Raw genomic sequence first — 72,089 nt, forward strand, 5'->3', positions numbered from 1 at the left:
AATTATCACTTCTGTGAAGTGTCCCTGACCACCTAGGGAGAGAGAATCAATCACTCCTTCCCCTGTGCCACTGCTGACTTCTCCAGCAACTTCAAAGCGTGCATTTAAGCAAGTCCATGTTTACAAGTCAACTAACTGTCTCTCTTATTGGTCAGTGAGCACTTTGAAGGCAGGGGTATGGTTACATTACTATCCATGAGAATATCTCCTGTAACCATTAGGGACACAGGACATATTTATTCATTAGAAAATTATTTCCATTGACTTGAAATCTTCCTTGTAATCTTCACTTTTGGACCCTTACTCTTCTCTTTTACACAATAGACTAAAACCTTCTGACAGTGGTTATTTCTCACCAGGTTTTCCCTTCAGGCTCAACAACTCTGGGTCCTGCCAAAGTCTCACCTGGCTTTGATTCCTAAAACTTCACTATCCTTATCACTGTCTTCTTGGTGCTCCGGAGTTTATCAATATCCCTCTAAAAGCTTCAGAACTGAAAACAATAGGATGAAAAAATGTTAGGATGGAATAATACAGATACGGTTTAGCAACCCAGTTGGCCACAGACCTCTAGTCTTCCTCCATCTGGATGCGAGATTTTTCTTAGTGAGACTGAGATGGCTGCTAAAAGCACCTGTGTGATGTCACACTATTGGTCCAGTGGAGAGACAGGTCAATTTAAATCACTAGGGTCCTTTACGTGAACTTTGTAAGACCCATTTTCTCCACTTGAATTTACAAGAGTGAGTTTTGAACCTAACAGTCTGTCAAGCTTCATCTGATTTGTTTTTATTATGGTTTTATTGCAGCAAAACAAAATGTTTTGAATATTGATGCCACATCGGTTTTGTGACCTTTTCAGTCTTCATGCTGGTCAGTGATAAAAATGAGAGCAGACCAGGACAGAGTGAGAATGCTGTCATTCCGTTCCAAACCTGTTTCCAGGCTACACTGTCACCCATCCACAGTCTGTGGGCACCATTGTTCAGCGAGCTCTGAATTCTGTGCTGTGAAAGGCCTGAATTTGTTCACCAATAGAATAAAATGAATACTTATCTGAAAAATTGGCAAAAATCAAGTGTTCTTATGACTTCAAAATTTTCCTAATCTATGGAGTGAAATTACAGAGCAATTAAGAACATGAATTTAGAGTCTGACACAGATAAATCTGAGCTGTGGCGCTCAGCTTTTGTGACATTAAACAAGTTTCTAACATCTATATGCCACAGCTTCTCTACCCCTTCAGTAAGAATAAGAATGGTTTCTACTGCATAGGATAGTTGTAACTAAATGAGTTTATCTCTGTCAAGAGTTTAACAGAGAACCTAGCATACAGCAGGAAGTTCAATACATGTTATTACAAACTAATGGGCACATTGGGGAGGGGCTTGATGCTTTAGGGGAAGCAATTCTGGTCCCCAATTCAGCGTGTGGAGGGGGTTTCCCCACTCTTACCAAGCAATTCTGCAACACCAACTGGGGCTCCGACAATTCAGCTGAATTCTGAGTCGGATCCCACAGGCTAAGGGCACAGTCCTACAAGGCTGCCTGCCTCCCCCTCTTCAGATGCCAATCGCAAGTCCGGACTGTCACCTGTATTTCTGACCTGTTGGCTATATTTTGAAAATTCCCACAACCTTCTCCTTGGGTTTGATTAATTTGCTAGAGTGGCTCACAGAACTCAGAGGCATATTTACTTACTAGACCACCAGTTTGTTATAAAAGGATGTAACTCGGGAACAGCCAGATGGAAGAGATGCAAAGGGCAAGGTACAGGGAAAGGGCAGGGAGCTTCCATGCCCTCTTTGAGCACTCCACTCTTCCCGAATCTGCACGTGTTCACCAGCTCAGAAGTTCTCTGAAGACCCTCTTTTGGGTTTTTATGGAGGATTTATTTCATAGGCATGATTGATCAAATCATTGGCCATTGGTGATTGAATCAACTTCTAGGCCCTCTCCCCTTCCCTGGGGTCAAGGGATGGGGGTGGGACTAAAAGATCCAACCCTTTGGTCCCATGATTGGTTCATGGTTGATTCTCTGGGCAACCAGCACCCATCCTTAAGTTTGGTCCAAAAGTCACCTCATTAATACAACAAAAGATGCCTTTGTCACTCTCGTCACTTAGGAAATCCTAAGAGTTTAGGAGCTGTGTGCCAGAAACAGGGACGAAGACCAAATATGTAGTTCTTACTCTAAAGCACAGTATCACAGGGGAGGATCAGTCAGAAGGCCTCACTGAGAAGGAGACATCCGAGCCGAGCTGATGAAGAAGAAGGACTGAGCCATGGGGCTGTCTGGGGAAGACTGCTCCAGGCCAAGGGGATGGTTAGGACAAGTCTTAGTGTGTGTGAGGACTAACAAGGTGAGCATGACTCGATCTGAATGAACAAGGGGGAAGATGGTGGGGGAGAGGCAGGGTTATGTCTTTCTTACAGGACCTCGGATTTCACTTTGAGTGAAATGTGAAAGCACTTTAGGAATGTGAATGATGGGATGGGTGGCATAAGGGGACCTGTGCTCTAAACCACCACCCTAGCTGGTATGTGGCATAGGGGCCATAGGAAAGCAAGGGTTTGGGACTGTTGCAATAATCCAGTAAAACATGATAGCAATCCAGTAAAACATGATAGCATCTTGACGGGGGAAATGTTGGAGGTGAAGAGAAGTATTCAGTCTCTAGATGTATTTGACGGTGCCGTCTACAGAACTATTGACATACAGTGAAAGAGAGAGGGGTCCAGGGTGAGGCCAAGTGATTCATTCTGAGCAACCCAGAAGATTGAATGGTATTTATTGAGTGGAACAATGAGAAGAGGCACAGATTGGGGAAGTGTATCCATCAGGTTATGCTGTGGTAACAAACAGACCCCCAAGTTTCACTCGATTAACCCACAAAATTCTCTCTGTCACTCATAGTGCATGTCTACTGCCATGGCAGGGAGCTCTTCTCTGATTATTAATCTGGGGACCCAGGGGGACTGAGGCCCTAGGGAACCTAGTGAATTGTACTCTGGCTTCTCAAGCTCCTGCTGGGAAGTGAAGTCACTTCCCCTCACATTTAATCAGAAAAAGCCACCACAGAGCTCTGCCTAACTTCAAAGAAGATGATGGGAAATGCAACCCTACCACATGTCTGGGAATCCGAGAGGTGGAAATATTTGGTGACTAGTACCAATGACTACCGCTGAAGAGAAAATCAGGAGGTTTTTTGTTTTTGGCTTTTGGACACAGCCATCCAAGTGGAGGTGTAGTGCACAAGTTTGAGGCCCAGGGGACAGTAAGGGGTGGACCCTAGCTTGTGGAACCAAGAGTTATATAATTCTAGGGGAAGTTTTTCTAAGTTAAAGAATTCAAGGGGGAGGGATAAATTAGGAGCTGGGAATTAATATATATACTACCAAATGTAAAGTGGATGGCTAGTGGGAAGCTGCTTCATAGCACAGGGAGATCAGCTCGATGCTTTGTGACCACCTAGAGGGGTGGGATAGGGAGGGTGGGAGGGAGATGCAATAGGGAGGGGATATGGGGATATATGTATGCGTATAGCTGATTCACTTTGTTGTACAAGAGAAACTAACACAACATTGTAAAGGAATTATACTCCAATAAAGATATAAAAAAACAGTATGTGTCTCCCCCCCCCAAAAAAAAACCCAGATACACAATACTATGTATAAAATAGATTAACAACAAGGCCCTACCATATAGCACAGGGAACTATATTCAATATCTTATAATAATGTATAATGGAAAAGAATACGTATATGTGTATAACTGAATTACTTTACTGTATACCTGAAACTAACACAACACTGTAAATCAACTGTACTTCAATTAAAAAAAAGACAAAGAATTCAAGACTCAATTCAAAATTAGGTACAGCATCTTAGAAGGGGTGTACAAGTGAGAGGCCCTAAAGGTTAAGCTATGCAAGCTTCGAAGTGAATCCATCTCTGAGAAGAAGGCCTAGCACTGCAGATGGGGAGTCACCCGGTAACAGTCACCGGGTGACAGAGGGTTTTAAAGCAATGAGGCTGAATGAAGTATGTAGTGATGATAAATAAAGGAGTCCCTGATCCCTGGGGTAATCCAGTGTTTTGAGATTAAGAAGCAATCAGCAAAGGAAACTGAGAAGTAGCCAATGAGATAGATTTGATAACAAAAAAATTTTTTCTTTTTACATGAACTTTGTGCTTGCTCCCTTATACTCTGCTATTTATTTTTTATTACATCTCTTTTCTTGAACTACTGCAAAATGGAGAGTCCTGGATAATTTGACTTTTCACACCTGCGTTCAAAAACCTGGGGTGGCCTCAGACCAATTCAGTTCAAAGAGAAATTCAGCACTGAACCAGCAGTATAAGGAGAAAGAATAGACTACAGGTCAAGAGAGGAAATCTTAACTTCTAGCCCTGTCACCAATTTATTAATTCACTAGCTCCGGGTCACATAAATCCTCTGGACCTTAGTATATGCATCTATAAAATGAGGGCTATATTATTTTCTCCAGAGTCCTTTATGACTCTGCCATTTCACCCACATATTCTATGTCACCATGGGTTGGAACTCAGGACTGGATCACATCAATTTTCGTGATATGTATTTAATAGAATTCACTGATTTGTGTAAACATTTCAAGTTCCCTATTCATTTTACATTGATTAAGATTGATGCACTTGAAGGTAATAAATAAAGTATGGAACCTTAAAAGGATGTTTGGCAGTAAAATGGAATGATTGTAGTTGCAGAGTTCAAGGTAAACTGTACTTACCTAATACCTTTATAAACCTCCTCTTTATTAGAGGGATTTAATTAACGGCAGACTCCAACTAACACATAATTTAATCATAAAAGAGACAGTTTTCTAGGGCTGCTGTAGCAAAGTACCACAAACTGAGTGGCTTAAACAGAAATGTATTATCTCTGGGCTCTAGAGGCCAGAAGTCTGAGATACAGGTGTCAGCAGGGCTATGATCCCTCTGAAGACACAAGGGAAGGCCTCTCTCCTACCTTCTGGTGGTCCCTTGGCTAGTGGCAGTGTAACCCCATCTCTACATGACGTTCTCCCTGTGTATGTCTGTCTTCACATTTCCCCCTTTTTAAGGATACCAGTTGTATTGTTTTAGGGCCCACGCTAATAACCTCACTTTAACTTGATTACCTCTGAGAAGACCCTGTCGCCAAATACGGTCACGTTCTGAAGTACTGAGACTAGGAGTTGCACGTAGGTACCAATTCTAGGTGCCAGGATTCCAACACATCTTTTTAGGGGGGACACAATTTGGCCCATAACACAAACAACTGCTGCCCCCAGCCTCAGTTCCTCTTCATTCTCAAGGACACCCACACTGTGAGTCGTCTTCTCCCAGGGCTTTTATCTCTGCCTTCTTAACATTTTATGACTCTATTTCCTCCTCTCTATCTTCCCTGTTTCGGCTCAGACCCTCCTAACTTATTGCCTGGTCTAAGACAAGGATTTCCTATCCAGTTCCTCTACGTTATTCTTTTTCATCTTTTTTTTTTTTCTTGTGGTACGCGGGCCTCTCACTGCTGTGGCCTCTCCTGTTGCGGAGCACAGGCTCCAGACGCGCAGGCTCAGCGGCCATGGCTCACGGGCCCAGCCGCTCCGCGGCATGGGGGGTCTTCCCGGACCGGGGCACGAACCCGTGTCTCCTGCATCGGCAGGCAGACCCCCAACCACTGCGCCACCAGGGAAGCCCTCTATGTTATTCTTATGATCACCCCTACCGAAGCCCCAATTCTCCATCCTCCCCACTCCCTCCCCTCAGCACCAATTCATCCTCTGCTGAGCAGCCAGTGTTTTCTTGCTAAAATGCACCTCTGACCTTGTCACCTCACTGCTAAAATCCCTCAGTGGTTTCACATAGACCTTTGGATATAGTGCAATTTCTCAGCACAGATCTCCAACCTCTCCTCTAGATCCTGACTATGTCTCAAGCCTCAGCTTGAACCCTAACTCAGCCGTAACAAACACGAGGTGGTTCTTTGAATAGTGCATTTTGTTTGTGCCCTATAGGAAGGCTGCTCCCTGCATATCAAGAGTCTCTGTGTCGGGCTTCCCTGGTGGCGCAGTGGTTGAGAGTCCGCCTGCCGATGCAGGGGACATGGGTTTGTGCCCCGGTCCGGGAGGATCCCACATGCCTCAGAGCGGCTGGGCCCGTGAGCCATGGCCGCTGAGCCTGCGCGTCCGGAGCCTGTGCTCCGCAACGGGAGAGGCCACAACAGTGAGAGGCCCGCGTACCGCAAAAAAAAAAAAAAAAAAAAAAAAAAAAAGAGTCTCTGTGTCAAGTGGGAAAAGGTACCCTATTGAGGAGGATGAATTACAATAAAGTCCCCCTTCCTCCTGTTGGAGGCGGCCTCCGTATATGTTCATACGCAGCTTGGGGCTGGATTTCAGTGCCCACTCCTCCTCTACTCCAGTACAGAACTAAATAATATAACCATGTATGGCTTCCCGGCCCTGTACACACATGCAGTAGGAATTCCCCAGGCAAACATTCATAAGATCTCAGGTTTGCATCTGCCAGGAAAAGCTCTCTGATCTCCCAAGCCGATTAGCTAAAGAATAGAGGATTCTGTGGGAACATCAAGGCAGGACCGACTCCCAACACCTGTTGCGCTGCAAGGTGGTTTCCTCAGCGGAAGGTGAGCTCCTTCAACATAGGTGCTGGGTCTTAGTCACACCCCACTATGTCAGTACTCAGCATAGTGTGTAGCATACTCGGTACATCTCAAGTGAGATTTTTCCATTTTTTTCTTGACAAGTAGAGAACCTGTGAATTCAAAAGTGCTGGAATAGCTGAAAACACCACAAGTTGCTGATGGTGTGAACCTGGGCAAAGTCCCACGCAGGCTGGCCTGCTCTGGAGGGAAGCTGCTTAGTGCCAGGGAGCCGTCCTAGATGGTGGTTCTGGTCCCAAGCCATTCACCAAGCAGCTTGATGGCTAGAGGAATCAATCCCTTGGTAAAACCTTTAAAGCGCTTCTATTTTGTGGTTTTATAAGGTTCTCTTGTCCACATTTCTCCCCTCGCTGCCTAAATTTAAAAATTTTTCTCTACTATATGCCCTAAAACTCTACCAACTAGAAAGTGAACATGAAATAATGCTCAATCACACAATCATATGAGTTAGATTGATAAATTTAAACCTTCAAATTGCTAGTTAAAATCAACAGTCCTGGAAGAAATGTACATCTTGATTTGGAGAGAGGAGTGAGGGGAAGCTCCAGGGCACAGACCATGTGACGGTAGAAGGATGGGAGCTGGGACTGTGCCAGCCTTACTGGGAATAGTGTTGTCTGTTACTGACAAGGCTGAGTTTCCTCCATTCATCCCCTATCATCTAGGGCACATGACTGCTGACCTCCTGGGGCCCAGGCCCATTCCAAGCAAGGATAATTGATAGGACTCTTTGTTAAGGCAAAGAAAAGAGACCCTATAGATACTACAGCACCTGGGAATTGTGCTGAAAGAGGTGGCCAATCCCGGCGGTAATAAAACTCTCTTCCTTCATGACTTCCATGAGGGCAGAGTAAAACTCCCTTCAGGTTCTTTCCAGATTGACAGAGGACTGGCTGAAAAATTAACACGAGAAAAACCAAGCACTGTTTGTATCATACTCTGAACTCTCTGAATAGAGGAAGTTCTATTTGTAAGATTATATTGGTAATAGGCCTGCACCCCCATCTCCTTATAAAATTTAAGGGCAGAGCTAAGGGATCCCATCGCAGCAGGGCTGGATTTATCTGTAAGCCAAGAGAATACTCTGAAGGAAAAAAAAGCATTTTACAAATCCTGAGCCTCTGTGGGGACACCTAAGAATCCTGTGGGTTAGCCTTATTTCTCATCTAAATTTAAACTGGCTGAGAAAGTGAGCCCCTCGCTAGCTCTTCTCTGCCCTGCCCAAAGGCCTTGATCATTTTTGAATACGTGGAGAAGGGCTGGTGATGCCTATTATTTTCCAGAATTTTATGAACTTTATTTTATGGAGTCGGTTCAGGAAAGTACTGTAATTAAAAATAATCCTCTGGGACTTCGCTGGTGGCACAGTGGTTAAGAATCTGCCTGCCAATGCCGAGGACACGGGTTTGAGCCCTGGTCCGGGAAGATCCCACATTGCCGCGGAGCAACTAAACCTGTGCGCCACAACTACTGAGCCTGTGCGCCACAACTACTGAAGCCTGCGGCCCCAGAGCCCATGCTCCGCAACAAGAGTAGCCAATGAGAAGCCTGCACTCCACAATGAATAGTAGCCGCCACTCGCTGCAACTAGAGAAAGCCCGTGCGCAGCAACAAAGACCCGACACAGCCAAAAATAAATTAATTAATTAAAAAAAAATCCTCCTAGTTATCTAGTTCTATCCATTTACCTAATACCTATTTTAACAGCTAATAGTTTGTAGTTTCCCAAGAGAACAGAATTTCTTACTTCATTGTTTTCTTATTAGATCTTAAATGTTGAGTATTACAGATGCTTCCAGAACTGCTGATGTCACACCTCTTCTTAAACTCCCACTTGCCAAAGATTTTTTATTTACATATCCCTCTACAGTTTTCTTCCTCTCCTGAGTTGTTTGCCTTTTTCTTCTCTGATCTTTTCTCTTTTGCGGAGGTCTTCCTGGATTAGGATTCATGGAGCATTTGTAGCCCGAGGAAAGAAGGTATCCATCCTCACAAGACTGATCCATGCCCTTGCTGGTTTCCCTCCATGTAGGACTTCCTGTAAAAGGTATGTCAAATCCAGGAGTTTACCACTGTCTGGACAGTCTTCAGAGAAGGTCCCCAATCATTTTCAAAAAAGGAAATTTGACAAAATGCAGAAGGGGACTCTGATCATCATGTATCTGGGTCTTGATATTTTAAGCCAAATAGTGATTCATTTGTGAATGACTAGGTGTGAACAGGCACTTTATATATGATTTTATCTACATAAACCAGCATAATTGCGAGAGCTGCCATGGCAAAGATGTGTTCTACACAACAAAGTATTTTTGTAGTCTTTGGAAGCTGTGCTTTCTTCATCTAGCACCTTTGAAATCATACAACTGGTTTTGCACAGAGGGTATTTACTGGTTTCTGGTCTGGGTAGCAATCTCTCTTTACTATAAAGAACTCTATCCAGTGTGTGGCACGGGATTGGAGGGGGTAGCTGAGCCTTTATCGCTTCTTTGTCTCCAATCAAATAGCAATTAGCCTCTTATCCCTTCCCTCTTCAAACACGACAAACAAAACATAAAATTGCCTGGCAGGAGGAAGGGAAGTTTGAAGCACAAATGCAGGATGCTGTTATTTACTTGCTAATTCACCTTTCTGTCCAGCAAGCTGAGAAAATGCTTTCCCAAACCACAGACTCTCAGATCCGGACCGGCCAGTCCTCGTCAATTAGTCCAGACCCATTACTTCCTGATGAGGACACTGAGGTCTAAAAGGTGGGGAGACTTCCCCCAAAGCCCCAGAAATCTAGGGAGGGTGAGGTTTAGCCCACAGCCCACATTCTTCATCTAATACCCTTACAGAGTGTATTTCAGATTTATCCCATGACATTAAACAGTCCCAGTTTTTCTTTTAATGATGGACTTATATATATATATATATATATATATATATATATTTTTTTTTTTTTTTTTCCCTTGCGGCACGCGGGCCTCCCACCGCTGTGCCCCCCCCACCACCGCCGCGGAGCACAGGCTCCGGACGCGCAGGCTCAGTGGCCATGGCTCACGCGTCCAGCCGCTCCGCGGCATGCGGGATCCTCCCGGACCGGGGCACGAACCCGCGTCCCCCGCATCGGCAGGAGGACTCTCAACCACTGCGCCACCAGGGAAGCCCCCAGTTTTTCTTCTAATGATGGATTTTTATATTGTTTTTAAAGATGGAGTTCTTGTCATGATTATTAGCTGTATACTAATAAACACAGAGGTGTGTTAATCTAATTACTAATCATAATAAAAACAAAGCCCTCAGTGCTTTGGATTTCCTTTGCTGATCTCTGAGGATAGTACCACCCATGAGAATGGATCAGAATCACTTGAATTTACGCTCATTTCCAAAGTCCAGGTATTGTAGGGGGACGAGGTTTATTCAACTCCAATAAAGCAAAAACCTGTGAAGCTCCAATACCAAGACCAATAACCGGCTTGCTCATGGGTTCAGCATATATGTACTGAACACACATGAACTCCCCACATGGCTCACCTGCACTTACGAGGACCCATAATCACATTGCAAAAAAATGAACGATGCCTATGGTCCTCCAGCTGCTGTGTCTCAACCAAGTTAACAACACACTCTGTTGAACTGACTTTCCCACAGTGATTCATCCAGAGAAAGATGATTTCATGCTAACTTTCATTTTCTCCAAGCAGCGTAGGTGGAAAGAGGGAAAGAAAGCAAACTTGGTTTCATGGTAGAAAACCCAATGGTTTGGCACTCTTCAAGGAACACATAATTTTCTTGCTTATTCTGAGAAATATTAGTTCCCTTCTTTAATTCTCTAAATTGTGTTCCATAAACCATTACCTAAAAGTCCTAAAATGTTGGATGTTGTGCACGTTTAAACTTAAGTACGCTAACAACTAACTATTCTAAGACAGCTGCCTCATGCTACCTAGAATGTGAGTACACATTGGGATGTTTCATTTCTTATTAGATCGAATCTCAGAGAAATGAAGCAGGGTTTTAGCCTTGTGGAGTGGGGTTTAAGCCTGTTGAAGGCTGCTAGCACTAAAGAGGGAATTGGCTACCTGGGAATTTCCTCATTGCATTAAGTAAAGAAAAAAAAATGCATCCTTTAAGACGAGTTGATTCTTAAGTATAGAATTAAGGCATATTTTGAATTAGGGTCTATTTTGCACGGAGCTGGCCTTATTTGCTAGTTTTGAATGACAGGTCCTTAATCTTCAAGGTTTGGATACATACACCTCAAACCACAACGTCTCTTCTGTTAGCCTTGTGTAGAGTCAAGTGATCTTGATTACGTGAAGCAGAGAACTGACGCAATTATCTAACCATTCAAACCCAGAAAATAATTTTGGCTTGACTTATCCAGGAAGTGCCCCAATTCTCTATTAAAACTCTGGAATCCCAGGTCTGACAAAAGTCTTTCCTTTTAAAATGTCTTAAGGGTAAAGTTAATAGAGTCACCATCAGGATCCCTGAGTTTGATATGTTTAGTTAGTTTCCGGGTCACTAAGCACATTTTTCTCCAGGAAGCAAATTCAGGAATTCCTTTGTACCCTTAGCTCCAAAAAAAATTTAGCCTAACACTCTTTTCTATCCTTGGTTGTGTGCTCTCCATCAGCATATCAAGACACGTTTGGAATAGAGGCAGAGGCTCTTGTTGAGACGGGCCACAGGGTAAACAGAATGCACCAAAGTGGAAGGCAGAGCATGTCAATCATCTACAGTTGAACATTCCTGTATAGTTTAGCAACTCACCTTCCAGTGCTGGGCTGTGCTTTCTTGGGATTCTAAGTGCAGGAGGCAGATGGGCAGCAGTTGGAAAAAGAAAGTACAGAGAGAAGCAAAAGTGTGATAAAGGTACAGACGGGTGAGGAAATGGCAGGGGTGTCAGAGCCGGGTCCAGTGGAGAGGGAAAGCGGACAACCTTCAAAGACAGAGGCAAGTCAACCCTTTTCCAATGATTTTCTTTGTTAGATGAAAGGTGGGCCACAGCTGGGGAACTTGGGCCTGTGTCCCCAGAAACAAGGGACACTTCAAATTGTGAAAGGAGCTTTCTGCCTTCCCCACCCAACCCAGCTTGTTGTGAGGCTCCCTCTGGTCTCAGCTCAGAGCCTGCTGCTTAGGAATTCAGGGCGTACCTGGACAGAACTCTTCCTGAATCTACATCTAGGGGCAGACATCACACGATGCTGCTTATGCTTGTGTTTACCCAGGCTTCCACCCGGCCACAGAAATGATCTACGCACCTAGACCCAAACCCACAGACGGCGCACAGAGGAGAATGGTGACTGATTTCCACAGATAGGTTAGTACCTGGTTTAAACCACTGGCTTATCTGGACATGAAAACAAGAGACAGGTATGAGAATGGTAACTCTTTCTGTGAAGACTTTTTGTTTAAATAGCCTTAGAATCTCTAAGAATCCCTAATTTGTTAAGCCTAACACCATTTTAGGAAGAAATTTCTCAGTAGCCACATTTATGTATCTAATGCCTTAATAGAGACTTTAGAGCATTTTTACAAACTCATTGTAATGCTCAGAACAACCACTTAGAGAGTAGAGGTCAGCAAACTTTCTTTCTGTAAAGGGCAGAGAGTAAATATCTGAGGCTTTGTGGGCCATCCAGTCTCTGCTGCAACTACAAGACTCTGATTTGTAGCAGAAAGCAGCCATGAAAAAGTGTGTAAGCAAATGAATGTGTCTGTGTTCCAAACACTTCATTTATGGATGTGGAAATTTGCATTTCATGTAATTTTCATGTATCATGAAATACTCTTCTTTCCATTTTTTTTCAACAACTGTCACCTTGTGGCTCAAACAAAAGGGGTAGACTTGGCCAGCAGCCCATCATTTGAAGACCCCCAGACATAGAAGGCTGAAAGGTGGACATTGTTGCTGTCATGGCAACACATGCAAGGTGCAGAGTTCAGGGAAAGGCAAGGCGGCAGTGCTGCAGGGAGCCCCGCTCCGAGGGTTCCAGGACCAGCAGCATCAGTATTGCCTGGATCCCACCCCAGACCTAGAGAATCCACATCTGCAGGTCAGCGAGATCCCCAGGTTCCTTGCAAGCTTGAAGGTTATACTGAAGTCTCAGAAGGCTTGGCAGTGTGATCTCAAGGCTGGGCTCTGGAATTAAAGGTCTAGTTCAAATCTTTGTGTCTCTCATTAGTTATACGGCCGCGGACAAATTATTATTATTATTAATATGCCTGTTTCCACGCCTAAAAAGCGAAGATGATGATCCATGGCGAACACTTAGAAGTGCCTGGCAAGTGATGCTTATTAACTGTTTACTATGATTGAGTTTCAAAATATCAAAGGCCCACGCACATACTCCTAAAGGCCACTTCCCCAAGGGCAGACACATTTTCAGCCGGTCACCTGAGTTGAACAGCTGAGACTGCAACTCCCCCAATACCCCCCACCAATCCCATCCATTAAAGAAAACAAAGACACCACAACTCCTGGCCGCAGAGTGTCAAATATATTGATGGTTGTAAAGGGACAGCTTGGAGACATTTTAGGTCTGCTGAGATGGCGTGCAGCATACAGACATGCTCTGTTTTTCTGAAACCATGTCATTAAGTTTGCAAATACATCTCTGTTTTGAACATGATGTCTTTTTTTTTTTCATTAGCACAGTTTACTACTACAGTCTCTCCTACAGTAAATAAATATAATGGCTGTTTGCAGAGCCACTACAGATTTATTTAGATGTTTAACAAGGTGAACTATTTCACAATTAGTTCGACCTCTGAGTCAACAGCAAGATGTTTCTCATTTGTTTTGTTCACTGCTCTCGTGGGCGGGGGTTATCTTTTCCAATCTGTTCTCTGTTCACATGTTTAGTCGCCAACAGACTATGAAAGGTAGTGAAAAATAAGTCTGTTTAAAAAATTAAACTGTAATTAGGCCATGGGTTTTTTCCCAAGACCCTTAAAGTCAGATAATTTAAATTTACAAGAGGAAAAAAAAATAGGCATCATGGAAAACTAAGTAACAGAAACACTACTGAGAAACACATCTGTAGAACACAGTGGTCAGCTGTAAACAGCTCAGAAGGGTAAAGAAAACAGAAGGTCCTTCTAGAATGTTACACAGTCCAATGACAAACTCTGCTTTTTTTTCTAGTGGCTATTTTCCTACCACAGTGTTAGCTTCATTATTATATTAAATAACTTATATGGGTAAAAAGGAGTTTGCTAACCAGCAGCCAACTCAAAACCTTGTAGGAAGAGGGAGGAGGGGAATTCACAACACAGCCCGAGCTCAGGGAAACAAAGTCTGCAGTTGGCATCCAGCCAGCCTGACCCCTCCCGGCAATACCACTGAGCTGCAGTTTGGGATCTAAATGGAGGGCTTGCTTCCCCTCCCTCTTCTCCCTTTTTCTTTTAAGTTAACAAAGAAACGTGGGCTTCCTAAGAGCCAGCACTCAGCCGGGCAAGTCCCATTAGCAGCAAATGTTGAACCAAATTAAAAAACACACACACACACACAAAAGAAAGCTCCAGCCAGATGCAGAGCTGTGATTCACATGGAAATTCCAGGAGATGAATCATTGCAGAGCTGGGATCTTTAGAGGATTCTTCCTCAAGTGTCCTCAGTGAACATTACAGTCTCACAAAATCTGAGTCAGTCTGTCAGCTGTGGGGAATAAGGTCCCCGTCTGCTCTTGAGGGAGCGTGCTTGCAGGGACTTCATGATTTTTTGTGGCACTAGATGCCCGAAAACAAAGGCCAGAGATGATGATCTGCTTGAACGCAGCAGCGGCTAGCAGCAGCCAGCATCCCGTGTGTTAAACTCTGCCCAGGAGGCTGGACCTGAGTAATAAAGAAGATAAGATAAGAAGGAAGGTAGCAAATGATCTGAATGAGGATGAAAATCCTCACCTAATACTAGTTTCATCTTTCCCATGTTTGAAGTTTGATTTTACATAGTTTAAAGTAAGTCAGACACAGACAAACATCATATGGTACCACTTGTATGTGGAATCTAAAAAAATGATACAAATGGACTGATTTACAAAACAGAAACAGACTCACAGACGTAGAAAACAAACTTATGGTTACCAAAGAGGAAAGGTGGGGGGAAGGATAAATTAGGATTTTGGGAATAACATACACACATTACTATATATAAAGTAGATAAACAACAAAGAACTATACTCAATATTTTGTAATAACCTATAAGGGAAAAGAATCTGAAAAAGAATATATATATATATAACTGAATCACTTTGCTGTACACCTGAAATTAAAACACTGTAAATCAACTATACTTTAATAAAAAATAAATTAATTTAAAAAATTTTTTAAAGAAGGACAGAAAAATATTAAGCATTGAAGTCCTTCAGGTTTTCTGGGAGAACTGCTAGTCACTTAAAATAAATATATATTAGTGGAGATGGCCAAAAACCTAGCCCAAGATCAAGTTAATGAAGGCTCCCAAGTGACTATGGGAAGAAAAGAAAATGGGTTTGTCAACCTGGTACAAAAAGGCACATGGGACTTCCCTGGTGGCACAGTGGATAAGACTCCACGCCCCCAATGCGGGGGGTCTGGGTTCAATCCCTGGTCAGGGAACTAGATCCCACATGCATGCTGCAACTAAGAGCTCACATGCTACAACTAAGAAGACAGTGAGCCACAACTAAGGAGCACTCCTGCCACAACTAAGACCCAGTGCAACCAAATAAATAAATAAATATTAAAGAAAAAAAAAAGAGGCACATGTTCCCAGAGTCTCTTAGTAGAAATACACATACAGCAATTTTGGTTATAGTAATACTATATCCTGGGCTACTTTTGCCCATTAAAGCATCTCAGATGGTTAAAATACAAACTTACCTATCCTAGTTTTGTTTGAAAACACTACAGATTAACAACATTTTTAAATTTGGAGAGATTCTGTATTACATTTAAAGTCCCAGCTCTCTCCCAAACCAAAGAGGGGACCAAGATCTAGTCGATAAGTGACACACTCCAATTTACTGAACCAGCTGGTACTTGGGTCTCTTTGATCTCAGGTGAAATAAGATTTTACTGTTAGAGCTATTCAGAAATACAGTCTGAACTTCTTATCTTTTAGATGAAGAAAATGTGTCAGTGCCCTTTTTAACATACCACAGGGTAATTTCAGTTCCTCATTCCATAAAATAATGGGAGAAAGAAGAACAGAGTCACTATATATTTGCCAGTACTAAAAAAAAAAAAGACAATAAAACTGAAGGATGGCAATGAGGATTCCAAGCCACAAAGATTCAGTTAACAGGAGATAAGCTACAGAGAGGACTTGGAACTCGCAGGCAGGGACTCCCTATGACAAGCACGCAGCTTTCTTCACTTAAGGGCAACGTCTTTATTAGATCTGTACAGCAATGAGAAGCAATGAGACCCACCTTAAGGACTTCCATCTGTCTTTCTCTATATGGTTTTCAGGTCCTTCACTCTCATAGGAAGCCAAGTAGAGAGCTACAATCAACCAAAAGTACGAATGCATTAACGCTGAAGCCTTTTCCTGATATATTACCCACCTCCATCCATCCCCCATTCAACCTGAACCAAACCCTACAGCAAAACACACTCCTTAAAATATCAAATTACAACCGGGGAGCTTTAGGAACACAGAATACCACACTTTGCCCCTGACTGACCATCTCAACACAACCCCAAGGGCCTCTTAGGCCAAGAAGGCACTTGGTTAACTAAGACAATTTATGAGGCAAAAAAAGCTTAAAAAGGCAAGCCACAGGATGCGATCATACACTCACATTTATGTTCTTTACAAAGAAGGGGGATGCGAAGGGGAGCCTTTCCTGTTAGCTTTTTAAAAGACATTTTAGCAGGTAAAAAGTCAGGTTTTCTAGGCCAATTTTTCACTCTTCTAATGTTTTTCTCTTTAATATTAAGTCAAAAAGAATTCCAAAGATTTAAAAGCTTGTTATTAATCCTGTTTGTAGAGGCTAATAATAATCAAGTCCCCTCTGGAATGGGTCATATTAATTCAAAATGTTCTTCAGTCATTATCACAAACACTACCAATCTACTATGAGAAGTAGTTAATAATGCTATTGATTTCTACAATATTAGGTTATAACAGATTAATATAATCAATCCCCAAGTCTTTTACAAACTTTAAGTTTCTGGTCAGTTTTTTGGACACAATCACTGTTTCTGCCTCAAATTTCCTAATGTTTTAACAGGTTAAGACTTTCCACTGTTTGTTTTGACAAACAGCAGGGGCTAGCAATTGTTTTGTTCTTCAAATTACCTTGAATGTCAACATATCATGAAACACCTTTTTTCTCCATTAAAGCAAGCCTAAACAAGGGCAAATAATCCTTCAATAACTTTCCATTTGTGCCCAAAGCTCTGCAGATCTAATATTATAAAGAATGTTTAAACACAGAAACGTACTGCTTATCGGTGAATAGTGAGTGCCTGACACAAATATTTTAGGGATAAATCATACGGTTTTCTGTGCAACAGAAAATTCTTAAGATGGAATAAGTCAGAAAACAGGCCTCATACTACATGAGGAACCTGGCACCAAGCATTTATATGCTGACTTCCTGATCGTGGGGTCTGTGGATGCTGGTGGCGGCCCCGGCTGGACAGGCTACCCACCATCTTCACTAAAGACTGGTACTGTGAGCAAGTACTGTAAGATCTTCCGGTCCCTCTCAAATGGACACTCCACTTGCTTCCATGTCATGAATTCACTCACTTGTTTGGCCAGTTCCCAAAATTTCTAGAAAAGAATAAAATGAAAGTTGAAGTTAAAGGCAGTTATCAAAAATCATGGGCTTGGATGAGATCACTCCATTTAATGTTCTCCTCTGGCTTCTAATCTTCTGAACTCCATAATTTTCTTAATTTAATAAAAATTAGCAATAGATATTTGCTAGGTAGAGGTCCAAATTTACTCAAGTACCTCTGGATAATAATTTATAATAATGGTGCAGCTAATTTATTCTAGTCAGCATTGTTATCTTCTTACAAATTAGTAGGGAAAGAGAAAACTTGGCTCGAGAACTTCAGAAGCAGCTTAGATGGCCTGGGCGCTCTACAGTTGCTGGAGAAGCTAGCCCTTCTCTGGGCTCAGATCTTGCAGCCTTACCTCAAAGTTGACATGGCCGTTGGGAAGGCGGTTGGCACACCCCTCATTGAGGAAATAAATATCTTTGATTAAAAGACTGAAGAATGGTATCACAATCTAGAGAAAACAAAAAGCTCTGGTTTGTTTTGGGCAAATAAACATTTAGACTCTCATCAAACAATATAAGAAGTTAATGAACAGCATTGACTCTGGATTACAGACTAGGCTATAATTAATTAAGACAGGTACAGTGTTTCCTTTGCCTCCCATGAGAGCAGTTTCCTTCTTTATATAGTTTTGCATAACATGAAAATGCTGTTAGTAACCAAAATGCAGCAAAGATGGGTGGCAGTGGGAGGCAGATTGGCTTCACATTGTTGCTAGTTCCCCCCATTTTTCTCAGGGCAATAGCATATAATCAAATCTGAGAGTTCTAGCTATAATCAAAGAAAAAACATCTAAAAGAACTCTTACTTTTCATTTAGTTAGAGCAAAATATTAATAGAATACCTGCCACTGCAGGTACTAAGAGCTTAAGATGTGTGACCCAGCTCTCTGTGAGAATCTGTACTGTTTTTATCATTTAGACATCTACATTTTAGATGAACTTTTTCTTAGAGGAACATTTTCTTTTCCCTTGAAGATACTGCTCAAGATAACATGAGAGCACAGGGTTTTTGGTAATAGTTGCTACAAACTTCCTGTTGAGTAAACCTGGCCTTCTTGTGACACAGCAGGTAAGCACCTGTTCTCATGGGAAATCACCGAAGTGGTACCTTGCACAATATGTTGTGAGGCAGGCCCAGGTGAAGGAGGAATATAAATGTGCCAATTAAAATTAATGGCTGTTTAAAAAACAATGAGTCTTCTTTAGTAAGACTTTCCTGCCTCACATCTTTGGTTTGATATGGTGGTATTTAATTAATTAATCTAAAATAATAATCTCTAAGAGAGTACTCAAAATTCTACGAAGACCAGAATGAACAAAGAACAAAGCTCTTTGTTCTTCCACTTTGTAACTTCCACTTTCTCTCAAACACCAACATGCTTTTGAAGATTCTAAATGTGCTACAATGTAAATAATGCTGCAGACACAAATCGTGGACCTATGTTGTTTACCCAAGAGCAGGTTTTTGAAGGTTCCCTAAGCTTATGACTCATGTGGTACACCTATACTAGATGAATGACGGGTCTGGAAAACAAACATTTTGGCTTGTACTTAAAAACATTAAGTATCAATTTTCACTTCTAGGGGGCAATTCAGATTTTTCCCCTAAAGTCATTTAAAAAAAGATAGGCTTTGATTTTTTTTGTTTCATTGATCTCTGAAAATAGCCAAAATGAATCTTCAATTTCGACAGCCCTTTTGAATATACTTTTAATCATTTGCTATTGTCTGGAAGTCTCTAAACTGAATTCGTAAAGATTCCCTCATTACCTTCTCCTTCAAATATTACTGACTATATCTCTATTATTTTAGAACTAAACAGCCATGGTAACAAGGATGAAAGCACACCCGAACTTCACCTCTTTGCAAGACCACTTGTCACTGGGGGGTGCTGGGCTTTGGCTCTGCTAGACCTCAGTTTAAAATGTGGCTCCACAACTGACTGGACGTACAAGCCAGGAGTCCGCCACCTGTGGCCCAAGGGCCAGCCCACCTCACCACCTGTTTTGGAATGGCCTAGAAGCCACACATTTTACATTTTTAAATGGCTGGGAAAATATCAAAAGAATAATATTTCATGAGCATGAAATTAAATGAAGTTAAAATTCCAGTGTCCAGACAGCTTTACTGGAAAACAGGCACACTCATCCGCTCACCCGCGTACCGTCTATGTCTGCTCTTGTGCCACCACATCTGAGCTGAGTAGTTGCAACAGAAACCGTATGGTTTACAATGCCTAAAATATTTAGGATCTGGCCCCTAAGAGAAAGAGTTTGCCAACCCCTGGTATACGCCTAAGAAAGCCTAGTTTCCTCACCTTAAAATGGGAACAGTACCTCACTGACTTGTGGTGAGGATTAAATTCAACAACACAGGTTTGACCTCAATTAAGCATTCCCCCCAAACCAGTGGGCCCCATACAAGGGGACAAGTATTACTGATATATCATCATAAGGAAAATGAGGACTGAATTATTATCAGGATGCAGTATCTGCCTAGTGTAACAGCTTTTAAGCAAGAACTTTACTTCTGTGCCCTGTTCTGTAGTGCTGGGCCGTGAGATTCACGTGGTGTTGATCACATGAATCATTTTATATACATATATATATATAATGGAATAAAGAAACTGTAGTATATATGCTTGTATGTATATATATTATATATATGTGTATATATGTGTGTATATATAAATATACAGACACACACACACACACTACAATTTCTTCATCCATTCATCCATCAATGGACATTTAGGTTGTTTCTATCTTTGGCTTTGTAAATAACGCTGCAATGAACAAGGGGGTACATGTATCTTTTCTAAACATATAGTGTTTTTGTTTTCCTCGCATAAATACCCAGAAGTGGGATTGCTGGATTGATCCACTATTAATTGTCTGAACCACTCTTCCAAGAACACAGCGATAGAAACAATCTCCCTTATGATCATTCCTGTGCTGTTCCTTATGCCCATATGCCAGACAGAAGTCTCACAGTCTTCTTCAACGTGTCATTTCCTCATGGATGGTTCCCTTCAGATGTGCAGCCCCCACATAAATCTACCACTGTAAAAATCGGGAGACTGTAAGGGCTTTGGATTTCCAGAGTGAAGGTGGATGTACAGGCTACTACAGGAGCAAAAGTTTGCTTTCTGAGAGGTCTTTCAATGAAGGCTTTAGTGGGAGAACGTCTCAAGTAGTAATGTTCTCTAATTCCCTTTCACAATATTCTTGGCAACTACACCCTAAACGCATTATCAGTTCCACAACTAGAAATGAATGCTGATGATCAGAAATGGAATGGTGAAAGGACTGAAAACCATGCACTTGTACGAGAAGTGGTTAAAAACCAGGAGACACAAGGACTCACAGAAAAAAACAGCAATTTAAAGATCATTTAATGGCCCTGATGTGAAAGATAGATTTTTTTCTATATGGTACCTAGAGATGTGCCACATTGGCCACCTAAACATAATTCAGAGAATATCAAAGATTATATTACTTTATTCACACTGCCAGGAAGACTTTAAAATAGGAACTGACTTAGGAATGAAGAGAGTCTACCCTCACTTCAAAAAAGAAAACAGAATCCCAATTCTCTTGAATAAAAGGTGAATTTTTATCCCCAAATGTTTTCATTTATAGCCTTTGAGACCACTTGTGAAAAAGAAATGGCGTATTGCTTTAAATTGGTGGTGGGATCATTTGTTTTACGAACTACAGAACACAATCCATACACTCACACAAAACTGGTTAAAAAACAACAAAACTAAAGCAGACAGAGTTTAGTAAATGATGGAAAGGGTAAATACTGGAAAAAGCTATGAGAGTTCCACGAGTACAACGTTCAGTGAGACCTTTGTGGGAGGGCTGGACTTCAGAATTCCTTTGGCCAGTACTGCAGCTCCTGACCAAGAGAGATGATTCTACAGCCTCTTCCTCGCTAAGGCAGAGGCCCTCTAACTCACGGAGGTCCTGCAGAGAAAGCCTTGCTTCCAACACGGAGAGGTGAAGAAAAGGCTGCAGACAGCCTCCCACAGGTCTTCACACTTCAGGGTACTGGGATCCTCCCATGCATGTGATCATTTCCCAAAGGTTGAAAAACTTCTGATTCGATTTTTCTCAAAGTAGTCACAGGAGCACTGGGATGTGGGCAAATAAACTTTATATTTTTCTTTTTCATTCTCCTCATCCTTGTTCTTTCTCAAAGAGCTTTAACCTTCTTTTTAAATTTTATTTATATTTTGGCTGCGCTGGGTCTTAGTTGTGGCACACGGGATCTTCCTTGCAGCATGCGGGATTTTTTAGCTGCAGCATGAGAACTCTTAGCTGCGGCCTGCATGCGGGATCTAGTTCCCCAACCAGGGATTGAACCTGGGCCCCCTGCATTGGGACCTCAGAGTCTTACTCTTACCCACTGGACCACCAGGGAAGTCCTGGGCAGGTAAACTTTAAAAGCTGGTAAACTCCCTCAGGCTAAATCGAGATAGTTATCTCTGCTTCATCCCTTCTCTGACCTTGTTTCTTTATCAAAATAATAATAATAATAATAATGTATTTACAATATCTCGCAAACATTATCAGAACTGATATTTTGGGTTTTGTTGAGAAGCAATTTAGCATGTTTAAAAGGTGAGGTTTCTTTTTGTGTTTGTTTTTATTTTAGATCATGGTGGCTGAAGCTTTTTGGGGGAAGTGACTGAGAGGCCCTGAAATTTTTTACCCTCATTTTCATTTATTTGTTGAAGACATAGTTTAAGTTAGAAGATGGATAGAATCTAAGCAGAAAATAACTTTCATCAAGCAACCTTCATCAGCCCATTTACTGCAACCAGGTATTTACTTTTCAAATAACATGATCTCCAAATGTCAAAATGACTTATCCTTCCCATGTATGAAATGTGCCAATGAAGGACCCTCTGAGTCAGAAGTACAGTTGATCCAAGATAATGTGAAATTGTTTAAGGGCAGGGCAGATAGAGTGAGGATCATTCATCTCTCAGACATCATCTCTGTACCTTTTCTGCCACCCACATATCCAATTAGTAACAGCAGGCCTAATGCTACAGCAACTAACCTACTTTCTGAACATAAATGACTTAACCATGGGAAGTAAGCTAATTCTTTAAGAGAAAAGGTTACATTAAGTCAGCCACCTTGTGCAGTGTGTAAATGTCTGTTTTCCATTTAATCAAATTACTCTCCAATGCTATTAGTCATCTTAACATAGGACTTAATACTTACTGCTTGAAACGCAACTATGACACATTACAAAATAGTCATTTAAATAATGCAATAATAACATTTGCAAATTTCTCCACCAAGTTCCCTTTCCCTCTCCTCCTTCCACCCTTCCTTTAGCACTCCCCTTCCCTCTGTGGCAAGTGATAAAAATGTCTACAGCACGCGGCCTTGCTTTCTTAGATCTAAACTAAAAGAAGCTCGGTACAGTAGTTCACATTTCAGTGCAACACATGGCAACTCTACTATGAATAAAACTCCTTTAAACCCATACCTTCTCTCTGCTGCTATGAGCAGTTAAAGACCTTTGTGCCGCCCCACGAAGAGCTGTTCGATAATTGTAGAAATTGCTTGAAGGGTCCATCTGATGCTGAAGACAAAAGAGAGGAGAGTATTAACTACACACTTCTCACCTGCAGAAAGTTTACGAGACCTCACTTTTAACGCCACATAAAAAATTCCAAATAATTCAGGCGCAAAATGTTACGTAACAGCAAAACAGCAGCTCCACATACCTCAAGAACGTCAAACTTTGCTGTCTTCACTTTGGCCCAAGTTTTTTTCAGTCGAGAGACTGGGCTCATATTCATGCCAGCTTCCAATTTAAAATGGAGGGGGAGAAAAAGAAGGTGGAAATAGAGAAATAAGAGAGGTCATTCTAACCTATGTTCTGAAAAAGTGTTCATTACTAAGTGGAAGGAAGTTAACTTTATACAAAAAACCTGCCAAATGATTTTCCAGAGTAGTGGTCCCATCTCATACCACCACCCATGTCTGAGAATTCTACTTGGTCCACATCCTCACAATATTTGGTTCAACTAGTCTTCTTAATTTCAGTCACTCCCATGTGTGAAATGCTATTTCACTGTGATTTTCATTTTAATTTGTATTTCTCTGATGACTAATGATGTAGAGCATCTTTTCATATACTTACGAGCCATCAGTATATCTTCTTTTGTGAAGTGTCCAAGTATTTTGCCTTTTTTTTTTTTTTTTTTGGTGGTACCCAGGCCTCTCACTGTTGTGGCCTCTCCCGTTGCGGAGCACAGGCTCTGGATGCGCAGGCTCAGCGGCCATGGCTCATGGGGCCCAGCCGCTCCGCGGCATGTGGGATCTTCCCAGACCGGGGCACGAACCCGCGTCCCCTGCATCGGCAGGCGGACTCTCAACCATTGCGCCACCAGGGAAGCCCCTTTGCCCTTTTTTTAATTGGGTTATTTGTCTACTTAGTATTGCTTTGTAGGGTCCTCTATAGATTCTGAGTACAAGTTCTTTTTTAGCTAGATGTATTACAAATACTTTCTCCCGTGAAATGGATTGCCTTGATATTTTCTTAACAGTACAAGAAGGGAATTAAATAATCTTCTATTACCTAGACTGTGGATCTTTCAGGTCTTTGATGTAGATGAACATCTGTTCACTATTCTCATGGAGTAAGCCAGATAGAGACCTGAAGCTTTGCCAGTATTTTTATGGGGGAGATAAAGGGGAAAAAGAATCTTTTTAATGGAAAAAAGAATTGGTGAGAGGGATTTATTAGAATCAAAATTATTGAATTAAATCTGGTAGATTCTCTGGCTTCAAACTGACCCTGACTCTGAAGAGTCAGGCAAATATTCAAATATTTACTGAGTACCTAAAATGTGTAGCATAGCCATATCATTTATCATATAAATTAGAATATTTTTTAACGGAAGAGTCATTAACCATAATTGTGGCAAGAAAACAGGTATAAATTGGGAAAACCAAGACAGTGTTACCCCCTGCCCTATGTTTATAGAATGAACAGTCACTGGCATTAAAATCCCCATGATACAGAGGAGGAGCAAAGTTTATAGGCTGGGCTAATAAGGTCGGAGGAGGATACGTACTAGTGACTTGGGTAGTCAGAAATGTTCCAGCTTCTCAGGCTGCCCTCTTGTCTTGCTGATGGAATCATTTGATTTAGTCCCAGATCATATATTTCTATAATGCTTGATACACAAGCTACTCAAACACTTTCTAAAATCCTTAATTTAGGCACATATCTCATGTGTAAGCCTTTATACATAAATATTCAGATGAGGATAAAGTGACTAAATGTATTCCATGAATTCTTATATACTTAAAAAAGATTACACATACTTGTACCAATATGTATATTTAAAGCATTCTGGACGTTCTGAAACAAGTCTAGATTAAACAATACAGTTTTCATTAACAAAACTGTACTATCTGCAAATTTTCAGTGGATACATTTCACAGGATCTATAAAAATAAAGGACTCATATCTCTCAGAAAACACTCACAGATTATTGCCATCAAGGAATTAAAGTTGCCAATGTTAAAACACTCCCGAGCTACGTCAATGAAATACTCAATCATCCTTGCTCGGTGCTTCTTCTTTACAGGCTGTATAGAAAGAGAAAAAAGAGGGCAGTTATCCAACATGTAGACCCAACAGATGTAAAAAGTATGAAAAGATAATATAGAGGGCTAGAAGAAAGAGAAAATTCATTTTCTCACCATGCAGATTTCTGTAGCAACCAAGTAGCTGAGACGATTAAACCATTCCACGTAAGCTTCTAAGTTTCGTGTTTTCTTCCGTTCACTGTAGCAACTCTATAGAGAAAGGAAAGTGAGCAGAGGAGTTGGAGAAAAAAAGAGTGTATTAAGCTCTCCTTTTTTTCAGATGTGGGCCTTTATTCTCAGTGTGTGAATTAGGAAGGCTTTCTAGGATAAGAGTGGGGGTTGGGAGGGGAAAGAGAGAGAGAGGGAACCACTAACATTCTTGACTCTCCTTACAGAAATATCAAATCTCTTAGTATAGTCCAGTGAAAACCCGAAGGTCTAGAAATCTATTCTGCTACATTCATGACAATCTATTCTGATGAATTCATGATTTGTGCCTTCTCTCCCAGGAAGCTAAGTTACTCTTGGGGGGAACTGTCCTCAGAAGCACAATTCAGAAACAAAAAAAGGGTCTTGGCTGCATTCTAAAACAATCTTGACTAATTAATGGGGTATGAATACCAATTGCTGTCCGCACAGCACGGAGAAGCTGAAAGCGCAGAAGACTAGAAAATTTTCTCTTAAAATTAAGTCTAGGAGACAATTTTGGAACTTTGTGTAGCAAGAAACTAAATATCTTCCAAGGTAGATAAACAGAAGCCTACATCATCCTGGTCTTTAATAGGGTGAGTGACATATTGTTCAAAAACAAAAAGAAGTTAAGCTCATCTCAGAGTTCAAGGCCAAACTTGAACAGGTTAATTACACCCCTCTTTCCTTCCTTCCAAATGAAACAAACAAATTTCAAAAAAGTCCACTAGCCTCCTATTGCAAAACCTAATCTTGACTTCCTGTACTGAGCAAAACTATTCTAAGGGCGGAAAACAGCTGCTGCCCCTTCTCCCAAAGGAGGGCTTTCATTAGTGGGTGATGCAGTCTTTGCTTAACAATTTGAAATACTTCCTGGAGGTCACTGGGGGAAAAATTTCTTATGTGTGTGTATACCGGTTTTACAGCCCATGCCTAGTGTCAGTTTCTTTCCATATGGGCTGCATCAGGCAACAAACCTGTCATGAGGGATTCACCTTAAAACAAGAAGCAAGGCAGTAAAGACCCAGCCTCAGCACACTGGATGTGCATCCTGTCTTTATAGCTTCTGCTATTGTTGAATCATGAGCAGAGCATCCTTTCGTATTTTCCTTCTGACTTAATCTGCTAAAACCATTACCCTTTTATCTCCTACCTTCACCACCACAAATGCCCGCACCTACTTGCTTATTAAATTTCCCAATAAGGAGGAAGAGAGGTTAAAAGTTGGTGGTAGGGTAAGAATATCGTCAAGGCACTTAGAGGCCAGGCTCAAGAAAAAATGTAATGAATCAGGTATGGCTAATGAAAAACAAAAAAAAAGTTTTTAAAACCTAAAACAAAATTGTTCCAATTTCTGTCTCTCGTACCCACTATCATAGACTAAAGAATTCCATTGCCAATTTCAGGGCTGACCTCTGGGTAGACCAATTACCTTGTCATTGTCCAAAGGGTCCTTCTGCACAAATGCCTGAACAAATTCTTCTGGGCCAATATAATTGAGCCTCTCCTGAAACACAAACCCAGCAGGTCAACAGTATTAAACAAAAGGAGAAGAAATGGTCTTTCCGTTCTGTCTACTGACTTTTAACACTACCCTCATTTTTTAATGTAACTTGTGAAATAAGCCTTTAACCCTCAAAATTGTCATCATCTTCAAGGTCTGAGCAGAGGCAGTTTTCTGCTTGGGTCAGTGCTACACTAGAGAGTAAAAGGCTGAGCGAGTTATGGAAAAATTAACTAGAGGGGGAACATGAGGAAGGTCAATAAACTCTTTGCTCTTCAGTCTTGCTTAATATTTATTTTAAAGTGAACTCCCAAAATATCAGAAATAGTCATATTCAAATGTCTAAACAAAACACGTTCCAGCTATTTCATAGATTATTTCCCATTTGGATTATTCTAACCCCTCCCTTGACATTACCGCTGACGAACACACTGTCTGGTTGTCAAAGCAAATCAAGTGTGGGTTATAAAAGACAAGGATGACAATGGCCTTACTAGCTCTATGTGAGTCAGCTGCTGGGCCAACGTGTAAGGGTCACTGCAGACAGTAATAATGTCCCTTTGTATGGACTGTGGCTTGGTCTTGAGAAGTGTGAGCCGATCTGTTGACGTGGAGCTGATTTTTGCCAGGACTTCCTCATACTGGCTGAGCGCGGCAAGTTTGCGGATTAGACATTGGATCATCTGCTGGACATTCTTCCTGTATGTCTGCCAGGAAACAAGCAAAGGATTACCTCCTTGCTCTGCTTGTCTGTTTTCACCACTACGCAAACTCAGAGACTCTGTACTTCAACGCTTTTACCTTCACGTTGGACAGCCACCTTGGTTGAGGGCAGTTAGAGGATTCAGCTTCGCTCTAACAGTTTAAAAGAGACACATACACATAAGGTGTCTTTTCAGATTTGTAAGACTTAGTTCTTTTCTCAGGCTGCTCTTGAGAGTACAATTCAAGTTGGGCCATGAAAACACAAGGATGATTTAGATGAGCTACTGAGGGAATCCAGTATAATAAGAACCACATATAACTAATGTTCTCTGGGCTGGCATAGGAATGTACCGGTTTTCTTTTAGTAGGTTAAAATGTGTTGATCTCAAGTCAGAGCATCCTTTTCCTAATTCTTTTTCTTTAGAGTCCCCGTCTAGATTTTTCTCCTTCTAGCATTCCCAATCTCATTAGTCTAAGGGTACAGACAGCTGCTTAACAGAAATACACCATCACTTCCTACTCAGCCCCCAACCACCTTCCTGACTTCCACATAGAACATGAGTTACCACCAAAAAAAAGCAATGGATATTCCTTTTTGGTATCTGACTTCCAGTTGGTTCATGTCCATTTCTTTTGCATTCATGAGTCAGTGCTAATGTTCACCACCAAACTCTTCCACATGGCAATTGTACTCATAATGCTACTACCAGGTGACACCTTGTTTGTTACTACATCATGCTACCGCCACAATACTTAAGAGAAATTGGTTTTAAAGCAATGCGTGTATTATAGATAAATGTCAACCTCTTGACTTTTAAAATAGTTGTTAAGTCCAAGAAAGAGCTCCACAATCAACCAATTCCTAAGGTAGAGTTACATGTGTAAGTTAGGGTATTCTTTTATTCTTCCTTTTTCAGGCAAAAATTGCCAAACTGACACTTATCCTTCTGGGTAAACTGTGACACCTGTTATCAGAGGTTATCAGAGGCACACAGGCTGCTTCAATGCTAACGTGGTCCTTAGGTTAACAGCTCCAAAGGAGGACAGTCCTAGTGAATTTACAGATGAAAGCCCTATGTCCATGCTTTACTAACTAATCAGCTCCTTTTAAAAAGGTACCACAATATCATTTTCTGAGATTAATTATCTGAAAATTAAATGGCATCTTACCTACAAGTCTAAGAACCATCTTTTTTTACGGAAGTAATTTGGTTTACCAGAGCATATTATAAAACTTTAAATGAATAGATATTTGCATACTTAAGCCAAGGAAAATTAAAAATAGAAGGAAATGATCAATTCTCATATAGTCAAGGCAAAAAGGCACACACAACCTTCTTTCTTTTCTTTTTCTCTACTTGTCTGATGTATATTACTGAGTTCTTTAAACTGGTCCATTAGATGACCTTTTCCCCCTCTACATTCACAGACCACCCTGAAGTCACTAATGAAATACCTAAGTGTTTAAAAAATTGAGCCTTCAAGGAACCTATCTTCCACACAGCATTAAGGTTATCAGTTAAGAAGATGGTATCTATTTGGTAATATGGTTGTCACTCAAAGAAAATGCCTCTTTCTTTGGAATTCGAAGCAGTTAAGGCCAAATTGAGGGCTATTTTAAATCCCTCTCTGGGGGTGAGGAAAATGGGTGAGGAGGGTCAAAAGGTAGAAACTTGCAGGTATAAAATAAGTCAGTCATGGAGATGTAATGTACAAGATGGTGACTATAGTTAATAACATTGTATTGAATATTTGAAAGTTGCTGAGAGAGTAGATCTTAAAAGTTCTCATCACAAGAAAAAACTTTTGTTAATTATGTAAGGTGACATGTTAACCAGACTTACTGTGGTGATCATTTTGCAATACACTCAAATACTGAATCATTATGTTGTATACCTAAAACTAACAGAATGTTACATGTCAATTGTACCTCAATAAAAATAAATTAATAAAAATAAAATAAAACCTGCATCCCTTGCTTCTTCTACATTCATAATCTTGAGTTACATAAAAATCGATGAACTTAAAATGGTTTCTTCAGTCTTCTGTCCCAAATGTCATAATAAATGCTCCCTGGGTGATTCTGACATGCAGCAAAGCTTGTCTGGTGAAAGACTCTTATTCTACACTTTAAAAAATGCTTTTTAGGGAAAGAGGTAGAGTAATGGATAGTGGAGGATTCAGCTAGTGAGCAAAACGCAGCAAAATATGAGAACATGTATGCAATAGGGTATAGGGGAAAAGCTATTCGAATAACAAAGAACGTGAGTGCGTGTGTGTGTGAGACAGAGAGAGGATATGTGTGTGACCTCTTTAAAAAGTTTGCTGCTGCCATTTGATTCCATTCGAGAAACCAAAGCTTCGTGTTGTTAAGCATGCTTTTTTACGGAATCATGGATTGCCAAGTACGTACTTATTCTTTTTTATAACTTCAAATGCCAGTGACAGTAATTACCTGGCAAATAAAGACAGAATAAAGACAGGCCCCGTAAGGAAGAGAAAATTGCACTGTACCCACTATAGTCATTTGTCATGTAATTGAATCATCAGTTTCATTTCGGGTTTCTTGCTGTCAAGTCCTAATAAACCTCTTCATTTTGGGCAAATCCTTAGGGGAGGGGGGTAACATATTAAGCCATGCTATGTGGAACTGTCCTAGCAGATTCAGAAGAACTCAACTAAATTATACAGAGGGCACACCTGGATCCACTGACTGCCAAAGAAAATCCCTAAAGTCCCAGGCAAGAAGCAGCAAGTCCCAACCCAAGTGCACACTCCTTCCCATGGAGGGAGATAACTTTTCAGCAGAGGGGAATATTTTTTTCCTATTCCAGTAACCGATTCGTTTGTTCACTCATTCGTTCATTCATTCAAACACTCCTGAGTGCCTATTAACTACCAGATACTGGGCTAGGAGTTAAGGATGCTATCTGAACAAAAGGAGCACAGCATGGAGTCTAGTGAGGAAAAACAAGTCATAAAGAAAGTAATTACTAATCGCAGAGTGCTCTGAAGGGGAAGGGTGGTGAAAGCCAAGAATGGGGGATGACCATGGCTGGGGAGGCCAGGGAAGGTGTCTGCAAGGAAAGACACTTAAGCACATGGCAGATAAGTGGCCTCCCAAGTACAGAACTGAGGAAAAGAGCATCCACCACAAAATTTTAGGGCTGAAAGGGACATTACTACAGGGAGGTTACCTCTATGATTTAGAAATGAAGAAGGAGCAGAGACTTCAGGGGACTTGCCAAAGCATTCAAATCAACCACTGCCAAACGTGGACCCGATTCTGAACACTGTCTAGAAGTGACTAAAGGAATACAATCTCACTGGAAAACCCAACCTGATCATGGCAGGTGACATCTCTCCACTCAAGCCCTAGGCTTATCTTCTCATATCTTTTCACACTCAAAACCGTCTGAAGATCTCAGGTTTATCAAGGATTTGTTATTAACACAGGATGGCTGATAGGAAGCCCAGGCACAAGGCTATCTGGTCCCCATGCTTGGTTCCATCCAATTCTTGAGTGGCTTGATCCTGTTAAAAAGAGATCGGAACCAATCTGGCCAACACAGATAGAAGTGACCTCCCTCATGGACTCCCATGACAAGAAGGACAAAAAGCCATCCATTTGGCATTGTATCTGAAAAAGATTTTTAAGGTGTTCCTTTTGGGAAAAACAAGTCGTCATTTCTACCTTTTAAAAAGGCAACAGAAGGAAGGGAAGCTGACTGCCACATCAAGTTAAGTACTGACACAGAACTTAACTGAAGTGAAGCACTGCCTGACTCGGAGCTCAGCCTCCACACAAGAAAAAGCCCTTATGATGCCACTAATCTTTTGAGCAGCTTGCCATAAACTTAGGTCACAGAGCCAGCATTGACCCTGTCAAGCAACACAATAGCTTCCCCTCTAAGAAAAGATTTACTACAAAACTGTGATGCTTAACTTTTGCCTTTGTGAGTGACGGACCTACCAATTCCTACCTTGCTAGAACCTGTTACACGCAAACTAGCAAAATGATTAGAATAGTCATAATTTGCAGAAGGACTCAGGGAACCACTCATTCAGGCTTGCAGAAATAATGGCTCTCTTGAGCACCAGTGTTCAATATAATGTCATGGGGAAGTGTAAAAGGGTTAATTCCATTTTCATGAAAACATAATGTGGGAAGCAAGTGAGTATTTTTCAAGTGCTAATCTTATATAATTTGTCTGATTTTTTTTAAAGTTAGGGGAAACAGTATTAAAATGTTTTCACCAGAAGTAGACAGACTAGATAGGTATCTTGTTGCATGATCTTGACAGCACAGCCCTGAAAGAATGATTTCTCCAGGTAGGTTATTCATAATGGGAAAATGCATTTTAAGATGGGTGAAACAAGACATCACAGCCTTTGCCAAATGCTTCATCTGCCTTTTTCTAACACTGTATCTGTGCCTCAGTACAGAAACTACAAAGATATCCTTGCCCAACAAGCCTCAAAACAGAGTAACAGCCTTCCAGGCCTGCTTCAAAGAGGATAACCTTGAATTTGTCACAGCTAGGTAGCTCAATTGAGGGAAGTGATATTTATGAAAGATTATCTAACAGACTTACTTTCCATCTCCATCTAAGTCTAGGTGCTAAGCCTTGAATCAACTTCCAAGCACAAGACTTGGATCCTTTTTTCTTTGTCTTCTCCACTCCTAAAGAATTACCTTTGCTAATTTATATATTAATCTTTTGGCCTCAGTTTTTTATCAAGGAGCATTTGTTATAAACACTATACAGAGCAGTTTCCATGATCTCATTCACAAAGTCCTTGCAGGAAATTTTTTTAATTTTTCATTGAATTTAATGCTTTGAAGGATTACTATGCTTTTTCTTTTCTGACAGTGAAAATTACATAACCAACTGTATTTCCCTTTTACCTGGAGCTTACAGTTAAAATACAGCAATCTTGTCCTACTCTACTGATTCTCAGTATTAGCACATTTGTTTTCTCCCTTCCATGATACAAACTCTCTATTTCTGATTTATTAATATATTACTTATTACCTGTTAATATATAAATATGTTCTTTTACATGTATTAGTGTTTATATCTCCTAATGTGATATTTATAATCTAACTTGCTAGGTCAAATCTTTTTGGAAGGAAGAAAGTTATAAATAAAATAAAATGAAAACACACTTGCATCATGAAACCTGTGCTTGAGTTGACATGAACATACCCCCAAATTACTCACATAAAACTCTAGATCACATCCCTTTGAAGTGGGATTGTATAATCATCCCCCTTTGACACACCAAACAGACCAGTATGCTATGGAGAGGACCTGCCCAAAGGCAACAACAGAAAAGAAGCACTAGAGATGCCGATGCATAATTTAGCACCACTTCTCACCAAGACCCTGCCTGGAAATTCGAGTAATTGTACTAAATTCAGGTTACCAACCTCCTCACCACTGGCTATTCGGTGAGCCAGATCTTTTAAGTTTCTCATCATTCTTTCATCCCGAAAATCATAAGGAAATGTTTCTGTCCATTCTGTCAGGAGTTGAAGAATTTTGGGTGCAATTTTTCTTATCTGATTCTAGGGAGAAAAAGCAAATCAAATTCAGTGATATCTATCAAATAAATAATTACAAACAGGGTTAATGGTAAACTTCTAGTGCAAAGTCTTTGGGGTAAAGAAGACTCTAGTCTTTGGGGTTAAAGAAGACTCTTGTCCCCCTTTCCCAAGTCAATGTCAAGTGCTACCAACTTAAGGCAGGACGGAGGGATCTTCCATGGCACTAGATTTATATTTGTTCTTTATACCTTTCCAATTCCCTCTGCATAGCCATGATACCATTTATGGATCTCAGCCTGGGGAGAAGCTATGGTTACTTAAGGAAACCAACTTCACAAAATCTAAGCCATAAAGCTACCAAACTTAATGGAAAAAAACGTTAAGTTCAAATAAGGTATCATTACCTTATCACCACTAGGATCACTTAGTCTCTGGTGCTCAACACATAAGTGGCAAACTTTGGCCATTAGCTCATACGGATGCATAAATAACCGAGAACTCAGTAGGAAGGTAAATATGTACGTTCTCTGTGGCAAGAGAAAAAAAAGTCATCATGGTTATATTCTCTCTGAAACTAGTATCTTTCCTATATATTATACATCATATAGCACTAAGTTCTCTTTAGCAAAGTTACAATGCTACAGTTTCAAAAGTGATGCTTACTAGTAGTAAAACAACCTAAGATGGATTTCTCCTTTACTTTGTGATATATATTTTCCCTTAAACCATACTAAAAATAACAGAAGTACAGGGTAAGTTTAGCTACTAAATTATTCACAGTACAGTTTTACATCCATCCTCTGGGAGCCAGGATACCAGGACATATAACTCAGTCTAGTAAAGAAGAATGAAATTCAGCCCAGGGAGATCAATCTAACTTAAATATACCACCCGTACAGATTCTTGTTCTGTGTCCAAATATTATGGTAACTCAATGGAAACCAAAAAAATCACCCAACCCACATCAGCTCAAGAAATCTCCAGTGGGTCCAGTATGACACACTGCAGCATTTGTGTGCTTGTGTCAGAACATTCAAAGACAGACTTTCAAGTAATCTATTTACTTGCTCAAAGGCTAGGCAATTTGATAAAACATAATATCACACGATATACTTTTCTTTAACCACAATGTCTCCCCAGAAGCCAGTAATGAAGTAAAGCTTATTTGTTATAATACTTTCATACTCCCAATAAGAAGAAAAATTCCATGGGTTTTTCTCCCCCTTCGGTGCCTTTTGTAGCTCATAAACACTTACAGGGCTGAACAAGGGATGCCTTTTACTTTTGATTAGAAGTTTTCCCTGTGTGGCAACATATTTGAAAATGCTACGTAACAAACCTCACACACACAGAGATAACTCAGTAAGAAACATTATGGTGAACTACAGTGGCAAGCACAAACTAGCCTCTACACACCAAGGTCATTATTATATTTATAAAATCATTCGAATCTAGCACCTGGATATTTTCATGAAATCTTTATCAACAAGCAGCTGTTGCATAACAGGGGCAGCCATAGCACAAGGGAAGGGGGAAGAAACATCACGTGCCCCAGAAATAGAAAACCTGGGTTTGAATGTTGATGCTGGGAGTGAGACCATGTGCAAATTCCTCAACATTCTGAATTTCAATTTCTTCCTCTCTAACCTCTTGGAATTGCTGTAAAGACTGAGAAAATGTAAACGAATTCCTTAAATTAGAAAGGATTATCCATACAAATGTCAGTTATCAAAGTAAAACATAAACAAGTGAGTCTGTCATCTGATGTCGAATCTATAAAGAATTGCATCTTGAATGTAATTCTTGTTCTCTTTTCTGTGAAGCTTCCCTGTGTAACTTCACTTTTCTCAGCATAGTTTTGGAAAACAAAAAGGCACTAACCATTCTAGGAGCATCTAATGTTCTCTGGCATTTCTATTTAAGGACCAAGGTATGTGCATGAGTCAAACCTTACAGGTATTTCATTTAGATGGTCTCTGACTGACTACAATGTGATACCAACCCTGAAAGGAAAACTGATACACAGACATATCATAACCAGGTTCAATCTGATCTCAAAGCACTCAATAATCAATATGCAATTTCTTATTAGAAAAATTCTTAGTAACCCAGATAGAATTCTGCAGCATCTAGGGTCCCTGTCTATTCTATTGTAAATTCTGCTGGATACCGAGGACGTGTTGCAGGGGCACATGGATACCTACATCCGGATAGTAATCCACGTTAGGTACTAAGTGCTGGATGAGTGCTTCCAGAGATCCGGAGAGGAGGTTGTTGTCATGGTAATACAACCCTCCACAGCTGTCCTCTGCAGACTGATAGAGGTTTCGGTTGTAACCGCTGCTGTCAAACATTGCTGAAAAGGGAGGAGTTTGAGGCATGCTTTCCTAAAATGAATAAAAAAGGAAAAAACAGTGTCAGTAATATGCAAAAGAAAAGTAAACTTTAATAGGCATTAGGCTTTCATAATCACAAGGAAACAGGCAATTTTTAAAATAGGTTAGGTTCTGATACAATCTGAGAACCCATCAAGAAGCAAATTGCTCTTTGGATAACACATGTATGTATATTTTTGAGTACCGATGTCATCCAATAAAATACCATAAAACACTTGGATCAAAGGCTCCAATCTGGACTTAACTTCAAGTCTCTGGCTGCCGTGTTTAGATATCATTCCTTCACATTCGGTTATGAAGTCAGGGAGGGGAAGTGAGCTTTAAATTGCTTTAATCCCCTGAATCAAGTATTATCCTAAGGTGGAGATGTGTGGGCCTTGAAAGTTGGATGGGAAGAATTACATAACACTTAAGAAATAAATACCAGACTAGCATTGGGCATATGAGGAGATAACCAAAACAGAAGTTGAAAAAATGAAATTGTAAAAGAGGCCTAGAAGTAAAGTATGTGTGTGTGTGTGTGTGTGTGTGTGTGTGTGTGTGTTTATAGACGCACGCGTATATCAAGAGATTTAATGCTGACTCCCCAGCTTTCACTGGAAGATCGGATGCTATTGATTTTCACCCCCTTTGTGTCAAATTCTTTTGGGGTGCAGAGCTCTATAAAGCCTCAGTTCTCAGTAAACACACAGCCTGAGCAAACACCTGATTTGGGGAGCACTGCCTTCATCCGTGTGCTCTGCAACTCACAAAGCCCTTGTCAGAGGATGCCTGGTAGAGGCCAAAGGCTATTAAGTTATTACTTGGATTCCTAGGGACAGAGTTCCCAGCCCCAAAAACAGACTCCAGTTCTGGCAGCATGTCTGGACAATGGAGGCAATTCAGGAGCTGCAGAGAGTGAGGGCTTCAGAGGCAAACGATGAGGGGAAGCCAAACTCCAGGGCTTGGACTGACAGGGACAGGGTGTGCAGAGGCTGCAGGAGGACACAACCTGGGCTAATCCCTCTTTTCAAGATGCTGAAAGATATCTGTATCCGAAAGGGGGAGGGGCGTGGGGCCTGTCTGAGGAGGCACATCCATTACTCCAAGTGCATCTGTTCTGGTTCCCACTAATGGGGGCCACAGCATCACAATGTGTGCGCATGCCTGGGCAGGGGGTGGCCAGGGGTGGGGTGCTGGGAAAAAACAACGTCCATTATAAGGTGACTTGGCAGGTGAAAGTGGCATTTAGGGAAAGAAGCATCAGGAAAGAGAAATAGAAAAAAAAAAAAGCTTCAGTATTTTGTGCTCTGTCCCATCCACAAACCAATGCTGAGGGAGAACATAAAAGGATCCAGCACAGAGAAGGAAAGACAAACATCATATGATATCACTTATATGTGGAATCTTAAAAAAATTATACAAATGAGTTTATTTACAGAACAGAAACAGACTCACAGACATAGAAAACAAAGCTTCGGGTTTACCAACAGGGAAAGCAGCAGCGGAGGCGGGGGCGATAAATTAGGAATTTGGGGTTAACAGATACACACTACTATATATAAAATAGATAAATAACAAGGACCTGCTCTATAGCACAGGGAATTATATACAATATTTTCTAATAACCTATAATGGAAAAGAATCCAAAGAAGAATACATATATGTATAACTGAAACATTTTGCTGTACACCTGAAACTAACACAATATTGTAAACCAACTATACTTCAAAAAATAGCTACAAGTGGGAAGAAAGTGAGGACTGAGAATCACTCTGTCTGGGGAGACTTGTCACTACCAGAGTCGTCATTGCCATCCCTCTCGCTTGGGCAGGACATGGTCATAATGGCCAAAGGAGCAGGAACTGAGGATGTAAATGTTAACACAAATGCTCCCCACTTAGTTGGTAAGACCTCACACATAGGAATCACGGTTAGATGAAGAACTCAATGTTAACATTGTATAAGGCAACGGACAAAGTATGTTTCTGTCCTCTTCAAATGGCCAGTTTTCTATGAGTATGTTTCATGTGCAATATCATCTTTGCAAATGGGTTGTCCCTGGTGGGAAGAAAAACAAGAGCCTGTCTACCTTTGCCCTGAGAAACTCAAAATGTCCTTAAACTGGGACACCAGGACCTGAGATGAGAAACATCTGAAAGTTACTTCTTCCAGCCTGGAAGGAACCTTCCCTCTCTGGATGTGGCTTTCCTGCCTCTGGCTTAAAAAAAGCTTTAGATGGTTAAAACCACACAATATCCTTGGTATCCAGGATGACAAGTGGAACTCACTCTATCCATGCCCTTGAAGTTGTTTTTCTTTTTTTTTTTCTGCCAAGAACCATGAATTTTCCTTGATTTCTCCACTTACTCAGTACTACCGAAACCGTCCTAATATTAAGTGCTTTGGGGAGAAGGTTGGCCAGGATTTGGGAATTTCAGAAAAATCAGAAAATGTTAAAAGTTCAAAAGGACCATAGAAATCAAATGGTCCAAGATGGAAAATAGATTTCATTTCACTTCCTAACGGCAATCAATCCAAAGTGGTTGCCAAAAGGCCGGATGAAGAGTGAGGATTCAAAGCCTGTAACTGGGTGGGGAATGTGTGCTAAGGGATTAGCAATGACCGCAAAACAGTCACAGAAGAAGCCAAGGCCCAAGCGTCATGACAATCAGGTCCACTCTCCTCTGTCCATCAGTTTGCAAACTGAGACCTTGGGCGGTGAGGTGAAGTGACCAGGCTAGGACCACACAGCCACGTGGCTACAGCACCACGTGAGCCCCACGGCACTCCCCTAAATCTTGCACCCCTGCTGCCTTTGGTAGATTGACAGGAAGCACGAGCCACAAAATAGTCACAAGTCACTCAAAGTTCCCTTTCAAAGAATCGGCACCAAAAGCCACCAAATATTTGTACTTATAATTATTTACTCCCATAAAGTGGACAAGGACCCAGATTTAATGAAGCCCTAATCTAGGGCTTAAGAGCTGTGAAAACTTCGGAAAGTCACTTACTCAGCCCCTGCCCCTAGGTATGTTTTTCATCTGGAAAATTATTTCCAATTTTGCTCACTCCTTCCGAAATTCTAGATGATAACAAAACTACCAATTTTCTTTATAGCGAAGTTAGAGCATTTTTAGAGCAATGGCAAAAGGTCTTTGTATTGTTCCTTGGAAATGTGTCACAGGATTTCTTTGAGGAGGCACAAAATATCAACAACAACAAAAAACCCCTCCAACCAGGCACCAAAAGAAAATACTACAAATAGCAATGGACACCAAACCGAGATAAGTTAATTGAGGTTATAGTTTATTATACTTAAAAATCAAATTTAAGAAGAGAATCTATCATAGGTTGTTTTCTGCCTTCTAATTAGCGCAAAGTCTGTTGCCAATCAGCTGATTGACCACAAACGAACTTGACTGTTGAACTTGCGTAGAGCAACAACCAATGGCTGAGATTTAAGTCACTCCAAGAGACCCAGCCCCTTAGTTACATGCACAATGGTCCTATTTTCCCACCTTGCCATATACTGTCAACTCCTTAGGCCTCCACCTTCCTCAGTGTGCATCCTTATACTATGGGATCCTGTGTGCTGGAAAAGGTCTCCACAGTCCACAGCCCTTTACTTCTCTGATTCTTGCTCAAGGCCGCTCCCCTGAGAAATGCCTAGATGCACGGTGGGCAAGGCTCTGAGAATGTCAGCAGCTCCCGTCTGTGTAAGGTTTACTGCCCACAAATGCCTTTTTGGATATTATATCTACCTTGTTTGGCAGGGATCCTTACTCTGTTTGACTGCATAAGCACGGGTTCAGAAAAACTTCATTACTCAGCTGGGGTTACACATCGGATAAGGGACAAACAGGCAGGGTTTCAAACCTAGTCTTCAGACTCCAGGTTCAAAATTTATTACACTACATCATGTTATACTGCAAATGGTCTTCTTTGAACTTTTAATGTTTAACCATAAAATGAAAAGCCTGTCAGTCTGTCCCAAATTGCACGCTATTAGAAAAATTCACATGTTTTACACGTTCTACATAAATCCTTGCCCCAAAGATGTACGAACGTCATTAATTACTCTTATTAAAAAGCAACACTATCAACAAAAGTATTTAAGCTACTGACCTTTGCAATCAAAGCATAGTGCTATCTAGACAGACTTCAGAAATTCTAATATACACTTCTTCATATTTTATTTTCTTTGAAAGTGGGATGCACATAAATAGTTAAGTGATAAGAAAATCTGTTTAACTGTCTTTTTTTAGCAATATATAAAATAAAAGAGCATCTTACAATGGATGACATTTTAGATTCAACGAAATACAGTAATACTTGCTTGTACGTACTTTACAGATTTCCAGTAAAAAAGATCTGATGAGACAAATGACCAAAAGAGAGATCATGGATCATGGTACATGTAACTAATTTCTGGACAATCTCTAGCAAGTGGTCAGTCTAACCATTTTCCAGAAAGATCAACTGCCTTGTATAATAGACGCATTTGATAAACGAGGGGAAAGGTCAGCAGAATGGCACAGAGAGTACTGCTTGTGAAGTGGATTTTTAAGTGCCTAAGAAGATAAACATAGTAGATTTTTTTTTCCTCTCAAGTACCTTTCTTCTTATTACCCACATCAAGAACCACTGTTTGTTCAGCATGACTCAAATTTGACATCCAAGACTTTAGTTCTACCTGCTTCAGTTCTGGAATGAAAGAAAGTGAAGTTCAGAATATTAAATATTGGCTTGGTTCTTGTTTAAGAAAACAAATTCATAGAATATCCAAGTACTGCACATGAGAATCCAGAGAAGCATTTAGCCCCGGATGCTATTAACTCCAGAAACCATTTGCTAAAGCCTCCCTGGTGGAAGAAGGGCTAAGTGTAAGGCGGTTCCTACCCCACAGCTTCCATTTATTTTCTTTAATCTCAATGTAGCTCTGACTTCTTATCTGCAGCAAATCTTCTCTTTACAGCTCACAATTACTATTTTCTGTCTGTTGGGTTCTGTAAACTCTCAATTTACTCTTCTCTACCCTTTCCAACATAATCTCAACACCAACTTCTCCACTGTCTGCCATCCTTCTTTAGCACAAATTTTGCCCAACCCAATATACCTGCTATGGGGACCTGCTAATCAAAACTCTGGTTTAGAAAAACTGACTATTTCCAAAATGAGAATATGTGGCAGCATTAAGTACTGGCCTTAATTTGCTGTTAAGTCAAACTTCAAAGTAGCTAACTCCTTTGGAAAAAGTGAGATTTATATGAGACGCTTGAAAAAGCTGCTGACTCTATTCAAATCACTACCAGTAAGATAAGACAGAGGACAGGTTAATCTCACAAGCAATTCTCACCTTGCAAAATTTCATTTGTAAGCCAGTTGCTGGAAACGCAGAATATATTGTTTGGCCAGTAGCTCTTAACTTTTTAGGAAAAGATCACAACTTCTCCACACACTGCCCCCAGAGAAATCGACCAACAGGTTTGTATATACTTCCAGGGAGTTCAGACTCCAGATTAGGAAGCACATGTGCTGGCCTGTACAGAACCTGGATCGTATTTATCTACTTCCTCAAAGAAAGAGAACATAGTGGTTCTGAAGGGAACCTTGTTTTAACAAGGTTAAAGGTTGAAGACTGGCTCCTTAGAAATCAACCAATACATGTAAATATTTTCTAGTAGTACTGATCCAATGGCGTTGAAGAGAATGAAAAAGACACTTCTTTCGGTTTGCATAGAGATATTTAAATAGCTCCCCCACACACACATTGAGGGAGCACTTTGGGATAAGGGGGAGGCAATGAGACAATGGGAAACAGATTTTGGTTTTAAAAACAATGACCCAGGGCTTCCCTGGTGGCGCAGGGGTTGAGAGTCCGCTTGCTGATGCAGGGGACACGGGTTCGTGCCCCGGTCCAGTGTCCCACATGCAGCGGAGCGGCTGGGCCCCTGAGCCATGACTGCTGAGCCTGCGCGTCCGGAGCCTGTGCTCCGCAGCGGGAGAGGCCACAACAGTGAGAGGCCCGCGTACTGTTAAAAAAAAAACCCAAAAACAAACAAACAAAAAAACAATGACCCAGGCTAAAAGAAAGCTCTGAGCTGCCAAAATTAGCATACAGATTACAGGTTCTTCTGGAAAACTTCCCAAGAGGAAGTAAAAGATACCCAACCCACGTATACAAGATGAATGTTCTTTCTTATATTTAATTTGGGAAGCTGAAAAGTTGGTTGACAGACAAGATATCTTACCGGGGCAGCTAATTCAGTCACAAAGATATATCATGTCCTTCCAAGGACCCTGCAAAAGTTCAGCATGACATTGATCCAGCAGCAAGGAAGCAAGCTCTAGGTGATTTAAGGGATGAATGGATTTGAAAGGCATGCCTAATGGTTTCAAACCAACTAAAGCACCAGATGAAAAGCTGCCTTTTTTGAAACAACAGACTGTGTTTGAATTAGTGACTGCTTTTGCACAAGGTTATTTACGAGGAGGCAGGTGCATCAGTCTAAGGTGGTTTCAGGTGACAATTCCAATTGGAAGAGGGCCAGGAAAAGATGGGTGTGGGAACTAAATCAAAAGCCATCCTTCAACAACTGCTTTAGGTGTTTGGTAAATCTCTGCCAGGATGTCAAGTCAGCATTTCCTTTACACTCAGGAGAATGAGATAGCAAAGGTAGGAGTCCAAGATAAAAAAGGTTTATTTCAGCCCCTATTTCATCACAGAGCACCTCAGTGAAATATTTAATAAATCCAATGTCTTTATATTGATCGCTCTCCTTTCGCTTCTGTTCAAATGCTGGGCATGTGTCCAAACGAGGTAGAGGAAGCCCTCCCTATCACAGTTGAACTTTGAGAGCATATTTGTTTAGGGAGGAGAGGCTTAATTTAAGATCCGGCAATGACTGGTTCCCAAATTCCCATCTAAATTCCAAAGGAACTTTGCACTTTGGTGAGATGCAGCCTCTTCCTTTTTTCATTTAAGGCTCCAGAGATCGGAATGAGAAAGAGTTCACATATTTCAACTTTACTCCAGCTGGGATCTCAAGTACTTTTAGCCTCCTTTTGGCACGGCTGGATCTCAGAATACAAGTGCTGACTGTACGCTCAGAGAGTGTTTCTCTAACTATGGATTCAAGTTAGGGGAAAGTAAAAGTCAAGTCTCCCACACTGTATAAAACATGCTTATTTTGAGCTTGAAAAAAGTCTCAAAGATTATCTTCTCATTTCTTTCTAGCAGCATCTCTGGACACTAGAAATGCTACACCTCTGCTAACCTCCTTGAAAAAAGAGGTATTGTGTTGAGATTACAAACAAAACAGAGTAGACGACTCAGAATCAACTCACTTCTTTGGCATGTGAACAAAAAGTAAGTAACTCCCAGATAAGTACATTCTTTGGAACTGAGCCCCAAATGCTTTGTAGATTTCATGGTCAAGGGGAAATAATCAGTATTTTTGAGGAAAGAAGGTCCTATTTCTCTCTACAATGATGGAATGGTGGTATTTCCTGATTTATTATAGGATTCCACATTAAAAAATGAATGTGCATTTTGCTTGATTTGTCCTAGATGCTACTTAAATTTTTCTTCATTAATTCCTAATTAATGGAGGAAAGGGATTCTGACTCAAATAATTACCATCTTTGGTTTCCCTGAAAGAAAAACAAGGTTAAAATTTGTCATCTTTTGTCTTGGGTATATCTTGTCAGCAGTTTATTAAGACACAAAACAACAATTCAGTACGTGGCAACTACAAGTGGGCCTGGAGAATCATTTAAAACTTTTCTATGAGATAAATCTTTACTAATTTTTTTTTGTAGGAACTGATCACAGCGCATGTTGACATTCTTCCTGCAATGTTTTTAATCGTCTACAACTGCCATGCAGTTCCTGAGCTTAACAGTAGATGGCTCCACGTGCCTTGTCTTTGAAAGGATTAGTGCTTTCTAGCAGTAACAGTAGGTGCTGGTTTAAAAAATTCAAAGGATAATTAGAGTTCTGGGGGAAAAATTTGAGAAATTGGTGTTTGGGATCGTGGAATATTATTGAACTTTGGAAAGTGGCATTGCTCATGATATACAGTTGAAAACATATAAAGCCAGTCTATGTCTGGGTGCCTGTCTTGGGTGCCTGTCTATGATGAGAATTAATTGTCATTTTCCCAGAGGAATAAAAGTGATCTTCTGGAAAATCAGAATCATCGTTATCTAATTAAGTGTTGTCAAAAAAGAACCTTCTGGAATATTGGAAATGTTCCTCTTCTGTCCAATACAGCAGCCATTCACCACACGTAGCTATTATCGAACACTTAAATGGGGCTACGGCAATTTTTGTTTGTTTAATTTAGTTAAACTTAAGTTCATATATCCCCAGGTGGCTATTTACTGAACAGCACGGGCCATTACCTTGAACAGCACAGATATAAGTAATTGAATCATTTATACACGATAGATCTCAAGCTAAATTATAGAATATCAAATGGGGAGCATCCTTTACTAAAAGGGTTTATGTTTCTAAACCCCGTTCACCTCAGCATACTTAGTGAGGACATTCAGTAAACAAGTAGAATTTTCTATTTACAATTTATTGTGGAACATGGTTACCGGGATAATTTTATTTTTTTGGCTGCAAGTTCTTGAAAAATTACCCTTATCCCACACCCCCCTCCATTCTTCCCTTTTAGATAAATAGAAGGATACTAGCATTCTATAAAGTGCTTTCCTTTCTTACAAGACTAATTTGTACTTTCCCTGTGTTAAACTCATTTTCATACCAGGGCTTCCTAATAAAATTTGAATAAATTGAATGACTTCCAGATATAAATGTACCTTGACATGAAATAATAAACACACAAACCTAAGAAAAAATGATTGGTCAAAAGACTGGTTTTAAAATGACAAAATAGTAACACTGACTTAAAAAGTCCAAAAAATTTTCCTGACTCAACCTTCTTGAAAATAGCATTTTTAAATACACTTGTAGGAGAAAAACAAGAGCAAAAAACAGCGTAAGCAGATAATAAATCTCTACATAATTTTCACCAATAAGAAGAAATTTCACTCTTCTCTCTTCATTTCCACACACCAAGTAGCTGAACATCTAACTGCAGACCATTCTTCAGCCTTCATTGTTCCACAGCTAATAAAGGGTGCAAATGAACGAGGTGATAGTACAGCAAGATAAATCAGTTAACACAGAGCTAAAAGAGACTCACAAATCATCTAGTTCAACACCTTGTCAATTTCACAGATCCTGCAGGTATAGGGAGAAAGTAAGTGACTTGTTAGGGCTCCAGATTGATTAGAACCCTAGGCTCTATTCCCAAGGCAGAAATCTGCCCACAGCGCTAGGCTACATCTGTCATCCTAGGATAATCAAGGGTTGCACAAATCTAATTTTTATAGATTTAACTGGAAAACCAAAAAGGACAACTAAAGGGGGGATAACACCTGTATTCAACCACTAAAGACAAAATTCCCATCAATCTTAAGCAGTATTTTCAACAGTACAATTTGTCTCTTTAAGACCTTACAAGATGTTATAATGGTTGTTCCATTTATTATTTGTGGCACCAGAATCAAGATTCTAAGTCCCTGCTTCAGGGATTTCAGATTCTTCTCCCAAGTAAGGGAGGATACCCTAATTTTCTCATCTCCTGTCCAAGCAGGTACTCTCTTTGGGGTCATCCAAATGCTCCTCCGAAGTCTAATTCTTCCAGGCCACCTCTGGAGATTGATCCCACCACTTCCGGTGCCATATTAGGTAACTTACCAACATAAACAGTCACCTAGTTTTGCCCCTTCAATTTTCTTACTTTTTCCTAGATAGGTGTTATTCAATTGATTTTTTTTTTTTTTTGGTCTATTGTAGTTTATTGGCCAGTAGTTAGACTGTAAGAATGTAATGGTAGTAATAATATAAGAAATGTGAATGATTATGATAAATAATAAAAATTTAAAATATTTAACAATATATGCCTAAGAATAACTTAAATTAAAAAAACAATAAATATAAATAGTTTATGGTGATTTTCGGTTCCAAAAGACAGAACGATCTCAGGAATCAGATTAAATGTCTAATGGAGCATATAAAATGGAGCAAGACTGAAAATGCACCAGGGGAGAAATCAATTCGAAGAATTTAACACTCCATTAGACCACTGAAAAGTACTACACTTAGTAGCCAGAAATATTGCCACCTCTAGGAAGACAAAGGATTGACCCACATGTCGTGGAAGAATGCCAACAAGACACTTGCTAATCAGTAGCCGATCTTCTCCACTTCTCCAGAAAACCTGCTTGAAAGGCGTAACAGAGCAGCGCTTGTGAACCCTGACTTCTGTCAAGTGCCCTAGGTCCTCCTTGGCCCAACAATTGCCCCCCCCCATAAACTAACCATTAATGATAGGACCTAACAAGCTGCCACACTTTTTAATCTGCTATGAAAATCTTGACAGCCAAGAATTTTTCTTTCATTTTAGAAGTCAATTCTACATTTGCTCTAAACCTCACCTGACTAGTTGTTTTCCTTCCAAATCTCCAATCAGGCATATACTCTGGTTAACTGTAACCTCCTTGTTTCTTAGCACAGGCTTATCACCATGGTCCATGTTTTAAACTAAGACACAGCTATCACATGCCAAGCTCTAGCTACTGTTTTCGGGAGGAAAGAAAAATTATTCACCCCATCTGAGTCTGACTGTACCAGACATTATTCAAGAGTGCAAAACCCTGATCCCTGAACTCTTCCCTTTATGCACTCAGTTCAGAGACCCTCCCTCGGCCATTAGAGATCATCCAGGGCTAAATATAGATCTACGCACACCAGCGGTCCCTGGCCACCGTCACATGGTGCTGCTGACGAACTCCTTGGAGACGCCTTCTGCCCAAACATACATACACAAATTTCTGTGCATATTCATCCATACACACTATACCCACCGAATTCGTCGGCGAAGACGGACACATCTACATTCAGAAGAGAAAGTGGCTCCCTAGAGCTCCCCTCCTGCGGTTTACTACACGTGTGCCGCCCTCCGCACTGTCAGAGGACCTAGCTACGCTGCTTTCGCCTGAGCTGCGCGGATCAGGTTGGGGTAAGGTGGGAATCAATACTCCAGTGGATCCCAGACAGACACACACACTTACACTTCAGCCCCCCTGTTCCGCCCTGTTCAGCTTGTACAGCACTGAAGTTGTTTCCACGGTTCCCCTAGAGAGAGGAGCCTCCCCCCGCTAGCGGAGGCTCCCAGGTACCCACAGTTCACGTTATTATCGCCCAGCCAGGTGACCCGAGACAACTCACCTGAGCTCAGGGCAACAGCAAGGCGACACGTTGTGTCCCAAGTTACCAGCTGAACGGAGAAAGGAAAGAATATCACCTCGTCAGTGGCGAGCACATGACCTCTGTTCCCTTGTCTCTTCCTAAGAGTCAGACCTTAGATTATAAGGCTCCGTCACCAAAAATAAGCAGGACCCCCAACTGCCCACCCCCCACACACACACTCACGAAAACTAGCCAAGAAGTAGAAGGAAACAACCTAGCTGTGCACAGGAAGGGAAGAAAGGTTGAAGAAAGGATGAAAGCGACCAGAACTCAGACAAATCCTCAAAAACTGTACCAAGATCTCGAGACAGAAGGCCTGGCTGCGGGATCGGGGCGAGAAAAGCAAAGCAAAACCCAAGCCTGTCCCCGCCCGGGCCCCAGTAGCTGGGGCACGCACCTGCTGGCACCGTGTCCGCTCCCGGGGCGGCCCCAGACGCCCTCGGCGGCCTGGCGGGAGGACTCCCCACTTCCCCCGCTTTTGCGGGACGCTCTGCACCAGCAAGCGCTCGCTGACCAGAATCTCCCGCCGCCTCCAGGGGCACTGGCAGCCGGGGCGCAGTCAGAGATCAGACTGCTCCGCGCGCAGCTCCCGGGCCGCCAGGGAGAGCGCAGCGCGCAGCAGGGTGGCGCGTTCCCGCTGCCGGGCTCCGGTTTCTCCCGTGAGAACTGCTGACCAGGGAACAACCCACCGGCAGATGGACCCGGGGTCCTCGGCTTCCCAGCTGTTTTCCGCGTGCCCACCAACGCAACCAAAGTGGAGGAAGCAAAAGAGCGCAAAAAATTCCGCCCAACCAGTCGGGTGCCTTGTTTATACTGAAACTACTGCCACCGCCGCCGCCGCCGCCACCGCCGCGCACACCCCCTTCTCTTCGAGTGCCCGCCCCCGCCGCCAGCCCCGCCCCCTCCGGCCCCCGCAGACCAATCACGGCGCAGCTCACCGCCCACTCTGCCACCGCCCCCGGCGCCCGCGGCCAGCCCACGCGTACCCGGGGGCCCGGGACTCCAGTGGCGCGGCTACCGGTTGTCCTCCCACGCTGCGGAGGCCGGCGGAGCCCGGCGCAGGCGTGTTTAACTACGCTGGTTCGGCTCGCTCGGACTGCGTGCGTTCCCTCCTGAGGGCACCTGCCGGGGGCTGTTTGTGCAGTCATGTGTATGCCTGTGTGTGTTCGTTTACCTGTGTGCTACCTGTAAATACCGGCCCGACCTGTTATACAGTATCTATTAACATAATTATGAGCTAGAGGTTACTGTCCCTCTAATTTTCAGAAGAGAGCTGAGGGAAACCACAAGAACATTCGCTCAGCAAATACTTACAGAAAGCCTGAGTGCTAGGCTTTGTGCCAAACGCTGGGGGCACACTCCAGGCTGGTCCCTGCCATTAGGAAGCCTTACAGTTAAGTGATGGACAAACGTTAAGCAAATGGTCACCCAAACAAAATGTAAAATTGTGGCTGTTACAAGTTCCACAAAGAAAGGAAAACTGCTGTGAAATATGTTTCTGGAGGCAAAGAGGGGAGGTCTGACCTCAGTAAAGGCTGTGCTGTCATGGTAACCGCATGCTCTATCATTGGATACTTGATAACTATTTCAGGAAAAACGGTAAAACTATTTTTCTAATAAAAATTTGTACGAATAAAAAGAGGCTGGGGACTTCCCTGGTGGCACAGTGGTTGAAAGCCCTCCTGCCGATGCAGGGTACACGGGTTCGTGCCCCGGTCCGGGAAGATCCCACATGCCGCGGAGCGGCTGGGCCCTGAGCCATGACCGCTGAGTCTGCGCGTCTGGAGCCTGTGCTCCGCAACGGGAGAGGCCACAGCAGTGAGAGGCCCGCATACCGCAAAAAAAAAAAAAAAAAAAAAAAAAAAAGAGGCTGGAGGGAAGAAACGATGAAAACAAATAAGGGAAGGAAGAGACGCAAGGAAAGAACAAAATCTTAAATCATCAGGAGCCTCTCTTGCCTGCCATGTGACCTTGAGTAAGTAAAGTAGCTTTTCTGAGCTTCAGTTTTCCCTTGTGTAAAACAACACTCTTCATACCTATCCTATAGGGCTATAATTAGGATTACTGAGATAGAGGAACTCTTTTTGTCCCTGCTCCAGCTTCCCTCCCGCCTCCTCCTTGCTGGGTTGGAAACAGCATGAAGTTCACCTTGCCTATTAGCTGATTCCTCCCCTTATTTCCTTCATCTGTACCTCCTCTCACTTCTCTTTGCCTAATTATACTCCCTCCTTCTCTTCTGTAAATGAGTCTCCTGTGACTCCGTTGTCTACTCTCACCTATCTGAGCTTCTCTGCAGTTTGAAGAAGGAGCCCTAAGACCAAGAAGGCTTGGCGGGTCCAGCTGTTCAGAGTAAAGCACCAAGGCTTGGGTGGCCCAGCCCAGCCCAGCTGTTGTGGTTGTGCTGGTTGGCTAGTCTTTCAAGCTCAGTTTTCCACCCTGGTTCTGCAACAAACAAGCCGTATGAGGTTGGGCAAGTCATTGACAATCTTGAGGTTCCTGGTCCTGTAGCAATAAATTAAGACTTGGACTAAATCATGATTTCTTAATGGAAATATTTGACATATCCTTTGTAACCTCCGGTTACACACCAGCCCAGAAGATTTTGCCCAGTTTTACATTCTGAAGTTATTTTTCCCACCAAAACAAAAGATGTTTATTTATTTCTCAAAAATATAAAATGGATACCATGAGACTGTTCATTCAATGCTTTACCAAACCACATTCCTGCTCCGCATTCTGGCCGATCCCCCAGGACCCCTTCCATCTCCCTATATGAGAGATAATATATACGGAGACAGCTCCAGAGTTAGGTGGCTCAAACCCTAACTCTGTCTCTATCACTTAGCCAGCGATCAAACCTTAGAAAACACATGGACAGATTCTGGGCCCCCATTTACTCATCTGAGAAACAGCAGTCGTGGTTTAGAAAAGCAAATTCTTCACAGAAGAAGATTAAAAGAGATAATACACAAAATGAGTTTGGAACAGTGTCCCTTAGAGAAGCCTTCCCTGACCTTCCTACTTAACAACTGCAATCTCATCATCCCCACTCCATCTCGTCATTCCCTTCCCTGCTGTGTTGTTTCCTCCATAGGCCTTATACCACCATTTAACATACTGTCTATTTTACTGATCATTCCCTCCCTCTCCTCACTGGAATATAAGCTCCAGAAGAGCCGGGTCTGTTGTTGTTATTGTAGTTGTTGTCTTCCTGCTGTATTTTCAACGTCTAGAATGGTGTCTTACACACAATAAACATTCAATATAAGTACGTGTTAGTTGGATTACTTAATTAATTAATGCCTAGCACATGGTAAGCACTCAGTAAATAATAGCTGTTATGACTATGTATTAAGTATTCTCTATCATGAAAATATATTCTGTCCATTCTTTACTTGTCATAGTTTCTTTCTGGTCTTTTGACTCCATTGGCTCAACGCTTGTCTCTGTAAATCTTGGTAAGCTCAGTAATACTGGTCAAATTGATGCAAATAAACCCCTGCTGAGTAAGACCTCACTCCAGTAATAAAAATAGCCACTTGTATTGAGCTTCTGCTATGTGGCCGGCTTTGTGCTGAACATTATTTTTCTTCTCCTTTCCTCTTGGACCTGGGGTTCACAAAATTAGAACCATTGTCATGACTGATCCATGTTCTTCCTTTTATTTCACTTTCTTTCATTTCCCATCTAAGATCCTTTTCACCACCCCAAAGGCACTTACTCCTTCACACTATTTAGTGTGAGTTTTTCGATCCGCCTTTCATGAACAATGGCTTATTGTTTTATGTGAGCACAAGAGTATACTTATCTAAATGTTATTGTGCAATCTGTCTCATTCTGTTTCTCACTGTTTTCTCTCCAACTTTTGATTTTGATCATCCACCCATGTTGACATACATTGATGTTGTTCACTCCGTTTACTCACTGTTGAGTGTTTCACCATATTTGTGTTACGGTTTTTGCTTACATGTTCTTTCATCCTCACTAAAACTCTGAGATATAGGTACTGTTTTCTCCATTTCTGAGATAAGGGAATAAGGCTTAGGAAGGTAAATAACTGCCAAGGCCATTCAGCTGGAGAAGCCATGAATTAAACCCATATCTCTCTGATTCCAATGTTCCCATCTTCTCACTCTACAAAATGGATTTATTACTGTAAGATTTTTGAAATAATGTCTGAAAAATATCCTCTACCTCTTGGTCATTTTATATGTCCAAGATATTGCTGTTAAAACTAGTAGATATGTGTATTTAAATTAAACCAGAGTTGGGCTTCCCTGGTGGCGCAGTGGTTGAGAGCCCGCCTGCCGATGCAGGGGACACGGGTTCGTGTCCCAGTCCGGGAAGATCCCACATGCTGCGGAGCGGCTGGGCCCGTGAGCCATGGCCGCTGAGCCTGCGTGTCCGGAGCCTGTGCTCCGCAACGGGAGAGGCCACAACAGTGAGAGGCCCACATACCGCAAAAAAAATAAATAAATAAAAATAAAAATTAAACCAAAGTCTTTTCATTGCTGTTAAAACTAGTAGATATATGTATTTAAACCAGAGATCAGTTCTTGTCATTGCAAAGCAGCATTTATTATGTCTCAGATGCAAGTTTAACATTATTTGTGATTTATGATCTTAAGACACAAGAACTTTATTTTTTTTTAAAGAGATTGTTGTAGACTTTTTTTTTAAAGGTCAGTGTGAACTTTTTAATTTAATTAATTAATTTATTTATTTATTGGCTGCATTGGGTCTTCATTGCTGCTCATGGGCTTTTTTCTCTAGTTGCTGCGAGCGGGGGCTACTCTTCGCTGCGGTGGGCGGGCTTCTCATTGCAGTGGCTTCTCCTGCTGGGAGTTTGGGCTCCAGGGTGCATGGGCTTAGTAGTTGTGGAGTGCCAGCTCCGCAGTTGAAGACACAAGAACTTTAAATGAAAATCTCACAAAGCATAATGGCCTTCAAAGTTTTAAAAATTGTCCTATCAAAGAGGAATGAGGCTCCAGAACACCAGATAGGACTAAAGAGGGAAAAGTATAAGGGAATGGATCAAGGCTTCAGGGTAAGAAAAACATTAACGATGCTCCAAGTTGAATAGCAGCTTTTTCTCGTATTGAATTCCTTCTCTCTGGATCATAAAGGGCCTTGTGAAATGGCCAAGTAACTCTCCAAAACACTTCCATGTATTCTCTTTCATTTAGTTTCTAGTGTCACTCTGAAATATGAAGATGAAGAGTCCAAGGATACTGAATCTTAGCCCCAGTTTATAAATGGCAGGAAATGAAGGCATTGGTCACACTAGTTACCAACAGCCAATCTAGACTGCAGCCTCAAACTTCTCACTTTCTAAGCCAAGGAAGACAAACCCATTTTTTATAAGTATGATGTATATTGCCTCTTGTGTATTTCAATAAAAGATTACAAGAATTTCATAAAGCAAAAACGTGAAGAATGATCAGATACAATTTTGAGAAAATCATTGAACAATTCCTAAGCAAGGTATTTGAATATAACTTTGTAGCTGGTTAACTCGCCCTTTAGCATCTCTGAACTAATCACAGCTTCTCTGGAACACACAAACCCAATTATTTTTTTTAAACAGGTAAGAAATAAACCCTATAATACCTAAGTACTGCACAGATACCAAATTATTTATTTTATGTAAAAGAAAGAAAAAAGCAATTGCTTTTGCACAGAGAATAGATTTAAAGGAAGAGGAAGAAAAAAAAACCATAATTCTCCCCCCAGCCCCACCTCTTTCACAGAGGAGGAGGAAATACTGTAGTGGTGTGGCTAGGTAGAGACAAAGATATTTTGGAGCCAGAGGTCTCATTTCTTGGGATCTGGGTTCCATTTCTTGGGATCCTCTCTCTTTGGACTCTCTCTCCCACATGGCTGCAATGGTATGATGGGGTGTTAGGTCAGTTAGACCAGCCTGGCTCTAGACCTTAGAGAAAACCCCTTATATTACCTGGCTTTTTAGCATGCTTTGGTTTCATACCCTCTTCCTCATTCTAGCCTGAGTAAAAGGGATTCTGCCCATGGGCCAACCTAGCTTATGAGGAGGCCATGTTGGAATTTCATAGTAATAAAGCATGTACGTGTTTGACATTGGCCTCTATTCATACCTTTCCCTGGAACTTGAAAGAAGGATGATGAACGACAGACGTGAAAATTTAGATATTCAAGATTCCGAGTCCCGGGCCCTTCATAAATACAAAATGAACCCTGCCACTTAGAGGAATTTTTGTGATGAAACACATGATTGGATCAGCCTTGGAATGGTCTCCTCAATAATAATTCCTAACAATTGTTATCATTTACAGTGTTCTTTCACATCATTGTCTCATTTAGGGAGAATATTGGGTCTGTGAGGGTCAATCAGTTCTAATGGTAGTCATTACAGAGGCATGTATTTTCCTTTCTTGGGATCACTAAAAATACTACAGAGAGCCATTCATTTAGATTTGCTAAGAAGATACCACTAAATAGAAGGGAATTGACTAGAAAAGATAACTTCAGGGAAGTTTCTTCCACACATCTAGGTGATCCTCTTTCACTGTCACTTCTGTCTACCAGATCTTAAAGTTGTACAAAAGAATGTAACAACTGCATGGGAAATTCCACAACAGATATAGTAGGTTTTCAGCGTCTCCTAAGAAGATGTACAAAGTTACCATATGTTCATTTATACTAGACTAGAACTGTTGAACAGCAAATTTATTATTTTTCCTTTATAAGCATCGTTGTTTTGCTCATTTGCCAATTTTTACTTACTCTTATAAAGTAATTAGTTGTAATAAACTCAGGAGGGATATTGATATTGAGAAATAATAGTACTTGGCCTGATCATAAGCTTATGAGACAGTCTTATCATCACTGATTATGTAATTCATAGTGACTTATTTTTTCTACACGGACAAAGAAATATTTCATAACCTTAAACACATTATTTTGATACAATGTATCATTCTTTTGAGTGGAAATTCAATTATAAACATGAGCTTCTTTGGATAAATATTCTTTATCCTGTAAAATCTTTACAGTGAATAGTAAATACACATATATTTCTCTAGTTCTCATTTCTCTTTCTAGAGGTTTTTGTCTGGTTTCTTGTGAGTGAGTTGATCTTATAATGAATTAAGAAAAGGTTTTTCTGTTTCAAATTCTTATAGCCTTCAATGTTAAGTCTGATTACTTTGCTAGAAGGTCCCCTCAGTTTTGACTAATTACCAATCTATGTCCTAGAACACTGAGTGGGAGGGAGAAAATGAATAATAGAATAATAAAATTTTAGAGCTGGGAGAAATATTAATGATCATCTCTTTTCAACTTTCCCCACCCCAATGCCACCAACCAAGGCATTTTTGAGCTGAGGAAATTGAATCCTAGAGAGATTAAATGATCTAAGGCCATCCAACAAGATAACAACAAAGTTACACAAGTCAAAGAGTCTGGATGATAAGCCCAAAACTTCAAAAACTATGATTTTGCTTCCTAATTATTCCTGCAGGGCTGAAATTTATGGAGCTACTTTGACGTTATAGAAGTACAATTTGTTTCCAAATATTTATGACAAATATTCTCTACTAAATACTTCTTGATGAAATGATAAAGGAGAATTCTTTAGGTGTCGCTAATAGCTTTTATTAGAATTCTCTAAATATTGCTAATATCATTTATTTTATTTAATAGTCAAGATAGTAAAATAGTAAACTCTTGGTTGCTTTATCATTAAAGTAACCATCGTCTAGATTATTAATCAGACTTCATAAACTATATTCAATAAATTATGTTGGGCTTCCCTGGTGGCGCAGTGGTTGAGAGTCCGCCTGCCGATGCAGGGGACACGGGTTCGTGCCCCGGTCCGGGAAGATCCCACATGCCGCGGAGCGGCTAGGCCCATGAGCCACAACTACTGAGCCTGAGCTCTAGAGCCCGCGAGCCACAACTACTGAGTCTGCGTGCCACAACTACTGAAGCCCGCGCACCTAGAGCCCGTGCTCGGCAACAAGAGGAGCCACCGCAATGAGAAGCCCACACACCGCAACTAAGAGTAGCCCCTGCTCGCCACAACTAGAGAAAGCCCGTGCACAGCAACGAAGACCCAACACAGCCAAAAATAAAAACAAATAAATTAATTTAAAAAAAAGAACTAAAGGAAAATGGAGGTTGAATATATGGAAATATATCCCTATTAGTGGAATAGTCCATTTACTTCAGGTCTGTTGAGAGAGTCAGGGTGTATGCTTATGAGATGTGTCTGGATGAGTAAATGAGGTGGAAAGACATGTCTGTTGCCTGTAGAGGTGAAGTTTGAAAAGAACTGGAAGAAATAGGAATTTTCTGGCCCAGACTGTGTTGCTCTGTGACTTTCAAGAGATTATCTCTGAAGGAAAAGCATGTAAGGAAATAAGCCTAAGAAAGACCAAGGCCTTCTCTGTAGAGGTATGAATTTAACACCTCTCACAGCAAGAAATTCATAACGGAAGCTCAAATAAAATGTCTTAGTCTGGATAAAGTTCCCCAGATAAATAAAACAATTGTCTTCAGTAAGAACTCATACAAACTCTCTTTGAAATGCCCTGCCTTCCTAAGTTAAAAGTCAAACACCAGCTGTTACGAAAAGCAGTTGTGAGCCCAAACTTTCTAACTTCCAAGATACTAACAAGCTGTACTTTTCCACCCAAAATAGTTGAACTAGGACATACTGTTTGTTTGTTTTTTTTGCGGTATGTGGGCCTCTTACTGCTGTGGCCTCTCCCGTTGCGGAGCACAGGCTCCGGACTCGCAGGCTCAGCGGCCATGGCTCACGGGGCCCAGCCGCTCCGCGGCATGTGGGATCTTCTCGGACCGGGGCACGAACCCGTGTCCCCTGCATCGGCAGGCGGACTCTCAACCACTGTGTCACCAGGGAAGCCCAGAACATACTGTTTTGAAAATACTTCTAAATAGATGCGATTTTGGTTAGCCCTGCCCCTGCTCTTGCATTAAGGCTAATGGTAGACAATTGTCATTTTTTCATTCAGAACATACAACAAAATAAAAATGAATGTGAATTTTGGACTGTGCCTTTCCATTGGTGAGCAAAAAACCCATATATATTGCCAGAACCAAGACTTTAAAATATGTCACAGTGACATAAAATCCAGGAACATCTAGCCTGATGAGGTGCCTATATTAGGCTTCACAAATTTATATTGGAGTTTTTAGACTTTCTTTCCTTTTATTTTCTCTTCTTTTCTTTTTCTTTATTTCCCTCCCCCTGCTCCTTCCTTCCTTCCTCCTTCCTCCCCATCCCTCCCTCCCTCTCTCTCTCTCTCTTTCTTTCTTTCTCTGCAGTTTACATAGTGGCGAATTTTTTTACTCTAAACCTCGGAGTAACCAACCCACGATTCAACAAAGAGGTAATGTTTGAACCTGTTAGACAGATATTTTAGGGACAACCAACCAGTATATTGAAATAAGTCATTTGCAAAAAGGCTAGCACAACTTGCTCCAGAGCACACAAAATGAGGAAGAAAATGCAAAACAGAACAGCCTGTTGAGAGCAAGCAATGGAAGGGACTCATTTTCTCACCTGTAGAGTGAAAGCAGTGACCATTCTTTCAAAGGGACCCTAGTCAGTGTAGGAACAAATAACAAGGATCCTATAGAACTTGGCTCTCTGTTGGTGAAGTTAACATCTTAGATTCTTAGTTTCCTCAACTGTAAAATGAGGGGATTGGAGATATGATTTCAGAGGTGTTTTCTAGCTGGCAAATGCTACTTCATATTAAGACTGTTTTTAATTGTCAGCTTTTAGACTCGTTCCATCTGGATACCTCAGCAGCCAGCCAAGAGGCTTGAGATGGCCCAGAAGTGATGGACTTGACCCAACTCCACTGACTTGGTTATGGTTATGGTCATGGTTATGGGCTATCTTTCCCTGGAGTTTAATGTCTGTCTTATTATAGTGATTATGATGCTTGAAAGAGTCCCTAGGGATCTGCTTTCACTTCCCCCTAAGGCTCGGCCTACATTAGAGGCAATAACTGCAACTAAACATCCCATGGCATAGTGATACCACTGCTCTGGGTCTGGTTTAATAAGACTTGACATTCAGCTTCAGTGATGGAAGGTCTGTGATGAATTTTGGGGACTAATTTCTTATCCAATGGTTATGCATTCCATATAGGGTGACCAACCATATCAATTTGCCCGGGACTAACCTGGTTTTAGCCCAGAAAACCCTATGTCTTGGGCAAACCCTCAGCTCCTGGAAAACTGGCATGGTTGCTCACCCTAATTCCACAGATGTTTACTGAGGACCTTCTATCGGCCAGGCCCTGGAAAAAGGAAACCCAAAGAAAACGAAATAGACAAGATTCCTATCATCATGAGGCTACCATCCATGTGGGCAAGACAGACATTAAACAAGGGAATAAATAATAACCAATCACTACAGATGATGATCAGTCCTGGGATGGAGAAGAGCTGTGGGGCTCTGCTTAGAGGGGTCAGGGAAGATTCCTCTTAAGTAAGCCCTGAAGGATTCGGAGTCAGTCATGAGTATTGGCAGGACAGGTAAGTTCTAGGTCATTTCTAAGAATGAAGAGGCACTTCAAGAAAACCTTAGGGGAATATTATCACTCTCTAAAATTATCTTATCTATCCATTTATGTGCTTACTATTAGAATTAGTTTTAGAATACAAATGCTAATAGAATAATTAGACTAAAAAATGCACTCCAGCAAAGACCCAATCTATAATGCCAACAGTACTCACAATACTTGGTATTTAGTAGGTGTTCAATGTCTATTGAATAAATAACGGAGTGAAATATTTCAATCTACAATGTAGCTCCCTGAAACTTACTTTCCCCCAATTATATCCTTTTTCTCAACCAGACTGTCCATAAAGCAGATGGAGATATAGATCCTATGGAAACACCCATAAGCTTCAGGCTAGGGCTATTCTAAGCCAGTCTGTGCCTACTGGCTCCAAGAGAGACTTTTCACGCCCTTTCCTTTGCTCTGTGCCGAGGTATCAGCGCATAGGATGTTAGGTGTTTTGCTGCCTAAGTTAAGGAGAGATAGGTCTCATCTCAAGTTTTAAGGCTTCAGCTTTATGATGACCTGCTTCTATTGGTGGGTTGTGGTGGTACAAATTAAAAGAAAGCAGAGGTCTAGCAAACTCACCTTTTCCATTAGGACATTTCTCACATCCCTTGAAACAGCTCACCATTACGACTCTCTCACTTCTGATCATGGTACCTTTATTTTCCCAGTTATTCAGGCTTGAGACCTCAAGGCCAGCTTGGCTTTTATCCAGGCTTGTTGCCTATATCCAGTCAGCGGCTATATCCTATTGTTTTTGTACCCCCCCAAATTTCCCTTGTTTTCCCTTGCCATTTACAGTCCCATTGCATTCAGAGATTAGAGAAATGACCACCTACTTGACTGCCACCCCTGCATCTGCCCAGAAAGACACATACAGATACACATACAGTATACTTCTAGATTAGACTAGCCCTGATATGTGGTATCTCAGGAACTTGAGTTGTTCACTTGCTCCAAAACTGATGGTGGTTTGCTATATTTTGAAGCATGAAGGCTTTCAACCAAACTTTCCAATCTTACCTCTTTTTAAATTTTATTTTATTTATTTTTTTATATAGCAGGTTCTTATTAGTTATCTATTTTATACATATTAGTGTATATATGTCAATCCAATCTCCCAACAATCTTACCTCTTAGTTATGCTTTTATATACATAGGAATCCAATTGAGTTCACTGCCTATCTCTGGAAAAAAATGTTTCTTTTTCCCATTTCTATGATTTTTCTCATACTGTCCCATTTACCTGAAAGTTTCATTCGAACTTTAATAGTCCCAAAATATATTACAAATAACTGTTTCTGCCTGAATTTTAGAAACCCATTGAAAATATCTTAATCTTAAGTTCCTAGAGGGAAATTTTAATACCTGACACAATCTAATAAAGTCACAATGGCTATCATACTGATAATTTAATACTAACAAACACATTTTGTTCAACACTAGTTGAGTCTGTTGTAGGTTTTAGGGATTCAAAGCCATGGTCCCTGATGCCAAGTTGATAGGTAACAATGGCTATCATACTGATAATTTAATACTAACAAACACATTTTGTTCAACACTAGTTGAGTCTGTTGTAGGTTTTAGGGATTCAAAGCCATGGTCCCTGATGCCAAGTTGATAGGTAACAGATACAATTACAGGGTCCAGCATTGGCAATCATGGAGCATCAGGGGTTACTCTGTATAAGCAAAAGTCCTTTGTGGCCATCTAAATTAAATTTTTTAAAAGGTGAGGAGAGGGGAGTCATTTACTGAGCATTTACTACATACCAGGACTGTGCTAAGTGCTTTCTCTAGATATTTATTTAATCTGCATAACAATCCTATAAGGCACTTAATATTATGTCCATATTCATAGAAGAGGAAACCAAAACTGAGAGAAATTTTTAAAAATTGCCTAAGAACAAACATCTAATAAATGACAGAGCCAAGATTTGGATCCAGGTGGATCTGACTCCAAAGATCATGGTCTTTGTATGACAAGGAGGACAGAGTCTATAGAGTAGACACATAAGCATTAGGTGGGTTTGCTTGCATTGTAGTAAGTGTTGTAATGGAAGTAAATACAAAGCGCGTGCACTCTCCTTTACCACATAAGTGGTTATGGTGCAGTTTGGGGGCGGAGCAATGCTGCGTAAAGATCAAGATCACCCACAGTGGAAACAGGAAGAGCTTGGTTCCAAATCTGGCTCAGTGTGAACTTGAACAAGTTGTTTATTCACCCTTCAGTTTTCTCATTTGTGAAATTAAAAAAATAATGCTTGCTTTAAAAATGAAATAATACCATATGTATAAAGTCATTAGTACAGTATCTAGAACAGAGAAGTCAATAAAAAGTAGTTAATTAAATATAATTATCATCACTATTCAGCAGCCTCTTTCATCTGTAATACCTCTTAAAAAGATATGACTATATTCTTTTATCTGTATGTGTGATTCCATTTTGGGTTGTTGAAGAACCATTTGAAAGTTGCTGACACTCTTAAATACTTCAGTATGCATCTCTTAAATATAAGGACATTCTTGGCATAAATATTGATATATCCAAACTCCTAAGAAAAATCAGCAATATTAATTAATATCATCTAATTTCTAGTATATAATTTAAATTGTCCCTCAACATTATCCCCAAGAATTCTTTGAACCAGGATATAATCAAAGTGTTGTATTTGGTTGCTGTTTCTTTATTCTCTTTTAATCTGTACCAGTCCCCACCCCACTCCCAGACCTTTTCTGCTTTTCTTGACCTTGCCTTTTGTGAAGAAACCAATCAATTTGTCTTGGGGAAAGAACCACTTTCTGGAATTGTCTGATATTTTTCCTCAAGGTCCCATTTAACTTGTCCTTCTATCCTCTAAGTTATCCATAAATTGGAAAGCGGGTCTTAAAGCTTTGTTTTTAAGTTAAACATGGCAAGAATGCTTCAAAGTCGATGCTACGTAGTTCATATTACATCACAGCAAAATTCCCATGACCACTTCCTCTTCAAAATATTTTGTGGTTTCGTAGCTACCTCTGGGGATATGGTTAGACCAGTGGTTTTCAACTCTGGCTTCACTTAGAATCATCTGGGGAATTTTAAGAAATATTTGTTCCTGAGTTGCATCCCTAGCATTTCTTGTCTCAGGCCCAGGCATTGGTATTGTTGTAAAGCTGTTCCAGATGATTCTCATTTTAATCAGGGTAAACAGAGACGGGTTTAGGACACCAGCTCTGAGAAGGCAAGGGGCATACCTTCCTTATTTACATATTGGCAGTGTTCAGTGGAAGGCCTGGTGGCTCTTAATTACTGCTCAATGATACATGCTCAATCAATCAATCAATCAATCAATCAGTGAATATTCAGCACATAGGCCACCTCATCCTCCTCTCTTACTCCAGCTTTTCTTTGTTTTCTATGTGGTGTACTAGGAAGCCAATAGGTTAATTTTACAGCATGTTTAGAGAAATCAGAACACGCCATTATTTTTCCAAGTTTCTAAAAACTGTATATCGATTGAAAAAAAATTGGTTTTCAAACTTCTAAGGAGAAAAAAAAGAGCAAGCAATCATTTAGTGATAGTGTTAGATTCATTCTGTTGTAGACAGTTCCGTGTTTGGTTTTTTTCTTTTCACATTATGGGTTCTTCCAGTTCTTATTGTAAGAATGGGTGAAATGATTTTAAAATGACTTACAGAGGAAGAAAGACTGGGAGTTTGTCTTAGTTGAAATTGTTGTTTCTTTCAAATATATTGAGCAGATTTCAACCACGTGGAGGAGTGCAATAGAAAGAGAAGGACTTTGGGGATAATTATGCTTCTATTTGTTCAAATTCAACTTTGGCCAAATCTTAAAAACAGAAAGAAAAGATGCAGGGTTCGTTAGGGCTTGCTGAAACTAACCACCTATAGCTTCAAATACAAAGGAGTTAAGAATGGCCACCTTCTCCTAACAAAGATGCTTATCCCATAGCAAAGTTAGGAAATAGTGAATATACACTTATTTAATTGTACTTGTTCTGAATGAAAATCATCATCAGTCCAAGAGAAAACCAGCAAAGGATATGAACACACAGTTTGTATCTGAAAAGGCTTTTGCACAAATGAAAAATGCTCAGTTTGACTCATACTGACAAAATTAAAACTATACTGAGCTATCTTTTTCTTTCACTCCTCAAATTAGCAAAAATCCACTGTCATGGAGGATTACAAGCTCACACATCTTTTGATCCACCCATATGAGCTAAGGAAAATTATCCTGTAGATACACTCCACTCAGTATGTGAAGTAACACATGAACAAAGTAATTCATTTCCTCAGGTAAAATATTAGAAGCAACTAACTGTCCATCATTAGAGAACTGGATAAATACGTTTTGATACATTCACAGAATTAAGCACTTAGCTAGTATAATAAACAATAATAAGGAAACTATGTACTGATATGAAATGTTCATATACTGTTTAGTGGAAAAAGGTACAGATTATCATGTAGTATGTGCTATAATGTATATGAAAGAAGGAAACAAGAAGGAATATATATTTGTATTGTATTATTTTTTACATAGAAAAATCTTTGGGCAGATAAACAAGGAACTGATAGTGGTTAGCTATTTGAGGGAAGAGATGGGACCTACATAAGTGGAAGGCAGTGAGAGGGAGAGACAGGAAGGAAACTTCTCAAGACACCTTTTCATGCTTCACCATGTTTGAATTGTGGGAATACATGATACATTCAAAAGTTTAAATATTCCTTAAAAGTGCTACCAAAAGTCCTAAGAAAATGTAATTTTTTTAATAGAAAAAATTTAATAGAAAAAAATATCCCAGACATTCTTTTAGTGTTTATTCTTGTTGTGGAGTTTCAAAGTCAATCTATTGCTTCTCAATTTCACTAAAAATGAAACTGAAACTCTGCATACTTTTCATTGAATCAGACCTAAAACATGGGCTCAAGAAAAAACTCACAAGAAAATTATCAAGATAATTTCCAATGTTGATTTTTGTTGTGCTACAGAATTTCAAATTATGTATCAAAACATACACTATTTAAAGTCCAAATAGACCATTGTTGAAAGATACCCATCCCAAGGCCTAGTGCTTTCATAAAATTGAAGTAATAATATAAAGTAAAATTAATCTTTCTCCCATGGAGCTCTTCATGGAATCCGCAAGAGATAGGGCTATGTCACACAACAATAGGGGAATTCCACCTAAGGAACAGAAGGGATTCTTTCTTCACAGGCTAATCAGTAAGATGAAAAGGAATTGTGGTTTACTCATTTGGCTCTTAACATCTATTACTTTCGGATATCAGTTATCTTTGTGTGTGTATTCTATTACAAAAACGTATGGGACTGTTGTTTTATTGCTAGCGCTTGGCCCAGCGCAATGCATACCATGTACCATAGAAGTCTGACAGACCACAGTCAAATACATCTGTGTTCTAGGGTCTCTGTGACCTTGCCAAGTCATATATCCTCTCCCTGTCTTAGCTTACTTTCCTTATCTGGAAATGGAGTGATAGTGTCCAACTGGAAAACCTCAGAATTTCGATATGGTGACCAAATAATATGAAAGATTCTGGAAAGTGTAAATTGAAAACAGTACTACTGTTACTGCTGTTATGACAGATCTAAACAGATAGGGCAGAGGAAGGAAAAAGCAATTCCAGGATATGCTTCATGGAGAATTAGTCTCGTTTTCACAGATGGGCAACAGGAAACCTAGAAAAGTTAAATAACTTGCTCAAACCCAAGTAGCCAGTCAGAGCAGACCTGAAGACAAATTCCCGTTCAGGCGTTTTCATTGAATGTCTCATTTTTCTTTTCACTAATGTACTTCTGTCACTTTGAGCCTTGAGAGCACATGGAAAATATGAAGAAGGGCCACCTGATGACTGTTGTCCTAGGAAGACCGGAGAAACATTAACAAGTGAGTAGAGAAGGCACAAAAGGATAGCAGGGTATTGGTCCAGGTCCTAGTTGGGATGTTTATTGGAAAATAAGAAGGGAGTAACAGATACACACTACTATATATTGGGTTGGCCAAAAAGTTTGTTTGGGTTTTTCTGTAAAATCCTATGGAAAAACCCAAATGAACTTTTTGGTCAACCCAGTGTAAAATAGATAACCAACAAGGACCTACTGTATAGCACAGGGAACTATAATCAATATTTTATAATAACCTATAAGGAAAAAGAATCTGAAGAAGAATATATATAGTATATGTAAAATATATTTTATATATATATATATATATATATATATATATAAAATGGAATCACTTTGCTGTACACCTGAAACTAACACAACATTGTAAGTCAACTATACTTCAATAAAAAATTTTAAAAAAAAAGAAAAGAAAACTTTTACTAAGCATTTCTGACTTACCAGGGCCTGTAGAACTGTATCTCATATAACCCTCACAACCATTTAGTAAATATCATCTCCACTTTCTAGTTGAGGAAACATGACAAGAAGCAGTTACCAGACTTACACAGGACCAGACCGCTAATCGGTGGCAGGGCTGTGATGAAATTTGGGACTGTGGGACTCTGGGTCAGGCCCCTGATCACTCTGCCTCATTCTATGATCATTGATAAAAGATTGTAGAGGATTTGGGCCCAGTTGGGAGAGCATTAGATATTTTTAAAGGGATATTTATAATACATGCTCAAAATTTTTAAATAATTTCACTAAGTATTTTCGTTCTGAACTTAAAAGGTGAAAGATTAGTAAAAATCTCAAGATGAACTCATGTTGGGTATTTTCTGTTTGAGATGAAAAGCCTGGGGCCACATCTTTAAGATGAACACCTTTAGGATCCTCCTCTAAGAAGGACCAAAACAGGGGGTTTGAGCCAATGAATAAACACTATCACATGCAGTCTTTGAGTGAAATTGGCCTGGGGCATTTTATTTTTCTGTACTAAGTAAGTTCCTGAATAATGATAATATCTAATGTATACACAGCACGTTCTAAGCACCATGCACTGTTCTGCACCGTTCTATGAGCACAAGGCACACATTCATTTAATCCTCATAACTGTATGAGGTGGGTTTTATTACTATGTGCATTTTGCAAATGAGGAAATAGACACAGAGAAGTTAAGTAACTTGTCCAAGATCAAACAGCTAAAAAGTGGTGGAGCTGGGATTCACACCCAGGCCATTGAGCTAGTACTTCTCAATGTGGCATATTATATAGCACTTTGCATATTCTGTCACCAAGGACTTCATTTAAAAAGCAATTTTGCTTAAAAAAAAAAAAAAAGCAATTTTGCTGCCTAATCTAAAACTCTCAAATTCTGGGGTTAGATAAAGACTCATTTATTCACTAATTAAGTCATTTCATTATTTATTCATTCAGTATGTATTATAATCCTACTATGTACCAGGCTCAGTAATAGCAAAAATAGACATGGCTTCTGCTATCCTAGAATCAGAGTGTAGTGGGGAGAAATACTTTAATCAAATAATTATACAAATAAATGTAAAATTACAAACTCTCATAAGAAGTATGAAGGAAAGGTACAAGATATTATATGATTATAAGAACATTTAAAGAGGTATATGTCCTAATTGAGGGTGGTTCCCATGGAAATGACCTTGAGCTGGGATTACAAAACCTGAGACCTTGAGCTGTTTAACATTTCTAAGCTTCAATCCTCACCTGTAACATAGGGGTAGTGGATTGTCCTAAAATCTTAGTGAGACAATGTGAAGAGATTAACCCAGTACTTAGTAAGTACTTAATTAATGAAACAATTAGTTGGCCTTGTTATTTTCATTTTTCTCATTACTCCCTGACCAGTATCCAGTTAGAGAACAGGATAAAAGGAACAAAGATTTATAATAATAGGAATCATAAAAGTAGAAAGATGGGAGAAAAAGAAAATATTTTGAAAATGCTATGGATTTTAAGTTTTTAAAAATCGAGTGTTTCAGTAAAATGAGCAGTATATTGTAAGTAACCAAATGGGAAAATAAATGCATACAGGAAACCTAGTGCTTTGATAATGTTTTACTGACACCTCCAGAATTTTGTCCTAATATTGCTTAGGTCGGCTGATAGCATGTTTTCCTGTATTTTTAGGTATTTCTTTCAGCTTTAGTCCTGGGTTAATTGATTGATTGATTGATTGATATGCTCTTTTACCCAGAGCTTAATATTGCAGCATATAGGAGATGGGGTTAGACTGACTTTACTTGGGTGTGTAAAGGTGGAGGGGTGAGGATAAAGAACCTGTAGAACTAAAGAGGAAAGACGTTTCAAAGCTGATATACGGATCACAGAGCATCCATCCTGATGCTCTCTGCTTCAACTTAGCAAGGAAAAGAAGGAAAGCTGTTGTAAATTCAGCTGATAGAAACTATTACTCTTTCCTGAAATGTGAGGTGTCCCTGGAAGAATGCCTCGGGGGATGGGTTAAGTAATGCCACATTTTTCAGAGAGAAATTTGCCGATGCCCCCTTGGGGAGAGCACTTCAAAAGTTCAGAGGACACTTCCAAAGGCCAGGGGCCTCACCCACCACTAGGGCATGAAAGTATGTGGTATGTGCCCTGGAAATCCACGAGTACACTGCTGGAGTGGCAGGGGTCGGGGTGCTCCTGAGGGGTTATGATGATGTGGACTGAGTACATTCTTGTCCAGAATCCAAACTCCACACCGAGTCATCTGAACAGTTGGGACAGGAGGGGAGGCATGAAGGGGCCCATGGGAGCCATTGGGCCACTTCTCTGTCCAGGCTAAGTCTAGACTTCAGCTTTCACCCCATTACACCCAGCCCGTTTTGCCCCCACCGAGTCCAGTCCTTGCATCAGCATCTTTCAGGAGCTTAGTTGACTCAGGTACTGTGGGAGGAAGTTCCCTGTCCTTGATTCCTGTATTCTTGGGCACCTTTAACTTTGGAGTATCCATCAATAAAATACTTGCTTTTATTTAAGTAGTCCAAAGACAACTAACACATGTGATTTACTTCCCCTCTTCTATTCCTCTGGGAGAGTTTCTATTGATAAGATATTAAAGGGAGCTAGGTTACAATAGCAAATATGGGAAGTTAAGCCTAGACAGCCCTTAAAAAGCCACTATTAACTACGAATGGAATTGCCATATGCCCTTTAAATGCAATGGTGGTTTTCTCGTTATCGGGGATAAACATCAGAGGGGTCTCACGTTTCCAGGGTATTTCTGAGGGACCCATCCTTTCACTTACAAAAGGTAAGTTTTATAACCACATGTGCCTTTCCCCCCTTGTCATTAGACTGTTGTATTGGCCAAGGACATCAGTATTTTTGCTTCCTCCTCTTCCAAGCACACACATATACATACACAGAGGGATGGGGTCTTTACTGATCTTTATAAAGACCAGTAAGACAGGAACAGAGCTTTACAGGCACAAGGAGGCAATAAATAGAATCAGCATAGCAAATCCGGAACTAAGAGAAGCTTTTAAAGGCAAAATGGCCTTTAAGCCTCTTTCTCCAAAGCTCTACTCCCCAAGTCTCCCCACACAGGCAAGAAGACAGGCAGGCGCTGTCAAAGGTACATGGGTGGGATTCTACTTGATTCAAATTCTTAATCTGAAAACCACACAGCAAAGAGGAAGGCTTTGCCTCCCCAGCATTTCAAGAATGTGTTTTTAGATACACTTCTGTGTACATAGAGTTGTTGGGTTACCTACCACGCCTGGCACATAGCAGGTAGTGAGTAAGTCGTTGCCTAATGAAACATAGAACGTATGGAAAACCATATGTGTTTGCTAATGACCAGGGAACTGACTCTTGCGGCCTTCCGAGGCAAGAACTTGAATTATTTGTCGTGTGTCAAAAACAAAAGCCCCCAGCCATGCAGCGCTTATCCTTAAGGTCTTCAGAAATAGGAAACAACTGCTTGTTTATTTCTTGACCTATGACTGCTGTATCTGGTGTTTAGCTCTAGAAATAAAAGGCAAATAAAATATCTTGAAACAATTTATATTAAAAAAAAAGGACCCTCCCCCAATGCTGTTTGCTGCCACCTTCTTTTTTTCTCTGCTTCCTCGTTTTCAGCTTGACATCCTCCCAAACGCTACCTGACAGACTGCGGCAATCACCCTGTGAATGTAAGTAATTTCCTTATTGACAGCCTCCCATTCTGCCTGACATCTGCCAGCACTCCCTGACACTTGAATAAGCATTAAGACATTAACAGTCTGGCACAGGCTTAAGGGCTGGAATAGTAATGCTTGGCAGCCCTGCTGAACAAAGCCACATTCTAGAGACCTCACTCATTCAACTCTGCCGTCCTTCTGGCTAGAAAATGTGGCAGAGCCCGGCCTAAATGCCGATTATTCGCTCGACTGCTCTGGCATTTTGGTGTTTTCTTTGACAGGCCAGATCGTACATTTAAGGAAAAGGAAAGAAAAACAAGAAAATGCCTGCTCGTGAGACAGTGTAAGTGAGGAGTGGATGTTCGTGAAAAGGCAGGTCTCTGCTCTCTGCGATGAGTTAATATTTTTAAGAGATTGACTTAGAATGAGAAACAAAGTCATGCTTCCCTGACTTATACAGAGAACAATTTGCCTCATGCTTTCTTCTGATCATATCAAATTCTTCCCAAATACTAGCTGACAGATGCCACCTTTGTGCCATGGATTTTGGAAGCCAATTTGTCAGATCCTCACGCAGAAAATTATTAGAAAAGAACACCACAGTAGACTTTGTTGCCAGAATCTGTTCACTGAGAAATGGCAAAGCTTGATATTAAACTGTTAAGTCGGTCAGAGAGCTGCCTCCATTCTATCCTAAGTAGGGCTTGTTTTGGATCAGAAACCTGTAATCTGCACAGGTAATGCTAAAATTAACATCAAAATAGAAGGGGCAGAACTGTGAATGTGACACTTTTTCTTGAGTGAAAAATGACTCAATACAGCTGCACTTGGGAAACAAAAGAAGAGTTGAAATAGATTGTACACAAGTTCAAGGCGTCTAATTAAAGGGTCAGGCGAGATGTTTCCCTTGGGAGCATTCTGTGGCTCAAGACTGACAAAATCTTCTGGGGGCTAAGAGCCTAGATTGTCCCTATGCCTCCAGTTGGCCACCAGTAGGACAGAAACGTCACGGGGAACAGCCACTATTTACTTTGTGATTCCTTCTGCAAACCACCTTATTTTTCTCTGTTTTTTGATCTGAGCCTGGGGTCATTATCTGATTTGCAAATGAGGGAGAGAGACAGGCTCAAAAAGGATAAGGGTCTTTCCCCAAATCACACAGGTAGTAAATAGTGAAGGCCCAGATTGAACCTGGGTCTTGACTTCTTGGGCTAGTATAGTATATTTTCACTGCATTGGCTCCCAGCCCCAAGGAGCTTGGTCAAAATTACTAGAGAAAGATATAGTGCCTTTCCAGAGCCAAAAGAGCTGTCAGTGATTGTAAGTATCTGAGTGGAACCACAAAATCTGCTCCAATCCACAAAAGGTTCAGATGGGCAGGGTGGTTCCCTTCATAAGTACAGCAGGAGGGACTTCCCTGGTGGCGCAGTGGTTAGGAGTCCGCCTGCCAATGCAGGGGACACGGGTTCGATCCCTGGTCCGGGAAGATCCCACATGCCGCGGAGCAACTAAGCCTGTGCGCCACAACTACCGGGCCTGCGCTCTAGAGCCCGCGAGCCACAACTACTGAGCCTGCATGCTGCAACTACTGAAGCCCGCGTGCCTAGAGCCCATGTTCCACAACAAGAGAAGCCACCGCAATGAGAAGCCCGCGCACCATAACGAAGAGTAGCCCCCGCTCGCCGCAACTAGAGAAAGCCCGCGTGCAGCAACAAAGACCAAACACAGCCAAAAATAATAATTTAAAAAAAAAAAAAGCCCAGCAGGAGAATCAGGGCCAGCCTTGTGGATGGGCAGGGGAGTTAGCTGTTCTTAAACTAAATGAGGTGCCACCTCTGGATTTGCCAGTCCAAACTTTGAATGTTTAAGTCAAGGGGACCCAGATTCAAGTTCTGCCTCTCATCAGCTGTGTAGACTGGGCTAAGTTTAGAAACGCAACCTGTTTCTTCATTTTAAAATAGTGGTGACAAAAAAAAACAACAACCATAAAATAGTGGCGACAACCATGTCTTCCTTATAGGCTTGTTGGGAAACTCATTGAGTTAAAGGTTGTTACGTGTTTAGCACAATAAATGCTCACAAAATAGACATGAATGTACTGCCATTATTAATTTAGGGGCTTGTGTAAGGCCTCCCAACTTTCTGATTGTCCACTCAACATCTCTCTTTGGATGTCCTGCAATTATTTCAAATGCATACCCCAAGCCAGTTCATCTCCCACGTAACCATAACAATCACAACAAAAAGTGATTAAGAGCTCAGTCTGTGTTCTGTGCATTATATTTATCATCTTATTTAATCCTGCAAGTTAGGGGTTATATTTTTGCTTTTCCAGATGGGGCCATTAAAGCTCAGAGAGGTTAAACAATCTCCCCAAAACTTCACAGCTGTTAAGAGTCAGGCCATGGGCTTCCCTGGTGGCGCAGTGGTTGAGAGTCCGCCTGCCGATGTAGGGAACACGGGGGACACGGGTTCGTGCCCCGGTCCAGGAAGATCCCACATGCTGCAGAGTGGCTGGGACCATGAGCCATGGCCACTGAGCCTGCACGACAAGAGCCTGTGCTCCGCAGTGGGAGAGGCCACGACAGTGAGAGGCCCGCGTACCAAAAAAAAAAAAAAAGAGTCAGGCCAGACTTCAAAGCTAGGGTCATCTGGTGCCAAAGCCCATTCTATATACTTCTGGCCTAAACCACCTTGCTCCTACCAGAGACTAGGCTGTGTACCTCTCTCTTCCTTGTGGAAGACTTTCGATGACACCCCACAGTCTTCAGAAGAAAAACGAGACAAGTCAGCTTGACAATCAAGGTTCAGTTCCTCCGTAAATGTGCATCTAGTTTTTTGGTTTTCACTAATCTTTGTTTATTCAGCAGACTGCAGACTCCATGGGGGCAGAAATTTGTGCCTCTTGTTCACCAATTCACCCCCAATACCTAGAATCAAGGCTTGTTTATAGTAAGTGTTCATTAAATATTTGTTTGTTGAATGAATGAAAACAATTCTCCCAGCCAAAATTATATAACTTTCTTTCCACCAGGCTTTTTTACTGTAGAGCCTGTTGGGCACTGAAAGATATAAAATCTGCTTTCATTTTTTGAGGCTGTTGGTGTATTTTTTTAAAATGAAGAAAAACAAAAAAATGATTTTTAAATGTTTGATTAATTTTAGAAGGTAATGTTTATCAAATTCATGCTTTTCAGGCTTCCCTGGTGGCGCAGTGGTTGAGAGTCCGCCTGCCGATGCAGGGGACACGGGTTCGCGCCCCGGTCCGGGAAGATCCCACATGACGCGGAGCGGCTGGGCCCGTGAGCCATGGCCGCTGAGCCTGCGCATCCGGAGACTGTGCTCCGCAATGGGAGAGGCCACAACAGTGAGAGGGCCGTGTACCGCAAAAAAAAAAAAAAAAAAAAAAAAAAAAATTAATGCTTTTCATGTTTATTAAACACAATGGAATATAATTGTGCCATTCAAAGATAATCACAGGAGTTATAAAAAATATTCCTTCTGGGTCACTATAGGCAGTGTGACCCAGTATTGGAACCAGTTTAAAATAGGGCAACAAGGTCTTCTGTACTTTTGCCAGGGTATGCATTGCTGAGACGGGGCACAGAGTCTTCTGAGGCCCCAGCTGAATGTGTGCCTTGAACTAATGGCTCTGCTGCCCACTGCACCCCCCAGGCCCTATCTTCCTGCATCCCATTCCTTCCCCTCCATCTACATCTTCATACCCAACCCCTCCTTCAAAGGCCAAAGTAAATGCCCCTCTCCCATCCTTTTCTAGGCCTCCCTCCTCAGAAGAAATCTCTTGTAACGTCCCCACAGCAATTAGCAGTAGGTTCATACGTGTTGATGATTTCTTACTGTATTCCATGCATTTTAATTATATATATCCTGAGTAGGTTTCTGAGAACAGGGCCCATCATCTATTTCTGATTTATCTTTGTAACCACTCTCTGCCTACTGCTTTGTATCATGTCATGTTCACAGATGCTCCATATCTATTTTTTGAATAAATAAGTGAATGTGGCAATGCAGGTAAAAATAACAGATGGCTGAAGTCTCAGCGTGGGGCATTAGGCAGACTTTACTAGTTGGTAGAGGGAGAGGGGGAGAGGGGAACCGTGTCAGAGGGTTATCGAATTAAAGGCATCTTAGTATGAAAAGTGGCCTAGCCTATTGATTAAATGTGGGCTCCTGAGCCAGACTGTTGGATTCCAATATCAACTTTGTCTCTTAAGTGTTGTATAAACTTTGAATATCAAATGATATTTTTACCTACCTCACAGGTTTTTTATAAAGATTAAAGGAGATAATAAATGTGAAGTGGTGATTCCATTGTGGTAGACTGCAATATTGTTTCAAATATTTTGCTGCCTTTCATGTTAAAAAAGTACACACACACACACATTGTCACATGACTTGCTGTGTTCCTTTCATTGGCATCAGGTTTGGCCTTATGACTTGCTTTGACATGTGGAATTTGAATGACATATGCCATGACTGAGCAGAGGCTTTCAGGGCCATTGTACCCTTTTTCTTCTGCCACAAGGTTGATCTATCTCAAATAGGGTCATCTCATTCATGCTGGATCCTGAATGAAGAAGCCATGTAGAGCAGAACCTCAACCATGACAACCAACATACAACATACAAGAAATAAGCCACTGTGTTATAAGGTCACTGAGAT

The 72,089-nt window shown here is 40.9% G+C and overlaps 1 protein-coding gene across 5 annotated transcripts; it reads right to left on the bottom strand.

Moving 5' to 3' along the window:
- Positions 1 to 13,065: 13,065 nt before the first annotated feature.
- On the bottom strand, positions 13,066 to 47,815 carry RASGEF1B (RasGEF domain family member 1B). 5 transcript variants are annotated; one of them, XM_079919187.1, is made up of 15 exons: positions 47,689 to 47,815; positions 46,730 to 46,778; positions 35,251 to 35,433; positions 33,451 to 33,573; positions 32,930 to 33,067; positions 27,285 to 27,497; positions 26,719 to 26,793; positions 25,212 to 25,307; positions 24,995 to 25,097; positions 23,222 to 23,301; positions 22,981 to 23,076; positions 17,823 to 17,918; positions 17,330 to 17,453; positions 16,102 to 16,174; positions 13,066 to 14,524 (listed from the first exon to the last, which is right to left on the bottom strand). In XM_079919187.1, the coding sequence occupies exons 3-15, from the start codon at positions 35,425 to 35,427 to the stop codon at positions 14,500 to 14,502; spliced, it is 1,419 nt and encodes a 472-aa protein (XP_079775313.1). In that variant the 5' UTR covers positions 35,428 to 35,433; positions 46,730 to 46,778; positions 47,689 to 47,815; the 3' UTR covers positions 13,066 to 14,499. The 5 variants fall into 5 exon arrangements, with proteins under 5 accessions (XP_079775313.1, XP_079775312.1, XP_079775310.1 ...); XM_079919186.1 differs by lacking the exon at positions 47,689 to 47,815 and adding an exon at positions 47,440 to 47,574; XM_079919184.1 differs by lacking the exon at positions 47,689 to 47,815 and adding an exon at positions 47,148 to 47,569.
- Positions 47,816 to 72,089: the final 24,274 nt, after the last annotated feature.

Source organism: Stenella coeruleoalba (assembly GCF_951394435.1).
Source record: "Stenella coeruleoalba genome assembly, chromosome: 4".
NCBI lineage: Eukaryota > Metazoa > Chordata > Mammalia > Artiodactyla > Delphinidae > Stenella > Stenella coeruleoalba.

Excerpts from the sequence above, each read along its gene's own strand:
- RASGEF1B (XM_079919187.1), bottom strand. The coding sequence starts at position 35,427 with ATGCCTCAAACTCCTCCCTTTTCAGCAATGTTTGACAGCAGCGGTTAC. Across the intron at positions 26,794-27,284 it reads AGCTGACTCACATAGAGCTA|GAGAGGCTCAATTATATTGG; the intron begins GTAAGGCCATTG and ends TTTGTGTTTCAG. Across the intron at positions 14,525-16,101 it reads GACAGATGGAAGTCCTTAAG|GTCCAGCCTCCTGGGCAGAG; the intron begins GTGGGTCTCATT and ends TTTATTACTCAG.